General features: G+C 28.1%; 3 protein-coding genes across 15 annotated transcripts; 2 read left to right on the forward strand and 1 right to left on the reverse strand.

Annotated features, from left to right (window-relative positions):
- The first annotated feature begins 26,219 nt into the window (after positions 1-26,219).
- LOC111307350 (VAN3-binding protein-like) lies at positions 26,220-29,828 on the forward strand. Of its 2 annotated transcripts, none has more exons than XM_022905358.2 (7): positions 26,220-26,607; positions 26,968-27,093; positions 27,825-28,263; positions 28,386-28,601; positions 28,903-28,952; positions 29,203-29,260; positions 29,432-29,828. In XM_022905358.2, exons 1-7 carry the CDS (start codon positions 26,281-26,283, stop codon positions 29,644-29,646), a joined length of 1,431 nt encoding a protein of 476 aa, XP_022761093.2. In that variant the 5' UTR covers positions 26,220-26,280; the 3' UTR covers positions 29,647-29,828. The 2 variants fall into 2 exon arrangements, with proteins under 2 accessions (XP_022761093.2, XP_022761091.2); XM_022905356.2 differs by having other exon boundaries at positions 26,221-26,607; positions 26,965-27,093.
- Positions 29,829-30,941: 1,113 nt separating this feature from the next.
- LOC111306659 (uncharacterized) lies at positions 30,942-36,487 on the forward strand. Of its 12 annotated transcripts, none has more exons than XR_016332091.1 (5): positions 30,942-31,485; positions 33,093-33,344; positions 33,948-34,021; positions 35,881-35,975; positions 36,089-36,487. XR_016332091.1 is itself a non-coding variant. In XM_089751867.1 (4 exons), the coding sequence occupies exons 2-4, from the start codon at positions 33,133-33,135 to the stop codon at positions 36,301-36,303; spliced, it is 312 nt and encodes a 103-aa protein (XP_089607993.1). In that variant the 5' UTR covers positions 30,942-31,485; positions 33,093-33,132; the 3' UTR covers positions 36,304-36,487. The 12 variants fall into 12 exon arrangements, 1 of the variants encoding a protein (XP_089607993.1); XR_016332085.1 differs by having other exon boundaries at positions 36,135-36,487; XR_016332088.1 differs by having other exon boundaries at positions 33,093-33,201; positions 36,135-36,487.
- A 7,926-nt stretch (positions 36,488-44,413) lies between these two features.
- Positions 44,414-45,487, reverse strand: LOC149512632 (EPIDERMAL PATTERNING FACTOR-like protein 5). Its single transcript, XM_089751774.1, has 2 exons — positions 45,277-45,487; positions 44,414-45,164 (listed from the first exon to the last, which is right to left on the reverse strand). The coding sequence occupies exons 1-2, from the start codon at positions 45,362-45,364 to the stop codon at positions 44,920-44,922; spliced, it is 333 nt and encodes a 110-aa protein (XP_089607900.1). The 5' UTR covers positions 45,365-45,487; the 3' UTR covers positions 44,414-44,919.
- Between the last annotated feature and the right edge of the window lie 26,602 nt (positions 45,488-72,089).

Here is a 72,089-nt window from a genome sequence, read left to right on the forward strand (position 1 = left end):
ATTATAATAAACAATATGCTAAGTTGCAATAAAAAAAAAATTCACATGTGAAATACTCTTATCAATATATGTACGTATGAGTACGAATTTCTATTACCTAATGTTTTCAATATGGCTTTTGAAACAAATGTCATATAATTATAATGATGGCCGATGAGTGTCTTGTTAAAGCTGAATCAGAAATTTAGAATGACGGGTAATAATTGATAAACAATGGATTAAATAGTTTTGGCACTAGGACCACAAGACAAATTGTTTCCCCTTGCCTGGTCAAACTACAACAAAACTTGCAACACCAAACAGCTTGAGTTCAGACTTCTTGCATTGCCTCTGAGTTTTGCAAATTCAATAATTGGTTCACATGAACTATTGGGTGCAAGCCTAGCTTGATTTTTACATATGTTTGTGTGTTTTTATCTAAATGACTCCAACATGCATTCAATGGTAGCTTTTTTGTTTTAAGTATTTCAAAGTAAGGTTATGCATTCGGTTGGTTTGGTCGGTTCAATTATAAAATTTTGAAAAGTGATTAAATAAATTTAATCTCTTAAAAAACTGAACCAATCGATTATTGGGATGAAAACTTAAATTAACCGAACTGACTTAACTCGATCGATTTTTTTGATTTTTTTAGTTTTTCAAATGAAATTACAAAAAAAATTGAAACAAGAAGTTCACACACATAAAAATGCATGCATTTTAGAGCTGTCTATAACGAAATATAGAAAACTAAGACAATCGATAGAGATCCATCCACATTCAAAAATACGGTAGTAAAACAAAATTCAGAAAAGAGAAGAATGAGAAAAATATGTAAATTTGTACATTTTTTGTTTACATTTTGTTTTTAGTAGCATTGGATAAATCAAGAAATTACACTCAATCATAACTTAGAATCAAACAATCACACTAAGAATTACAAATTCAAAAAGAATAACACTAAAACTAGATATTATTGTCAAAATAGACATATTAAGCTGAGAGTGGAGCAAAGGATAAGAGGTGTAAGGGCTATCAGTTGGAAGGAAGTTGAAAGGTGTGAGGGTAGAGGGGACTGTAAGGCGTGAAGACTGAAAGGCCAGAGACATAAGAGTCAAGAAAGGCTAAAAGGATTGAGAGGCATGAAAGAATGGTTGAGAGCCAGAGAGGCACAAAAAGCTAAGAGGTATGCGTGAGGAAGGGAAAGCCAAAAAGAAAGAAAAAAAAAGGTTAGGGCTTCATAACATAAATACGTAAGTGTAAATGGGCACTTTTATATTGGGTGGTTAATTTTCAGTTTTCTCCATCGATTTGATTTTTGGTGTGCAAAACCGCAAACCGATCGAATAAACTGCTCAAACTGACCCCTTAACTGATAAATCGTCAAACTAAAAAAAAAATTGATTTAATTAAATTTGTTTTTTCATCAATTTATTCAATTAAAACCAACTTAATACTCACCCCTATTCCAAACCTTCCAATGGTTTCTTGTGAAAAAAAAAAAAGAAAAAAAAAAAGGAAAACTAAATGCCAACAAAGAAGATTGGTCCTCTAACTGGTATGACACTTTGACTCAATAGCCCTCACTACTCAGCACGCTAAGGTCCAATTTTTAATGGTTGACATTTTTTTCACGAGCCAAAATCCATCGACAAGGGGACAAGTGAATGGCATTTCTATTAAAAAATATAGTACTAGTGCTTATTTCAACAAACAATTATTTCCAATTGAATTATAAATTGCATAGATTTGATGGAATATATAATTATTGAGATGTGAGCATTTTTTCCCCATGTCGGTGGGGATATTTTAATGGTTCAAGTGAAATAACCTTATAATCTATCACTTCTTTGTGGTAAAAAGAATTGGATAGAAGAAATTAAGGTAAACATTTTTCATGTTAATAGAAGTTTACTGTCTTTAATTAATTTACTTGAAAAATATGAAGTATTTATTCTTTTGCAAAATATATAAAATAAAACAATGTGGAAAGTACTCTTAACCTTTATATAGGACTGTAAGTTCATTACTACTTAATTAATATATCAATAATCCCCTGTTCCCTATAAAAAAAATATTAATAATTAGATACAGTGGCAATCATCGTTCCATTCTTGTAAAAGATATTTTGTTAAAGAATTCTCAATGCATCAAATTATTACGATGGAATATGTTTTTCAAATAATTTGAAAAAAATAAATTTAAACAAAATGTAAAGTTACCCTTAATTGTATCATATATAAAAAACAGTAGATTTGCAATTGCGAGGATTATCCCAAACCAATCCTTCCTCAACCCCCAAATTAATGGTGGCATAATATTTAAGGTAGGACATAAACACAGTGCATTGCTTTGATTCCTTTATGTTATTAACTGATCATGTTCGCCTCATGGAACATTTTGCCAGACGTAATGTAACTAAAGACTATTGTTGCTTCTCCATTTTCAGATTCAGACCCTAAATTTTAATAGTATCAACTAACTATAGAAACCTGAAAATTAAAATACTGACAGCTAACCTGAGGGAAAGTTAGGAAAATTAAATGCTGTAACTAGATTCTTAACGAAATATGAAAAAAAAAGGGGGAAGCATTCGTGAAAATAAAAGAAATCTCCAACTTCTTTTGTTGGGATGAAATTCAAAAAATGTATCTCCATAAACAAATTTTAAAACTTGAACCTCAAACTTAAATATTTCAAAATTTGAGGAAACAGTTTTTACTGAACATGTTAAAGACGAACACCCACAAAAAAAAAAAAAAAAAAAAAACCATAGTCTGAAAAAGCAGATAAATGCTTGAATGAAAATGAATGCTGTTTTTCTTGCCGAATTATTGATGTTAACCATTCATTGGAAGCAGATGGGGGTATTACCTCATTCGCAGGTTATATTCATATTCATAAATAATTATGAAAGGCCCATTTCATTAATTCTTCCGGATAAATAAAGATAACATAGCGTGATTCAGCTCCCATGCCCCAGGGTCCCTCCTGCCAGCATTTTCTGTATTAAATGTTTTCCTTTTTCCTTCTGAATTCATGGTTGTTTTATTATATTTTCCTGTTTTTGTTTTGATACTTCGTAATAAAAGAAATTATTTGGGTTGGGATGGAAATAAATAATTGGATGAAATCATTTTGGTAGAATTAACCTTTCTTTGTAAGTAACATGGGAATTCCTTTGCACTTCAGTCAGTGACAAATTTAAAATTTCTTTTAAGTGTTCATTTATAATATATATATATATATATATATAAATTATTGATGAAATTATTAATTTTATCGAGAGAAAGGATATCAAAAATTTTTTTAAAAGTGTTCAGAAAATTTTCCTTCAATTTTTTTTTATTTTCTAATTTTCAGAAATGTCCATAAACCTGCTTGTGGATGGGCATCTGCCCAAACTTCAGCAAGATGAAAACCCATTTCTACCGTGCTTTCATACAACCTTTTTTTCAGCTGTTGGAACTTGAAACTCCCAAAAAAATTGTGATTGAGGAAGGTCATGCTTTGAGCTTTGGATCATTTTTTTTCCCTTAACTACTAAAGCCGGGAGGGAATAATTGCAATGAAAGAATTTATGAGAAATTTCTTGCTCGTTTTAATTTGATTATTTTAATGAACAAGAAATGCTATAATCATCTAATACTTATGATTTACTTTATAAATAGGTCAAATAGGTTAAATAATTGACCTTGTTGATATAGCAATTTATATGCATGAAATCAGTTATTGAATTAGGTCAATAGTCCCTATATTTAAACGAAATTTAAACTTTAGTTCCTTTAATATAATCAATAAAAATCTTATCTTTACACAAGTTGAATTTGATGATATTGGTCCAATTACTAATAAAAATCATTTTCTTACTTTTAAAAAATAATATTTTAATTTTTTTAAAAATAAATATTTTGAAAATTTTAGAATATTTTCATATTTTAAAATATTAAATTTAATTTTTTTAAAATATTTTAATTTTTTATAAATCATACTTTAAATTTTTTTAAAATCATATTTTATTTTTTAAATTCAATACTTCATATAATATAGATAAGACACAAGTCTTTAGAATTTTTTTTTTGTTTTGGTATATTTGTATCGAGTTTATTGTGTGATCATAATTTGCCTTCAAAGTTAAAGGAAAAGTTGTATAAAATAACTATAAGGCTTGTATTGCTATTTGGAATTGAGTGTTGGGCTATTAAGAAACAACATGAGAAGAAAAAAAGAGTCACTGAAATGAGGATACTTAGATGGATGAGTGGTAAAACTAAAAAAGTCAAAATTAAAAATAAAGATATTCGAAAAAAATTAGAAATAGAGAGAATTAAGAAAGAGATAGAGAGAATTGTTTGAAATGGTTTGGATATGTGAACGTAAGCCTACCTATATGTACCAATTAAGAGAAATAAGTTTTTAAATTTATGAAAAATAAAAAATACTTAAAGGTAAACCATGAAAGAGGTAGATGTAAGTAATAAAAAATATGACAATTAAAAAAATAGATAAAAAGGTTGTTATTAATAGAAATGAGTAGCATAAGAAAATTTAAAACTACAATCTAATATGATTATTTTTTTTGACGTTTTATATAGTCAGCCCCATAATTATAGAATATAAGGCTTAGTTTTTTATTTTGTTATTGTTGTTGTATATTTGCCGTGAAAGAGCATAAAAATCTGGGATAAAACAAAGCAAGGGCTAAGCATGAAGAGTTTTTTATTTCAATTTATTCTTCATTTAAATAATATGTAGAAAATTTTTAAAATTTATAAACTCTTTTTAAAAATTAAAATATAAAAAATTTCTTAAAAACATTAAAATATAGAAAATTTTATAAAAATTCAAAAAAATTAAAAACAATAAAATTAAATATTTTGATCAAATAAAAATATTAAATTTTGAAAAAATACAAAACTTCCAAAAAATGAATTTTTAAAAAATTAAAAATTAAATTTATTATTTAAAAAATATGGAAAATTGCTAACCAACAAAATATTGATTTTATTAAAAAAAATCTGATTTTAAAATAAATAAAAATATTATTTTTTAAAATTAAAATATTTAGAAAATGCCAAATTCAATATTTAAAAAATATGAAAAAATTTCTAATAAATTCCAAATATTATTTTTTAGAAATTTAAAATCAAAATTTTTAAAAAATTAAAAAAATATTATTTTTATTAGTAATTGAATTAAGATTATCAATTTTGACTTGTACAAGAATTAAAATTTTATTAATTATACTAAAAGGACTAAAAGTTCAAAATTTTGTAGTTGTATAGGGACCATTTTCATAATTTAATAATTGATTTTATCCATCCAAGTTGCTACATCAGTAAAATTAACGTTTATACAATCAAGTCAACTCCCATATTAGCACTTTTAATGATAAAAATTTGACGAAGTTAATGATTGAAACAAAATTATCAAATCAAAATAAAATGAAGACTAAATTGTATGAATTATAGTATATGAACTAAATTTCAAATTTTAACAATGTACATAAACCTCTTGTATAATTTGACCTTATAAATACTTTTCTTTTCTTTTCTTTTTCTTTTTTTGCTTTGGAAGCATCATTCTATAATTTGCTCATGGTTTTTCCATTTGATCAATTCTATATGTTTGGAAATATAATTTGAGAGGTTATATTTAGATTTAGTTTATTATATAAAATTTAAATCTAAAGCAAATATATATCATGTTTATTTTTTATATATAAAAGTGTGAATGTTAAAAGTATTAAAAATTGATTGAATTAATATCTATATCAATTTATTAATTAATTTGCTAAATTAAAAAATTATCGCTTATATTCATTGTCAATTAAACTATTTATTTACTTTTATTTATATTACCTTTACTTATTCAATTATTCCCTTTAAACTCCTATTGAAATATAATTACTATCATCACAATCAAAATTAGTGTTAAATAAAGGAGTATATCAGCTACAATAATTGAAGTATAATTAATCAATTATTCTATTCATTTTCTTATTCATCATAAACTTTTTATTAAAGTAATTAAATTTAGTGGCAAATGAATCTTCTAAGTCATATTTGCTTTTATTAAGATCCATAATGAATTTCAATCCTATGATTCTGAATGATATCGGATAAGCAAATTCAATAATTATGTGGTTACTCAAACAAACTTTACCCTTCAATGCAAATCAAGACAATCCTAGAAAGCTGTTTAATGGTTAATGCTTAATTAGGGAGATTTTATTGATACATTGTGAAAAATGTCTAAATAAATAAATAAATAAATAAATTTTACGTCCAACTAAAGATACATGGTAGTCGTAACCAATTGTATGGTCTATTGGTAGAGTGCTAAATTCTTAGTTTCAATAATAAAGGTTCAAATCTTAAATACTTTAAGTATAAATAAAATGCAGGATAGTTACAAATATGAAACAAAATTAATTAATAGATGATCTTTTCATGAATTGATCATTTGCACAAATATTTAGCCTATGAAATTAGGATGTGAATTGATTTTGTGTACTTAAATTATTTTATTTTATTTTTTCTATTAAATTTATATTTTATTTGGATACTTATGATTTATGTTATGGATGGTGTAAATAATTTTTAATTTTCATAGAACCAACCAAAATAGATAATTTTGCTCTATCAATGATTTGTGAGAAAACTTAGGTGAATTTCATGAAATTTTTAGTAAAAAAATTCAATAAAAATTAAATAAAAAATAAAATGATAGATTAAAAGGTCTTGTTACATAGATTAATAAATTTGATAAAAAAATTTTAGAATTATAAATTAATAAATTTTAATATATTTTTTAGATAAGTATTTTTAGTAAAAACTTTGATAGAATTTTTATCGTTGAATAAGAACTCATCAAAGTTGAATTATAAACGATATTTTTAATTAATTTTTTACATATTATAGATCCTCCTATTGAACTCTATTAATTCATCAGTTTTGATTTTTTATTTTAGTTTTTATTGAATTTTTTTTAATAAAGAACTTTATAAATTTCACCTAAAAAACTTTATATAAATCTTTCCCATAATTTGTTATTTTGATGAATAGCTAAGCAATCTAGAATTCATCCCAACATTTAAGAAGTTCTTATGAGTAGAAGTAATTTATGTATGTATGTATGTACGTATGTACGTATGTATGTCTCGTATAATTAAGAACATTAAAAGCAAATTAAAGCATAATTTTACTTATATCAGTGTAAAATTTACATTCTTTTTTAACCTTTAAATTAAAATTAAATCCAAAGATAAAAAAGTGTAAAACTTATACTAATATAAATAGTTAACTCCTGTACAAATCACAATTCATTCTTAAATAATACAATTTGTTTTATTTTAACCTTCTCGATTGTTGTATTTCTTAAAATGAAGATAAAAAATTGCTTTTATCAATTCAAAACAATCTCATGAAATTTAGGTTTTTAAATTTTTTCCATTAAATTAAAAGTTTCTATAAATTTAATGGAGAATTAATACATGTTGCATACTTAATAGAAAGCTTGAATCAAGATTTTATGTTCAAAAGAAAAATGAATATAGATTATTGAACCATTCAAAAATTAATTTTTATAGTTAAAATTCTTAATAAGAGTCGAATGTGATGTCATTCCTGAATTTAGTCCTTGTATTATAAAAAAATTTGAAATTAAGTCCTTGTACTATAATTTGAAATTTAATTCCTTTATTCATTTAATTTGACAATATTAGTCCATTTAATAACACTATTTTATGATTTATGTTAGTTTTGATGATGTGGCCATTAATTATGTTGATGTGGTGTTGATCGTGATAACGTGTCAAATTGGATGTTGAGATTAAAAATACTATCATGACGTGGATTTTTAGATGTCACGTGGATTTATAATGTACAATTAGACTTAAAGAAAATAAAATAAAAAATAAAACAATTTTATTTTGGTAATTGAAAATAAAAATTTTTTGCATGCAATATTTTAGGGTAATTGAAATTAAAGAAACCCAAAACCACTTGTTGACCCTAAATCCATCCATTCCCATATATTTCCCAAACACTAAACAAGTTCCTAAACCTTAAACAAATTCATTTTCAATGCCAACTTGCAATTTTGGACATCGAGGAAAAAGGCTTAGATGATTATTAACCCTATCTCAAATGTGGATTTTTCGACAATGACAAAAAAAGGATAAACTTTTGATTAACTTGTTTCTCCTTCTAGCTAGTTTTATTTGAAACTCATTTTCGATCGTCGCCAACAAACAAATCAAATTTCTTATTTTAATGGTTTTAGGGTTTAGGGACGTTGGATAAATTTTTAGGGATTTTTGTTACCTTTTTTACTTTTTAATTGTCACCATTAAGTAATCAAAGTAACTTATTTCCTAACATTTGTTACATTTTTTGTTTGTTTGTGATTTAAAATTTTAGATGATCATAAAGATGCTTAGTAATAGAGTATGGCCTTTTGTGTGCCCTTTTGTGTTTATTATCCCTTTTATTGTTTGTCCCTTTGGGTCTTTTGTACTTTTATGCTTAATGTCCCTTTGTGTTGTTTACAATGTCAGTAATGTGTTTACTATTTTGTAATTGTTGTAAAATAATTATTGCTATGAAAACATTAGGCTATGTAATTTATGCAAATAAGTGTTGTCTGTCATATGCTATGTTTATTGAATATTTTATATAAATTAATTGTTTATTTATACAATGCATATATATTTATGTAATTATTTATTGTTGTCTTTTATCATTTATTAACATAAGTTAGGCACTATGCAAAATAAGGTACCATCATGAGACAGATTCAAAAGAACTTGTATAATAGTTAGATATGTGAATGGCTTTGTAAATGAGTTTGATAAGGAAGCAAATCAAATTTGTTATTGGATAATAGTAGGAATTATAAAGTTTTTAGGTTATGATTTGTCAAATAAGGTTAAAGTTTAATATGTTGAGATAGGTAAAACATTAAGTACAAGGTTAAAGTTGTTAATAGAATCAGATTAAAGTATGTGAGAATCTTGTTATTAGTTGAGGAAGAGTAAACCCATAGATATATATGTAGAAAATTTGGATGATTAAATTGAAAATGACATTCTTGATGCCCTATTTTGAAGGTGCAAATGACTTAAATGATGAGGTTGTTGTGATTGAGAGTATTGAAGCTACTAGATAATATATACCTATCTTAAGTGAGTTTTATAATGATTCTAAGGTAAAAAATGAACATGATCAAAGTGAAATGGATGTGACTGAAGACCATGTCAAGGGTAAAAAGGATTGGCATGTGGATGATAGGAATGCCAAAAAAATTAAAAATGATTTGGATGTAAATGAAGTTACTGTCACTGTTGGCTATGTTAGTGATAAGGAAATTGATTTGAGTGATATTGTTATGATTGTTTAATGGATGCAAAATGGGTGAGTAATGATGATTCAGATGATGATGATGAATTAAAGGCTGTTAGGCAGAATTTAAAGGCTTATGTTGAGAAGATAAAATAATTTTGTGTAGGTGACTCAGATCAAGATAATGATGGTAATGATGGTGGTGAGGTTAATTTGGTGGAGAAAGTAACGATGGTGGTGAAGCTGATGAATATGGTCCGGATGTAGAAGCTAATATTGACAAAATTGATGGTTACATTAATGAGTATTTTGAATCTTCAATCCTTAGCAATTATAAGGACATTGGTAATGGGTTAGATGAAGATAATGCCCATAAAAGTCAATCTAGCAAAACTTATTATAACATTAGAGTTTCATTAACAGAATTTGAGCTTGGATTTAAGTTTTTGAATTTAAAGTTGTTTAAAGATGCCTTTTGTGAATTTTTAATAAATAAAATATTTGAGTTTAAGTTTAAAAAGAATGATAAATTAAGAGTTAAGATAATATGTAATGCCAAATGCTACATGTGGGCTATGCTTTACTCATGGTGCAGTAGTAATAAGACATATACAATTAAAACATGTGTCTAAGCATTCATGCTTTGCTTACATCAAAAAAATAAAAAGGTTATAACTCATGTGATTGCAAGAAAGTATGATAAACAGATAATAGCTATGCCATTCATTAAGCCAAAGCATTTAAAGCATTTGTGAGGAAAAAGTTAGGTATTATTATGTCATATGATATGTGTAGGGTAGAAAAGAGGATTGTAATAAAAAAATGAAAGAGAAATATAAAGATGAATTCAAAGTTTTAAATGATATATGGAAGAGCTGAATGCAACAAATCTTGGTAGCACAATTTTTGTCACATTTAAAAAGACAACGCCTAATTCAGTGCCTACATTTGAAAAGATTTATATGTGTTTTGGAGCTTTAAAGCAAGGATTTGAGGGGTGTAAACATATTATTGGACTTGATGGGTGTTTTCTTAAAGGGTTAGTCAAGCGGCAATTGCTTATGATTATAGGCAAAGATAAAGAACAATCAAATGTTTCCAATTAAATGGGCTATTATGGATAAAGAGACCATTACAACCTAGACATGGTTTTTTGATTAATTGTGTGTTAATTTGAAAATTGAAGGTGGACTTGTGTGGTCAATCATAAATGATATGCAAAATGTATTCACATTTAAATTTTATTTTTAATTAAATTTTGATGTAAATGGTTATTTAACATAGTAATACTAACAACTTGAATTATTTTTCTTAACAAGGTTTAATAAGATTTGTTAGGGACATTTTGCCTTTTGTTGAGTAAATGATGTGTTCTTGGCATATATATGCTAGGTGAAGGAAGAAGCATAGGGAAAAAGTCTTGTAATTTTGAAAATGTACTAGGTTTTCTATTCAACCACAGTTGCAGAAACAATTACAAGTTATGAAAGGCTTTCAAAGAGGTTTGACTATAAAGGAGGATTTAATAGAGAAATGGCTAGTCCAAGATTGGTGCTAAGCTTTTATTTTGGTGACATCATTAAATGTAATATAATAAAAAACATGTGTGAAACTTTTAATGGCCTAATTTTAAAAGCTAGGTGTAAACCAATCATTAGCATGCTAGAGGAGGTTAGACTATATGTGATGAAGAGATTGGTTCGAAAAAAAAAGTATGTGGGCAAATAGAAGATTACTTATAGCCTAATGAGTATAAAAAAGTTTGAAAAGTCAAGAAAGCTTTCAACTAAATAGAGGTTGAATGGAATGGGGTCTCAGCCATGAAGTTTATTGAGAAAATATACTTAATACAAATAGAGAAAGTTACACTATCTTGTTATGTAAGCATTCATGATCATGTAGTAAGTGGGACATAATTGGGATTCCTTATAAGCATGCTATGAGTGTTATACTATATGAAGGGACTAATCTTGTTAATTATTTAAGTTTATGGTTTAATAAGGAAACATATATATGTGTGTATAAGCACATGTTAAACCTTGTTAAAAGGAAAATGTTTTGGTTGAAAAGTACAATGACCAATAGACCAATTATGCCTCCTTTCATCAACAGAATGCCAGGTAGACTTGCTAAAAAAAGCAAAAGGGAACCATTTAAACAAAGAAGTGGGACCAACAAGCCAAAGGTAGAAAGGATGATGACATGTGGTTACTATCATGAAGAGAGCCACAACAAGTTAGACTATCTTAAAATAGCAAAATTCATAAGTCCAGTGTTTTATATATTTTATGGCAAGTGGTTTATTATATATTTTATATTAGTTCTGTTATTTTATTAATTGTTTTTACTTGTTATTGACCATTGCTGAGAGTTCAAAGCATTAAAAAAAAGAGAACAATACCCATTAATGCTGAAAATACTAATACAGGAAACTCTAGTAAGGTAAAATTATTTGGGATATTTCACTATTATTATTTAGAGTTTTAATGATTAGTTATTGTTATTATATTAATTGATTTAAATGAGCTATAAGTTGTTGTTGATAGTTTAGGGTCCGAGAAGCAAAGAACAATGTACTCAACTTTTGAAAGTGCTAATAACGACAATCATAGGTAAAATTGTTTTGGATATTTCATTATTGTTTATTAGTGTTATATATTGTATTGTTATTATGTATTGTCTATTTGACTATAGCCATGATTATTATTGTGTATAAGTTGTGAATTTTATTCCTTCAATTGTCTAGATTAAAGCTAACAGTTCAAAAAGAGGTAACAAGAAAGGCTAATCAAGGCCATATCAAGAAGAGATTGGGTTATACCAAGATTCTGACAATGTAATTTTAGTGTTCAATGTAAGTAGTTTATTTATCACTTTTTTTTTATTAATTGTTACAATCGTAACAGTTTTAAGGTCGTTAGATAAATTTTAAAAAATAAAAAAGATTTACCACTAATCTTTTTTGGCTATGATTAGCCATCTATTAAAACTTAGCCTTTTAATAAAATTTTAAAATTAATTAAAATTTATTAAAAAGATAATTTTTAGGTCTGTGAAAATAGTTTAGGTTCAAGAGTATGGTTATACATGATAAATGATTAGTACCCCATAGCGCCTGTTTTAAAAATTGTACCAATTAACCATATGTTATCATTTAATCTTGACAAAAATGTCTTAATTTTGATATTTAGAATTAATTTTCTTAATTTACTCTATTGTAATAAAACAAAACATATTTTTATTTTGTAATTGTTTGTTTGAAAAATAAATAAGAACTTTACATATTAAAAAATCCATAAAAATATTCTAATACTTTGGTAATATTAAAAGAAATTTTCTCACCTAAAAGTTTATTAAGAATCATAACTCAAATTTATCAAGAATCCTATTCTTGGTGGTTCATATTTACCTTCAAAATCAATATTTATAATAAATGTAATTAAATATGATATATATGCTTTACTTAAAAAAAAAACATTTCTTATTATATTTATTAAAAAAATTGAGAAATCTTCATTGAAAATTATACTAAATACTCTAATACATTAGTGGTATTTTGGATAAATTTTTTCATCTAGAGATTTTTAAAAAATCATTACTCAAACTTCATTAGGATCTTATCCTTGAAGATTTTATTTATTTTTAGAATTGGTGTGTCTGAATGAAATATGATGCTCATGGAATTATTTATAACATTATTGTATTGTATAAAAAAAATTTTTCATGAGCAAAAGTAATCGAGAAATTTTTTTTTGAAAATTGTCCTAACCCAATACTTTTGCAATAATTTAGAAAAATTTTCTCACCTAGGGATTTCTTTAAAATAATTACTCGAACTTCTTAAGAATCCCATCATCGAAAATTCACGTTACTTTTGAAATTATTGTATGGAATACAAATGACAATGTATGGTATGTGTGCAAAAATTTTTTGTCATCTTATTTATTTTTTCTTATGTTATATTCTATTTATTACTTATTTTGTTTTACTCGTCTAATTGATTCATTATCATTATTAATTTTTTTCTTCTATATTTATTATTATTATTTTTTTAAGGGATCGAAGTAAGGAAAATCTTTTTATTAAAATTTTTTTTAAGTACCAATACTTTGATAGTATTTTAGAAAAATTTTCTCACTTAGGAATTTCTTATGAATCTTTACTTAGACTTCCTTAGAAGTTCATTTTTGTAGATTTTCATTTTGTTTCTTCCCTTATTATTATTATTATTATTATTATTTTATTCTAACTTTAATTTTATTTTTAAATTTATTATTATTCTTATTAATTTTTTTTAAAATAGATATGATCAATCATCAAAAATAAAATTAATGTGTCATTATATTATTCTTGATACTAAAAAAAGGTTATTTTCACTTTTTATCATTTTTTTTTGTTATTTATTCATTTATTTATTTATTTTATCATTATTAAGTCATATATATTTTAGGAGAATTAAATAAATGAAAAATCTTTTGTATTAAATACTTTTCTAAATACTCAATTACTTTACTAGTATTTTAGGAAAACATTCTCACCTAGAAAATTTAAGGAATCACTACTCAGACTTCCTTAACATCTCATCCTTGTAGATTTTTTTTTTATTTTTTATTTTTTATATCTATTTATCATTTTTCATCATTTTTTTAGTATTGTTTACATTTTTCATTTTTTTCTACAAAATTTACTTAATTTATTAATTTTTTTAAACATGAATTTTCCTATTTCCTAAAATATATACATTTATTCTAGGCATTTAAACTATAAATATGCATTAATAAATAACTTGAATAATTTAAAAATAAAAAATAAAAAAAATTATTAAAAATTGATTAGTTAACGTCGATCAACAGTCCACAGATGGTCTGGCCATTCAGGAACGGTCTAACAAGATTTTTTGTTGTTATGGCCGATTCAAGTTGGTTTGGACTGGTTCAATTCTAGTTTGGGTCTGGTTTAGTTGGATTGCTTAAAGGATGGGGTTGAATCAAGTCTCTGAGTCGGGTGGCATGGACTTTAGGTTTGGTCGTGGGTCGCACATGAATCCCTTGCCTTGGTGAAATGACATTATTTTAAGGTGTTTTCCTCCCTTATAAAAGCCAAACTTTTTTTTAGCTCATTTTAACCTTTCTTTCCCAAAAAAATTCAAAGAATCTAAAAAAAAAGACTAAAGCTCTATACCAAGTCTAATACTATGTTGTCGTGCCCACCACCACTTCTCTCTCTACCGACAGCCATAGTTGATGCCGAAAAACTTCCTTAAAACACCAAAAAAACCTCATTGGCTCTTTAATTCCAAAGCTAAGTTTTTTTTTTCTCTAAAACTTACTCGAACTTCCTAGATCAGCCTTTAAAACATTCAGCCAAAAGTTTTTTTTATTTTTTTTGTTGTCTTTTTGGTGTTGGGTCCCTCTTTAAGGGTTGTGATTTTCTCTTTTTTTTTTCTTATGTATGTGTGATTTTTGTGGTTTTTTTTGGATAGACTGAATGGTTTTTTTTTTTAGACAGCTTAGGTTTTTTTTTGTGTTGTTTTTTTTTTATGGTAGATAGCTAATGGTTTTGTCTTTTTTTTTGGTTTTTTTTCTTTGTGTTGGGGTTTATACTTAGGTAGACTTTTGGGTAGATAAAATTACATGTGGCTTTTTCATGAGGTTTGTGATTGCTGAAGGTTGGTTGATTTGGTTTGGTGATAGGCAAAGTGGCAAGGTTGTTTGGTTTTAGTAGAGTAAGGGTGGTTTCTGGGGAAGTATGTGGTTGTAGATGGCTAGGAAGACCCATGACTGATGGTTTGAAGGCAGTAAGGGTGTTTAGTTGGTGGCACTTTAGGCTAGTAAGGGTTAGTCTTGATCAATGTATGGGATTTTGCTAGAGGCTATGGGTGCGTTTGTGTGTGTGCAAAGGTTAGAGTTAGGGCTGATACTGGTGTTAGTGTAAGCAAGGGTGGTTAGAGCTGGGGTTAGGCGAAGGCGACTGTGGTGCTAGTGTGGGTGTATGCAAGGACTGTGAAGGCTGGTATTGGGGCTAAGGTCGAGTAAGGGTGCTAGGATTGAGGTGGTGGGATTTTTTGTTCTAGTCGATTCTTGGTAGCCGTTTTTTAGTTTTTTTTCAATTGTTGTTGGTTCCTCTTCTTGAACATGAGTTCTATTGGGATTTTATTGAAAATCTCAATCTTTCTCTTTCCCACGCCTCTATTTAGGAATTTAATTCCTTGGAAAAGTATGATTAACAAATTTGTATTCTTTTTACAGCACTGGTTTATCGCATTTTAAGGCATTGTTCTTTTACTAATTAATATTATAGATAAATTGGGTAGAACCGATAGGTAAATGTTGAGAGCTGAAATTGATGAGGTAAATTGGGGATAGTGAGATTGTGGCTTGGGGGGAAAGAAAAAGTGAGGGAAGGCTATTGTCGTGGCAGCTGACCCTCAGCTTCCTTATTTTTGTTAATTGTTTAATTGTATTATTTTTTAATTATTGTACTTATTTTAATTTGGTCCTTAATTAATCAAAATTAAATTTGGGATTTAATGAAGAATTTGGATTTTAATATAAAATTGGGCCTTAATACAAAACTAGGGCTTTAATAATTAGCCCACTAATGAAATTGGATCAAGTTCAATCCCACAAAAAATATTTTAAAATTGATAATGAATCTAGTCTTGATATTTTAATTGACCCAATTCATGCCTAAATCGACCCCAAATTAATCATGATTGGGTCATCTCAAACAAAAAAGGTGTTTACAATTATTGATTTTGGTACTTGGATATTATTGCATTTCATTATAATAGCTTGGTAGACCTAATGAACTGATTATTGAAAGGAATGCATGATTTATGGTCACACATCACCAAGAATCAATTGCTGGTAATCTTTAAACTATACTTTGTCTATTATAAAGTATAACTTTTAATTTGACAGTTCTTGTTTTTATTTGTTCATAGGAACAAAGGAACAAAAAGATTAAAAAAAAAAAATTAAGGCAAGAAATGCAATGGCCTCCGTACCATTCGTAGAACAACATAAAACAATTGAACCAACATCCACCAAAGTATAAGAGCATGCTTAACAACATGATTATTGATTGAAGACCAAATTTTTTGCTTTTAGTTTATTAGGATAAATTATACCAAGTTTAGGGTTCAACTAGATTTAGGTTTATTTTGAACTAGATTGAATTTTGTTTTGATTTAGGTTCAACCATATTGAACTAGATGGTTTAAGTTCCTTTTTGTTTTAATCTATTTTGAGGTGATTGAATTTTGTTTTAATTTAGGTTTAACCATATTTAACGAGATACTTTAGGTTGTTTTTGGTTTAATTTGGTTAAACAAAATTGAATTCGTTTTATGATTTAGTTTAAAAAACTTGTTGCTTTTTGATGTTATATGGATTAAAATCTAAATAGAATTTATGAAACATTATTTTCAAAATGCAATCAATATGTCATTGTTGATTTAATTTGAAATAAAATCTAAGTTAGTTTGTGTTGTTATATTCATTTCAATACAATAAAGCATTTATAAAAAAGCAACAAAAACCAGAACCCTTTTCATAAATAAATACTTATCGATAATAAAATTCTTACATAACATTACTATTTTACCACTAATATAAGTCGTACATTATTATTCATGGCAAAGCCAACAAATTATCCTTCATTGTACCATCATCACCCACTTTAAATACAAAAAACAACAAAATTAACATAGTAAACATGAAATCAATTTGTATAACCTCTTTGCCTTTGTTTCCATTCTTGCATCTATCTTTACATTCCTTAATCTTTCTTGCATCACCTCATTCTTAGCTTTTAATATAGCTATTTCATTAAATAAGTTCATTTTATAAGCATTTATTCTTTAACAATTATTTTCACTCTTTAACTTAGCATTCATTTTTTTTCAATGCATTGTTCTCCTCTTTCAATATTGAATTCTTTATTGTCAAGCTTCAATTGGCATCCCTAAACTTACATATCACTTTTTTAACATATTTATCCTCAGTTGGCTTATCATGTCAAATAAAAAATTGACATTGATTAACTTGCAAATATCAAACAATAGCACCAAGAACCAACCAATTTCATACTTAAGTTCAAATAACGAAAATTTCAATAATTGAGATCATAATCAAGTTTAACATAATAAATTTAAAACCACATTTGATAATCACGTTCAATACAAAAAATCACTAATACCTAATAGTCATTATATTCAAAGAATCTTCTTCCAGGATTATCATCGCTTATTGAGATAACAAAGGGAGCTGTTTTTCTGCAATAACAATACATTGGGTCACCTCCATAGTCACAACTATACATTACTTATCTTTAACATAAAAACCACTTTAAATTACTTGATAGTAGGTAAAAAGAGTTAAAATTAGTTTCACATTATAGGATACAACAAATAGTATGAAATTATAGGATACTATAAATTTATAAGATACAAAAATAATGTGGATTACTTTCACAATGGTTTGAATTTCTTTTATATTACCCTAAACCCTTAATTTGTAATGACAATTATAGCATTCTCCATTTTCATAATATGGTTCAAACCTTAATCAAATTCAAATTACCTTAAATATCAAATATAATAACTAAAATTACTCAATTGTTTGTTAACAAAATTGAAAAATCGCATTCCAATATCAATAAATATAAACTTACCAAAATAATTCACTTCTTTCGAATATCTCTACACCACACCTTTCTTTCTTTTTCTAGTTTTTGATCCTCAAATTGGAAAGTTAATCCTAACTCTTTAAACCCTAAAACCCAAGAACAACTCTATCTCCCAAAGTTAACCCTAACTCTCAACCCGAATTATTTTTTCGTCACTGTCAAGAAATCCACATCTAGGATAGGGTTAATCATCAACTGAGCCTTCTTCCTTTATGTCAAGAAATGCACATCGGGATTGAAAGTGAATTTGTTTAGGGTTTGGGAAAAAAAAAGGAGTGGAAAAGTTTAGGGGAAATGATCGATTTAGGGTTTTTTTAATTTCACTTACCCTAAAACATTGCGTTTTAAAAATTTTTATTTTGGAATAATAAAATAATTTTTTAAAAATTTTCTTTAAGTTCAGTTGTACATTATAAATCGACATGCCATCTAAAAATTCATGTTATGATAGTATTTTTAATCTCAATCGTCAATTGACACATCATCATGATTAACTCCATATCAAGACAGTCAATGGCTATATAATCAAAATTAACGGAGATCATATAATAGTATTATCAATTGGATTAATATTGTTAAATTAAACTTGTAAAGGGGTTAATTTCATATAAAGACTAAATTTCAAATTTCGTAATAGTACATCAATTAAATTCATAATTTGACCTTTTTTTCTTTTTATAATTTGAAATGGTTTTTAATGACTTACGATAATTATTATAAAACTTATCAAAAATCTCATAAAAATTATAATCAAAATTGTGATTTAAACAAATATGACAAACATCAAATGATATGAAAATATCACATGACAAATACCAGTTAATGTGACATGTCACGTTACTCAAGGAAAATATCTATATTATTATAGATAATAACTATCCCTAAGGGATTTACATGCCAACTTGTTTCAAATGCTTGAAATTAACTATTTTACCCCTTAATATATAGTAAATGAAGAAATAACATTTGGGTATAATGGTAAAGCCACTAAAATTTTGTAAAAAAAAAAAAAACCAAACAAATAGATAAACAAAACAGAAAATTCCCAAAAATCTATATGACAATTATCATCTATTGAATTCAAATTTGAGAACTCTGTAAAAATTATCATTTACATAGATGTAGAACTTAAGAACTCTTAAACTAACCATATTCGCATCATCAAAAGAATCAAAACACAGATAAAACAAAAATCAATTGAAAAAAAATCTCAAATAAAAATCAACTAAAAATCCACATAAACAATAAAAATTGTTTTAAAAAATCAACAAATCTGAAATTTTAACTTTTTTGAAAAAATTTTCTCCTAAAAAAGAAAAATAAAATAATGAAAATTTAGATCTTAGTTTTTTTAATTAAAAAAAAAACGCAGCCACAAATCACCATAAAAAAAACTTTACATTGAAGATTTTTATAAAAAAAAACAATTTAAGATTTTCAATATCTTTTCTTTCTCTTTGAATCTAAAAAATCAAGAACACTAAAAAATGGAATAAGATTAGCGAGATTTTTTAGACTTTTAAGGAAGTTTTTAGGTTTTTTTTTTCACTCAATTAAAAAAAAGAGAGATGAAAATGGATTTAGGTCTAGTTTGGCATTGTTGTTAAAAGTAGATTTTGCATTCAAAACTACTTTTGACCCAATCTCAATAAATAATAATAATAATAATAATAATAATAATAATAATATAATAGTTTTTCAATTTAAAAGTTTGATTTTGTAACCAAAACCAAAAAGCTATTCAAGAGGTGTTTTGTGGTGAAAAAAAAGTTTTTGGATAGAAAATTACTATATTACCTTATATTTCTAATTTTTTATTATTTTATACATATCTTTTTAAATATTTCAGTTATGTAAAACACTTTTTCATAGCAATACTAAATACTAAAAATTTTTAATCACAGTTTTCTTACTACATTTTTTAAACACACTTTTTTCGACCCAAACTTTCTCCAACCGCTACAGCAATGCTAAATTAGCCCTTATTGATTAAAACTCAAAAGAAAAATTTGATGGATGGGGAAGGATTAAGTCAGAGGAAACTTTTAAGAAAGAGAAATGATCATATGATGAGTTCAGGCATTGGTGGTGGAAATAGACCGACAAATCAAAGATAATATAGATTTTTTTTAGAGAGAAGTAAAGTGGCAATAAAGAGAAAGAAGAGAACTTAAAAACGAATTAGGGTTAGGTTTTTTTTAATATAGATCTTGGAATTTAAAATAATAAGTTTTAGAGAATAAATAGGTAAAAATAATGTAAACAAAGAAAATAAGAGGTCAAATGGATTTACAAAACCAAGCCCCAATCCATCTTAGGTCAATTTAAAATTGTTTTTGGATTCATTTTTGGGTTAACCCATTTATAATTAAAGAACATAGCCCATTCTTTATATTTTATTTTCTATATTTAGTTTTTATTTTTTGTGCAAAAATTAAATTTATGAAATTATTTTAAAAATAAAGATAAATAAATTTTTTAGAAAAATAACAATTGTTGGGGAAAAAATGAAAATAACATTATGAATTAAATAATTTTTTAAAATAAAGAATAATAAAAATTATAAAAATTAAATTATCAATTTAATATTAAATATTAAGTCATGTAATATATTTATCTATTACACTTACAAATACATAATTATAACATAGTTTACGAATAATATTTTTAATATATTTAATTTTTGTAATTAATAAATATGATTTTATTAATTAGTATATATTAGGATATACAAAAACAAAACATTTCTAAAAATAAAATTTATTGAAATAAAAAATTTAACTCTCACAATAACACAGATACAAAATGAAAGAAAATGCATTGTAAATTAAATATTTTTAATTCATTATTTCTATTATTATTTATGATAATTTTTGCATTAATTATCATTTTTTATTTTTAAATTCAAACAAAAAATTTATAAATATTTGCAAAACAAATCCCAGCGAAGTAGGATGAACATTCTATTATAAGATATGTGCATACCCCCAAAAGACAACAAAACTTAACTTTCAAGTATCTATATTAGTTTTTAATCATTTTAATATTAAAAAAATAAATTTTAATATAAAAATAATTATATTTTATATATATTAAATCATTCATTTTCAACGCATGTGTAGCAAATACTTATGTATATTTAAAAACTAGTTAACATTGGACACACTTATCAATTATATATATTTCAATGAGTATAAAACCATAAATTTCAGATCGTTATTTTATGTAGGTATTTTAAATATTACACGATTAAATAAAAATTTATCAAATGAATTTTGTTAATGAATTTTTTTAAATCCTTTTAAATTTAATTAAAATTTTAAATTTATAATAATATAATATTTTTATATTAAATATAATAATTGATAATTAATTTAATAAGTTTCAAAGATTATGAACTAACATTACCTAATACAATAACATTAAAAAAAATGCTCCCATGACACTCAATTATAAAATCCTTGATATTTTCTTCCAAATCCAAGATTATTTTGTCCTGTGTTTGAAATAGGAAACTAAAGCAATGTACATTAACTTATTCTTATTTTTTATTAAACGGCAAGAGGTTTTTTATTTTTATTTTTTTGCTTTGATAAGTACATTTCTTTTTTGATTCAAATAAGTTTATCTGTCCCAGTCTTAACAATTTCATAAAATATTGCTTTCTATAACCTCTCGATGAATTCAAACCCAAATAAAAAGATACACACTTTGTTTGTCACTTAAGTTCATTATATGTTGGTTTAATTTATTTTTATTTTAAATGTTGTACCTAACTGATGCAATGCAAAATTTTTTTTTAAGAAAGATGGTTTTGGATTAAAATTTTGTGGCCTCGTTAATGTAACGCTAAGCATTGAAGAACAAGAGAAAAACTAATAATTAACAAAAAAAAACAATTTAATTGCACATAATCAATAATTATTAAACATATATAATTGTGAAAAATTGTACCTAACTTGTGATGTATTTATTATTCATTTTGACTTGAAAGTATTATGAATTTATCCACTAAAGGCGCTATGTTAGTATAGGTTTAATTCTTTACTTATATATTATAATATATTTTTAGAATATTTTTATATGAGATTATAGTGTCATAAATTCCATCCATTAAAATTTTATGTCTCCGTCAAGTTTAACAAAAAGCACATATAGAACCAAAATCATACCAGATGTTGAGATTCTAAATGTGGCTCCTATCGTGTAACACTTAATTTTCTCAAGATTTTAAGGTGACTCCTACAGTATAGCACTTAACTTTTGTTCGATTGGTGATCACTTTGATACTAATTATAAAGATCTGCACTTAACTTATGAGTTATTATCTGTTTTGATTAAAAGTTTCATAATTTTATCTTATAAAAGATACCTCAATAAATTTATGTCTAAATCTTTACTTATTTATTATAACTGATCGTCAGAATATCAAAATATAAGATTGGAGTGTCACAATAATAATGAAAAAGGATGCAACGCAAGGACCCATATAAATGAAATTAACTAACACCTACTCTAATGTTGTGCAATATTAATAGTATTAATAGTATATTGCACAAATACAACAAATTTAGTTGACAAATAATAAATGGATAACATTCATTTCATTGTTTTATTTATTTTTCATGTTAATGTTCTAAATAAAATGGATTAATAGAACTTTCAAAAAAAAAAAAGAAGAAAAGATACATTAATAGAATTTATTTATGCATTTATGTGATTAAAAACTAAAAATTGTTAAGGTTTCATTTGCATTTATCATTCATGTTCATATTTCCATTAAAATATTTCAAAGTTTTTCAACTTTTTCAAAACTTTAGCTTGTTTTGAAAGTGGCTTAAATTACGTTTATATAAGTGGCATTTTTCTTCTATTTTTGACTACCAACATATGATTTCAATTATTACTTAACAATGAGAAAAAAAATTAATTATCAATATGAAAATATACAATCAAAAAATTATTAATAAGAGAAATTAATCTATAAACTTGTTTTTATCATGATTAATACATATTTAATAAATTTTTTAAAAAAGCATGCATAAAAATTATTAAATTGTAATATAAATTAGAATTTGAGTCATTCATTATGTGAGTTTTTTTTTTTTTTAAATTGAAAAGAAAAATATAGATAGACAATTTTTTTGTAAAAATGAGTAATTTTTAAAATTTTTTTAAATAAAAAATATTTTATAATAAAAATTCAAAAAAAAATCTCTAACTTTATTTATAGTTATTCCTAGGTTACTTCTATAACTTTTTCAATTGAAATTCATTGAAAAAAAACTAGTTAATAAAATATAATAGCATCAGTGATCCTTAAAATTTGAGTTGAATTCTATTTTAATCCCTAATTTAAAAAAAAAAATATCTAATTTGATACTCAATTGCTCAAAATTATTCTATTTTGATCATTTTATTTATAAAACCATATAAATTGAATTTGTTCAAAATTCAGTGACCAATGATACTGTTATCTTAAAATTGTATAAATTTCACATATATTTTATAAAATATTGAATTTAAAATAATATATCTATATTTTTACTATAATATAATTTATTTGGTGGATTTTTTTTGTTTTTTAATAGAAAATAAATTTTTAAAAAATTAAAATTAACTTAAATTTTTTTCAAATTTTTTTTTAAAAAATTATATATCATTTATAAGCAAAAAATATTTTCTATTAAAACATTATCTTACTAATAAAACATAATAAAAAAACATATGATTTTGTGTCAAAAAATCTATTATTTAATAAAATATTAAATATCTTTTATTTTTCCTTTTTCATGTATATTTTATAAAATATACTTTCTATTAAAAATATTATTTTAGATAAATCATATCATAAGAAAAAATATAAAATATTTTAAATTATAATATTTTATAAAATATACTTGAAATATAAAAAATAAAAAATTTTCTTTAATTATTTTATTTTTCCTTTTTTATTTATAAAAGATATTTGAAAAAGGAAAATAAAAGGTATTTATTATTTTAAAAAATAGGTTTTTTTGGATAAGAATATTTTTTATTATGATTAATGAGTAAAACAATATTTTAATAGAAAATAAATTTTTAAAAAAATGATATGCAATTTTTTAAAAGAAGGAATTTGAAAATTTTAACTTAATTTTAAAATTTGAAAATCTATTTGCTATTAAAAACGAAAAATCTAACTAATAATTTATATTACAAAAAAATAAAATTATTATTTTAAATTTAATAATTTATAAAATATATATGAAATACTTAAAATTTTGATATAGTTTCATCATTGGTTTCTAAATTTTGAGAAAATTCTATTTTGGCACCTCATTTGATACGTAAGATGTTAGCTAATACAATTAACGTGACACCAATAGGGTATTTAGTGTCAATTTAGACCGGCAAAAATATGATAACTTTGAGCAATTAGGGATTCAATTATAATTTTTCAAATTTTAGGGACCAAAATAAAATTTAGGTTAAAGTTTTGGGATTATAGGTATTATTAACTCATAGAATACTGAAAAGTTGCAAAAATAACCTAAGAATGATTGATTCTCTTTTAAGGGGCATTTGATTTGTATAATCTAAGATTCCCTTAAAGAATTTTATTTTTCATAATGTGATTCTTATATTTGATTTGTGAAATCTAAAATTCCTAAAATCTAATACTTTTAATAGTGTCAAGAATGAAAAAAATAGTTTGGAATCAAAAGCCCTTCCCTTCTTGAGGTTTTTAATATTCTTAGTGAAAAGCAAAATTTATTCATTATTACATTGAATAATTGGTTTTTTTTTATCAATTATACCCTTCAATATCACAAAAATTACATCATAAACTAACACCGAATCTAACATGCACATAACAAAATATTTATTTTTAGTTGATAATTTTTTTTTGATTTAGTAGACTATGTTTCTCATGATAAATGTAGTCATTTAAAAATTTAGTGAATCTTTTTTTTTTGAATTTTAAGAAAATTTTATTTGTATTAAAATTTTTATTTTTAAGTCTTTTTTGTATTTTTATTAAAAATTTGAGTTTTTTTTTTGTTTTTTATGTTTTCATTATTTTTTTTAAATTTTTAAATATTTTAGTTTTTTAATTTTTTTATCATGTAAAAAAATTTTAGATTTTAAAAAAAAATTTTAGAATATTTTTTAATTTTTGTGAATATTTTTTAGAAATTTTTTTTTTTAATGTTGGTATAAGAATTGATGATGTGATACTGACTGAATTTTTTTATATGTATCAACATCTTATTATATGTTAATGTTAATTCAGTAAGTTGATAATAGCTTTACTTTTGGGTACCAAAATAGATGAAAAAATGAAAGTTGAAATACGATATTGAAAATTTTATTTTTTTAAGTATTAAATTGATAAAAAATATATAATAGAGGAGTTGTTTTTATATTTAACTCTTTAAATAATAAAAAAAGTTAAAATTTTCTTATTTTATTCTGTTTTAGGTCTTTTAAATAATAAGACAGTTGTTTTTATAAATGTGGTCTAATACAAATAGGCGATAGTTAGCTAATATCAACTATAATTTACATGCAAATAGATGATGGTTGTTTTTAATAAACATAGTCTATTATTAAATTTTATATTAAGAAATTGAATATTTTTCATATTTAATTTATTAAATTAACTAGATGTATTAAATTATCTATAACATTATGTATATATATTTGACACGCAATGTATAAAGAATATATTAATGAATTATCAAATATATATATATATAAATTTATATAAATATATAAATTAATTTAATTAAATCATTTGTAAAATAAATAAGTTATAAAAATACTAAATAAATAATTTTATAAATATTACCTATATAAAAAATAATATAATAAAAAATTCACTAAATAATGTTATATTTCGTAAGCAAAATACAAAATTTATAGTTTTTAAAATCAACATAACACACAATCACCTATTTTCCTTTACTGTCACTTCCCAAAATCACATATTTTCGAAATTTAAAAGTCTACAAACCAAATGACGCATCACCGATTAATTCCTGCCGTTGGATTTAAGTACCTGATCATCTAGCGCGTGACACCCAAGTCCCCTTCAAGGGTTCCAAAAACAGAAACCAAAAAAAGCCCATCTTTCCAATTTTATCCTTCATAGTTACTCAAAATTACAACTTTAAAGTCCCTCAATAAAAACTACGACCATTCCCCCAACACTTTTACGCTATATAAAACACAGCTCAGTTCCTTATCTCACAAAAAGTTTCCTTCCTACAAAGAAAAAAAAATGGAGAAACCAGTTGTGGAACCGTGGAGGCCTGAACCGGTGCCGTTGCGGTTCCGGCCACCGGAGATACCACGTGAACCCATGGAGTTCTTGTCACGTTCATGGAGTGTTTCGGCTTTGGAAGTTTCAAGGGCTTTAGCTCCTCCGTCTTCGCAAGCTGCTGGTTCTCATCAAATGTTTTTAGAAGGTTCTTCGAGTGGTAACGTTGTTATACAAGAAGACATAGCGGGTGAGCTTGAAGACAGTGGCATAGTTTCGGGCAACCCTTTCTCTTTTGCTTCTTCTGAAACTTCCCAGATGGTCATGGAGAGAATCATGTCACAGTCGGTAAGTGTAGCAGAACAACCCCCCATGTAAAGACGAGTTTTTTTTTTTTAAAGGTTTTGGTTTTTAGTTTTAACTTTTTTCTTTTCAGTTTTGTTTTGTTGTTTCTGAAGGGGTGTTTTTTAAAATGTTTCTCGTTTTGGTTTTCAACATCTGGGTACTTTTCATTTTCTCCGTTTTGGATTGTTCTGCTTCATTCAAACAAAATAAAGTTTTTTGCTTTGTTTTTTATAGGAACATTTATGGACTTGTGCAATAATTAAATCTTTCAATCTCTTAGAAGTTCCGTTTTCTTTGTTTCTTTTTTTTTCCCCTTTTAAATCTCTTGTTGAAGGTTTTCTGTTGTCTCCTTTGTGTTAGCAGCAAGAAGTATCTCCAAGAACATCAGGGAGGCTATCTCATAGCAGTGGACCATTAACTGGAGCTCAAAGCTGTGGTTCCTTGACAGATAGTCCTCCAGTTTCCCCTTCAGAGATTGATGATGTTAAGGTTTGTTTTAAGTTCTTAACTCATATAACTTCCCTTAAAACATGGTTGCATTCAATTAATAATTTGGTAAAATGAAATAAAACCAAAAGGAAAAAGCATTAGAGGAATTATTTTGTAGTTAAGTGTTTGTTTCTTGACACCTTTAGGCAAGAACAGAGCACGGATTGAGTTTCTGAGTCACTGACTCAGAAGCATAAATCTCAGGCTTTCTCTGTAACCAAAGCCCTCTTTTATTAATACATCCCAGACACAGAGACAGAGAGAAAAGAAAGTAAGAGTGTAACATATGGTTTTGCTTCACTTTCTTCGATGTAAAATAAATTGAAAAAAACATAAATGAATTTATGTTTTTTTTACTTTGTTGGAAAGAAAGCTCCTGCTTTCACTGGAGTGTTTCTACTTTGTTTAGTACTATATTTTTTCGGATTTCCAAAGTTGCCCTTGTTTGTTCTTTCAGTTTCTGTTCCAAAATATTCACTGTCCTTTTGGTAGGAAGTACGCGGGACTCGTCGGTCCCAAAGCCCAAAGCTATTTGTTAGCATTCACCAAATTGAAAGGTTTCATTTAATGGTCTAATAGTTTAATGGTAATGGACCCAAAGAAAACAACTCAGCCTTTCAATGGCGGTGGTTAGTTGTTATAATCTTAAGAGGATTTTTTTTTTTTGAATTTTTAATCCCAACTTAAGACAATGCACTCAAGGAATGACTGGCTCACATTTACCTTTGCAGCAATTTTGTCGGGGCAGTAATTCCCTCAACACGCAGTTCCGTACAACCACAACAGTTGCGGCTACCCCTGTTACAACTGCCGTGACAGGTGGTGGAAAGACGGTGGGACGATGGCTGAAGGACAGGAGGGAGAAGAAGAAAGAAGAAACACGGGCTCATAATGCTCAGCTGCATGCTGCTATCTCTGTTGCCGGGGTTGCGGCAGCTGTGGCAGCTATTGCGGCGGCCACTGCTGCCTCCTCGAGTGCTGGAAAGGATGAGCAGATGGCAAAGACCGATATGGCAGTGGCATCAGCTGCAGCCCTTGTTGCTGCGCAATGCGTGGAGGCAGCAGAAGCCTTGGGGGCTGAGCGAGAGCATTTGGCCTCCGTAATCAGCTCTGCAGTCAATGTCCGGTCCGCTGGAGGTATCATGACCTTAACTGCTGGGGCAGCAACAGGTACATAGAAATAATTCATCATCTAAGAAAATGAAATTTAGTTGTTAGAATGCATTTGTTTTTCATTTTCAAATGGAATGGTTGAATTAATTGTGGAAAATTGTTTCTGGGTGTTATGTCAGCATTAAGAGGAGCAGCCACCTTGAAGGCAAGGGCCCTGAAGGAAGTATGGAACATAGCAGCTGTTATTCCTGTGGATAAAGGTGGTGGCAATGGAAGCAATGGTAGCTCTAATGGTAGCTTTAGTGGGGAGCTTGTTCCGGAAGAGAATTTCTTGGGAATATGCAGTAGGGAATTGCTTGCTAGAGGTTGTGATCTTCTCAAGCGCACTCGAAAAGGTAATCTTCATTGATTCATGTCCCTGTTCTTTCCTCAGATTGTTGTTTGATTGTTTTGTACATTTAGTTTCATGCCTAGAAGCTGTTTATGGAAATGCATTCAAAATTAAATTGGCATAGGGAGAACAATTCTGTTTGATTTTTTCTGCTTGAGTTTGGTTCAAATTTGGCAGATGCTTGCCTTTATATGCAGGGTTTGAACGCATGTTATTCGATTTTTCCTACACTTTTTGTTTTAGTTAGCCATTTTTAGTTCCAAATGATGACAGCTTTAGCAAAACTATTGTTTTGTTTGTTTCAGGTGATCTTCATTGGAAGATTGTCTCTGTTTATATAAATAAAATGAACCAGGTATGGTTCTCTTGTTTCATAGTCATGTTTTGGAATTTGATATATTTTAATGGAAGATTAAATTGCTCAATTATTGGGGAATCAATTGTGCTTTAGATCATGTTATGAGTGTGAACCTTTGTAAAAAGCCCTGAACAAAAATAAAAAATCTAAAATTTAAAAAAGCCTTATGAGATAAATAGATCCGGCTGCTGTCCATTCTTCTTTGTTCACATTCTTTTTAACTCTTTTGAAACTTCTTTTTGTTCAGGTTATGTTGAAGATGAAGAGTAGACATGTTGCTGGGACCATTACAAAAAAGAAAAAGAGTTAGTGATTACTTTTGTCTTTCTCTAATAATGTGAAAATACTGAAATGGATGTATGGGTCTTTGTTCCATTTGGGGATTTGAGAAAGCTAGAGTCACTAAAGTAAAAGAAGATCAAAAGGGATTGTCTTTAATCTTTAACCTTCATCACTTTATGAATTCTTTTCTGCAGATGTGGTCTTGGAGGTGATTAAAGATATGCCGGCATGGCCCGGTCGCCACTTGCTTGAGGGTGGAGAGAATCGGAAATACTTCGGATTGAAGACAGTGATGCGCGGGGTTGTGGAGTTTGAGTGCAGGAACCAGAGAGAGTATGATATTTGGACTCAGGGTGTGTCAAGGCTCCTCTCCATTGCTGCAGAGAAGAACAATAGAAATAGAATTTGAAGCTTTGGGTACACGAGGGGAGAAATCTGACAGAAAGCGTAATTACATATTGGGGGGTTATAGGATCAAATGCCTCCATGATTTGATGAGGCTGTGATTTTTGTGTGTTTCCACTGTAAAAAAAAAAAAGTTGAAACTAAAGAAAATATTATCCAAATGGGATTGTGGGCTTTTGTTCTTTATTTTTGAACTGGAAAGAGTAAAGTGCTTCGAATCAAAGTACCCAAATCCATGTGATCCAAGTTCCATGATCTTTCACTGTTCAGCAAAGAAAACTGAGTATCTTGGACCGGGATGGTCAAAAGGAGAAGAAAGGAATCTCATTTTGGTGAAGGAATGATGATATTGGAGATGATAAAGACACCGCTGATTCTCTGTGCTTAGTATTTATATATTTGTTTTAGCTAAGCTCTTTGGTTTCGTCATTTTTTAAGAAGTTACCCTTTGGCTCTTAGATTTAGGTGTGTTACATATGGTGGGACAGATCTTCTTGATTTATAATATTTCATTTTAATATTATATTAACTAAAGTTAATCGAAGACTTTGGTGACTATTTTATTTGTCAGATTAATTGTCAGATGGATGCTGTAAATAATAACAGTCTCTGAGAAACCGTCTCAAATGATGCTTTTTCAGACTTGGATGAATCAAACATTCGGTTGAATTCAGGCTACATACAATATTTTAATTAAATTGTATAGTTGTTTGCTTTGTTAATGACAAATTGTTCTTTTTGGACTGATGAGAGTTTAGGAGCATGGGATGCTCCGATGAGTGACACTTTCTTCTCTATTTTTGGGGGACCACTACAATTCTGCCTTGTGTTTTCTGCCTCTATTTTTTCAGATTGTTTCAGACTTAAGTTGTGAACCATGCGCAATTTTCATCAATTCTCAATATTCCATAAAAAATTTTGCTTTTCAATGAGGGTGAGGGATTACTTTAAAAAAACCTTTATTTGCAGTAATAATTTTACTCATTGCAACAACATTATTAATTACACTCATATTTCAAATTAACTTTATTAAAAATTCTTCATACAATCAAGTTATTATTTTTGCACTCACATTATAATCTTCACAGCCAAAATCACCCCGAGACAAAAGGAAGGACACATGATTGAAACATGGGGAAGTATCTCAAGTTTTTGGTACTACTAACGGGGATAAAAAAAAATTTATAGGTATTAGAATTCAATTTTTAAATTTATTAAATATATTTTTTAAAAATAATTTTATAAATTAATTAAATTAAATTCGAATTTTTTTGGAAGTATAAGAGGGAACAAATTTCTTTTCACTTCACCGAGGCCCGAATTATCTCCCTCAAAGAGCACATACAGGGGACAAAGGATTTTCTTTGGATTAAGTAAAATTAATTAAAATGTATTTTGGGCCTGATTGTACAAGCCCAAATTATTATTAAAGAAAAAAAGAAAACCTAAATTATTTCGTCTTGTACAAGCCCAAATTATTCATTAGCGCCCCCACGTATTTTTTTTCTTCTTCTTCTTCTTTACCACTACCAGCCACTGCCCACTATTGTTTCACCGTTACCCACGTCAATGATTCTCCCTTTTTTTTTTTTTTTTCATTTGTAATTATCCATTTCTCTTACCAGCATATAGTATCCATATGCCGCGCCCATCTCCGTAGCGCGGCGGCCCACAGCCTGCACCTAGTCTCCCTTGCACCCCGATAAATTCAGCCTTAGACCAGCCTTCACGCCTGCACCGACTCCAGCACGCGACGCCCGTGTCAAGCCTGTGCCTTAGCGCCGCACGCTTGCTGCCTGCAGCCCCTCACCGTAGCACGCCCGCACCCTACACCCAACTACCGGTAAATTTCTTAGTTTTTTAATTATTTTTAGGAGATAACGCTAGTTTATATTTTTAGGTTTGGCGTAAATCATTTTGTGGGTTTCCTATGGTCGTTTGGTATTGTTGTGTGTTATATCGTTTTGAAATTTTTATTTTATTTTATTTTCGTTTTATTTTTAATTTATTGAATTTGAAAATATATTTAGATAAAACGTTTTTTTTTTTTAAGAAATGAGAAAAAAAAGCATATAAAAAATGTGATTAAAGTTTTTAGGTTCTTTGGTAATTAATAATATAATAATATTAATATAATAATGTCTTTAATATATTATTTATTAATATAATATTTATATAAAAAATATTATTTTATTAATATAATAATTATAGCGTTATTGTAGTGATTTAATTGTAATTCATGTGAACAGTATCCATGTGGCAATAGCGTCAAATTGTTTCCAAAAAACTGAAAACATTATTTTTTCTGATTTCAATAATTTTTAAAACTTTTAAAAACTTTATTTTCAGTTTTCAAAAATAATAAAAAAAAAAAAACAAAAAGAACGTATCAAACATATTTTTGTTTTCAAATTTCAAAAGACCCGAAAACGAAACCAGAAAACAGAAAAGGGAAACAAAACCAAACGACCCTTCAATTATATTATTTATTTTTATTTAATGGTTTCGTTGTCTCATTTTATTATTTTTGATGGCTGTCGTTTTATATTTCTATCTAATTGTATTATTGATCTGAATTCCATTGTGATTGTGTAAAGGAAATAATAATCGAATTTTATTAAATAATTGGTTTGATGATTTTTGTTCTATGCTGTTGTTGGGGTCATTTCCTTTGAAAATGTGTATTGAGAAGCCAATGGAATGGGATTTGGGAAGTTACTGGTGTATACCTTGATTAGATTCGGGTTCGGTTATGAGTTTAAATTCGGGTCAAGTAATCGAGGTCCTTTAAATTAGTCTGAGAGCCAAACTTTGATTTATTAATTGGTTATTTAAACGGTTTGGATGATTAACAAGTATTGTCAAAATTATTAGGGTAGGATTTAGTATGAACGTTTCAAAAAGTATCTGGGGTATTTGTAGGGTTTGGATAGTATGAAATATAATCGGGTTTGGGAATGGATACCTTAAAAATAGTTGGTACCCTATCCATTGCTATCTCTTCTATCTAGCCATTTTCAGTGAGCTTTCCTTCTTTTTTTTTTCCTTCCCAAAATCAGAAAACCCTTACTCATCTCTCTTGAAATCCCTCTCCCATCTCTCTTGGTTTTCCTTTCCTTCCCCAAGCCATCTCTTCTTCCCAAAATGGTTGCTGAGCTTATGAAGCACGGACATGGACACGGACACTGATACATAATACGAGTACGACACAATATGAACAAGACAACACGATAATTTCTAGAAAATGAGAACATGGATACGGCAGGACACGGCAATAAAAAATATTTTTTATATTGTAATCACCACTTAAAAATATATGGAAGATATTGGGCTGATTTTTAAAAGATATTTACCGTTGTGAAAAAAAACTGATGATAGACACAATAATAAAATAACATATGGTGTTATTCACACGAGAATTGTCTTTTTCTTCTTATTTGTTGTATCCAGCCAAGTTCGACACATATTTCGGCGTGTCTCAAGTGTTAAAATGTCAGACATGGATAAGACACGAGTATGTGGGGGGCTTCAGAAGTGTCCGTGCTTCATAGTTGCTGAGGTATGCTCACTGATTTTCAATGTTTTGGAAATACAGCTGATTTGCCTGAAAACCCAGCATCCTCTGCATCAATCCCTCTCTTCCTGGTGCCACTGCTGGTGGATCTTTTTGTCCCCTTCTCACCGTAGCTTTGCATCTTCAAAGTAATTACAATTCTTTGCTTTTTCCCTTAAATTTATTGCAGTCTCCACTCTTCCTCTTCAATGACAGGAATTGTGGCTGAACCGAGGACTGGTTCGCTGAATGTGCTTATTTTTATTACTTTTCTTGAGTTCAGTTGCTTTGTTTGTTAGATTCTTTTCTTTAGCTTGTTCTTGGATGTTTATAACCTGGTATATCAACCTGTTGGTAACTTTTATTTTACTTGTAGCAGCTATCATACTTTCTTTGGATGAATAAAAATCATTTATCCCTAAATATGTTTAATTTTTGTTTTAGCTGAGTAATTTAGGTTTTTATTTATGAGAAAGGGAAGTATAAAATTCTGGAACTGAACTTGGTGTCTCTCGATGATGATGCATTTCAAGTTATTTGAATTTTACAAAATTTAATAGTATCAGTTTCGATGCTTAAGGCCAAAATGACTGTTCAGGAATTTGTAGTTCAAATCAAAAGCAGTAATCAAAGAAAAAGTAAAGCATAAAAGCAGAAATCTTAAATTTGCTTCTGTTGCATTCTAAATTCTTTATGAGATCGGCAGAGATTGACGAATAACGGCAGAACCATTCTAAAACTATTGCCTGCAGTATAATGAGTGTCTTTCGTCATCCTTGGAAGCCCCGCCAATAGAACCTGTCTCCGCTTTGTTCCATTTCCACAGGTAAAGTTGTGGCTGCCCCTCAATTTTTTTTTTCAATGAGAACTTGTAAACATGTTTACCAAATTGCCTTTTTTTTTTCCTCAAAATCCAGTCACCTGGTACAATCTGCCATAAACAAACATATGGCTGAAGTCATTCCCTTGACCAGCAGCCATGTTAAATCTACAAATCACCTTCGGACAGGCATTTTATCATCCATGCTATTCTTTAAATCTTAAAAAGGGCTTTCATTACTATTACAAAAATTAGTCTCCTTGAATCAACAAAATTCGTAAAGTATTTTACTTTCTCAGATTTGCCGGTACTTAGATCTCAGAGATTGCTTTTCTTGCATGAGCTTTTTAAGATCCACGTTATTGATTGCCCTTTTTTTTTCTGTTTGAGCTTGTTAAGATTCATGTTAGTAATCATTATCATATGTACCATGAACAATTGAAATAATTTCTATTTTACTATTTATAGAGAAGTCGTAGATTAATCTTTGAATGAAATACTAATAGTTTTCCTTGTTTTCACCTCCCCATTATTTCTAGTTTAATATTAAATGTATTCTTAAGAATATCTGCTGGTAGAATTGTGATCTTTTCACCTCCCCATTGTTTGTTCACTTCTTATTCTGATTGTTTTTAGAACTTAAATATCTATTGTTAATTTATTGGTTTATAATGTGGTAAGTACAATTTTTTACTTGTTTAATTAGCAAATGTTTTCTTGATCACTTAGTCTTAACTTGTTAGTAGACTTAAGTTTGTAACTATTATTAGTGTAATACTTAGTTTTATTGAGTTTATTAGAGTCTTATTTGTTATTATTGAGTTAATTTGCTTTTCTGGCAGGTCTTGAGTTGGTTGCATGAGTTGGATTGTATTTGTTTAGAGTTAGCACAAAGACACTAGTAAATGTTAGGTTTGCATAAGTAATTAGGTTTTCCAAGAAAAATGCTTTCAAAGTAAAACACCTATATTCCCGGTCCACATATCATGGCAGTTTTTAAATGCTGGTAATTCAGGGAAAAATGCAATCAAGTGTAGCAGCATTTTTGTTGCAAATGCCGTTGAATTTCTCGACAGAGAAAGCCGGTACTTTCGCACTAAACTAAATAAAAAACACCATGGAAGACCCTATTGATATACATCTGTCTGTATGTATTTATATCGAAATACTTAATTAACTATATAATGAAAACAAGGGGAAGAAGTTAGCAATTGGAAAAAAAGGGTTTTTGAGACTGACGAATCAAATAACTTGCTTATTTTCATGAAAAAGTAAGTTTTAATATATTGAGAAAGTGGTTGAAATTTTTTTTTCTGATTTATTCTTTCATAGAGTTATTTGGCTATGTATTGTTTCTGATGTTTGCTACTTTGTTGATGTAGATCTCACTTGGAGAAGGACTTGGATTAACGATTTTATTGTAGGCCATTGTTAAATTCTTACTTCTAATAGGGATTTCAGTAGTGCTTTTGAGTTGAGAAGGATCTCTAAGTCTAATCAAGCGGCTCTTGTAATTTGCGAGCCTAGCTTGAGTTGAGCTTCAAACCTCAAGGTTAAAGTCAGAGTTGAGCTTGAGCATGGCAAAAGATCAACTCGATCTGGCATGATTACACCGTTATTATCACTTTCACAATATCAAATTTAACATCTTGATTCCTATGAGTTATAAGTATAAGCAATAGAATATTCAAAAGCTTAGCAAGGTTTTTTATTATTCATACTGTTTGATTTATTGCAGCCGTCTGTGTACTTGGTACTGATTAGGCTAGGAATATAAGTGGCAAAATTCTAGAAATAAAGGTGCTTTTTGTTTTATTTATATATATATATATATATATATATATGATTTGTTTTTATATTTGCAGGATCTAGCCATCCAGCAGACACTGCTTGTGCGCTGTGTTACCGATATAAATTATAGTCAATTATTCACATCTCTGTTACCCTTGAGGATGAAGATGTATGTGCTTCCCTTCTTACTTTTTAGTTTTTTGTTGCTTTAAGTTTAATGCTTAGCTACTTCAGTCAATTTGTTGCCCACTTTCTTTTCATTGTTCCCCATTTCTTTTGCAGCGATGTTTTTATTTTAAGAAGTGTAAGAAGGTTGAGTCTTTTGCAGAAAAGAAGCTAATGCTGGTGCACTTACCAATTTCGAAGTGTTGGACTTTCTACGATCTAGAGGGGCTTCAAAGGATCTGACAAGAGTTATTGTTCCAATAGCTCCATCTGAATTCAAGGTTGAATTTTTGTACTGGTTTTCTTTTGTATTCATGTTCCTATGGTATTAGAAGTGTGAAACGGAATCTATTGCTCAGTTTTCTTCTTATATTCCCGGTTTATGATTATTTGTTGGAGAGTGCTGCTTGCAATCAAACAAAAGAACATGTCAATGAGTTATTCGAAAGTTGTAAAAATTAGAAACTTGCAAGAGCCAAGGTGCTTAATACCATCAATCTGAGACCATTTGCTTTAGTTGAAATCGACCCGGTAAAATTTTTCTTTTCAGTGTTTCTGTTGTAGTGAGATATTGCTTGAGCACCATAATGTTATACGTGTCATCCATGGCCATTCCTGTTTTTATTGCTAAGGTGGCATTGACCAGGATACACTGTTTTTCAACTCTTATGCTAACAGTATGACATCTCATGGCATTTCCTTGATCGGTTCATTTTTTCATGCCAAATAGTGATGGACATTGGAGCATAATATAATTGCTTTGCAGAAGAGAAAGAGTTTATTTTACATAGCTATATTTATTTGTCAAAGAACTGTCTTTTTTGGCACCTTTTTTTTTTTAAACTTAAATTTGGTCTTTTTGTCTTCCTAGATAATAGAGCAGTCTGATTCCTTGATTTTACAAAAAATTGTCAATATTTTTGCTATATCCATTTTAATATTACAAGTCTATTGGAATTTTTCAAAGAGAGATTTATCTAAACCTATCAAATATGAAAAATTCAAAAATTGATGGGTAGATATTTTGAAAAAATTAATGAGAATTTGGAACAGCTTAACCAAGCATTAAGGAAGTTCTTATCAACTAATCAATGACAGTTCTAAACAAAAATATCTATGATGGACAAAGTAAAAACATTGGATTGTGAAATAATAAAATCTCAATATCTTTAAGTTTCTACCTTTAACCTATGGGCAAAGAATTTTCATTCAAAAATCCTACGATGGAGCAAGTTTGCTACCCACTGAATAATAAACATTGGATCTTTTGGAACATTTATTAAAAAACAAAAGATAGACTATCTTTAACATTTATTATTTCAATACCAAGAAGGATGGATCATTTGGAACAAAATTATGATCAGTTCTCTACAATCATTCCACTCGAATAATGAAAAACTAATATATCTTAATAATATTCAAGAAGGTTAAGTCAGCCTGCAAGGTTAGCATCAACATTTATTATATCAATACCAAGAATGATGGACTATTTGAAACAAAATCAAGACCAATTCTCAATAATCATTCCACTTGGATGATGAAGAACTAATAAATCTTGATAATATTAAAAAAGGTTAAGCCAGCCTACAAGGTCAACATCAACCTACAAAGCAATAAAGAATCTATAAAGCAATGGCTTTTTTTTATTAAAGAAAATAACTTTGACAAATTCAATCAGAGTAACTATCATCAATTAAAAACTCAACTAAGGTTAAATTAAAAATTTTTGTTACAAAAATGATAGATATCCTTGGTAAGGGACATGCCTCCACTACCCATTCTTTTTTAGCCTTCATTTATAATCTTTTCTTGGTAACCGTTACTACTCTATTCTTTTTTTTCTCTTTTATTGGATCAGAGTTTTGTAACAATATAGTTTTTGAAGTTCTTATTGTAACCTATTATTGTGAGTATTTCTTTGCTTTTACATAAATTCTGCTTATTGGTTTATGTTTTAAAACTCATATATCTATTTATTATCTTTTTGTTGGTTCTTATTGTAAGCATTTTGTCTTGGATTTCTGAGATTTTAATGGTAAACAAACAGTTTTAGGTGACAGGAATATGAACCAAGAAGTAAAAAATTGTATTTGCCCATAAACTCTTTATAATCATAGTTTGCATATAAAATCTCAATTAGAACATCATATACCTACACTAAGTAGTAGTATTAATGGTTTAGTAATTTATTAGCTTATTTCTTTAAGCGTTTTTTTGCTAAAGTTGAAATATTAGAATAAAAAATAAACAATATGAACCAAAAAATAGAAATTATAGACACTAGTAAAAGTGATACCAATGACTTTAAACCCTTATATTATGGTAATACTAGACGTACACTCACTTATGATAATCCATCATTATCTCAATCACAATTCTCTAAATAAGATAAATTAGATTTTAAATCTTATAAAACTGTTATAGAACATCTTAAGTTATGGAAAAGGCAACTATTCCTAAAGAAAGGATTGAATATTTGCATATGATTAAAAAACTTTACGAAACTCATAAATAACTCTTCAAAAAATTCAATTATCACTATATGCTTTATGATACTGCTGATGAAAGTAATACTGATAGTGATAATCAAACAGATAAAATTCTAGCTACTAATCCGATAGTCAAGGAAGAAACTACTGTTATAGAATTCTTTTCATTTGAAGAAATAGAAAAAGAAGAACATACACCTACACCTATAGGGATAGAATAACAAAAAGTTGATAAAAAAAAAAAAAGAAAGGTAGGTGAAGTTTTTAATCTAGACATTGATAATCATCTTATATTTTCAAAAATGAGTAACTAGGATTTGTTTGAACAATAATCAAATAAAAAAGAAACAAAACAAATAGGTCATGAACCAGTCTTTCAGAGTATGTATATAGAATCTTTTAACAAAAGAAAGGTTGTATCCGGAGGAACATATTTAGATTTATCCAAAGTACCTATATCTGATTATGAAAAAATTATAAAAGATTAGGCACAGCTTATGTCAATTCTAGTAACAGGCTATAAGGATACATGGATAAAAGAAAATTTTTTAAATTATTTTTATGAAACATGGCAAGGTGATGTTCTATAATTTTTACAAAAATAGAAAAATTTTGAAGAAAGAAAAGTCCAAAAAGTGATACTCCTTAATAAGATTACAATAATCTCAGATATTTTAAAAAATCTAACTACAATGCTTAAAAACGAGTATTGTGGAAGGATAGATGAAGTCGATCTTAACGGTGAAGCTCAATTCATCTTGTCTAAAATAAAACTTTGCAATATTAGAAATATAAAAAAATTTTCAAAAAAAAAATATATATTAGTAAATACCAAAAGTTGGATGAACAACATTTAAAGTTTCGGAAAGAACAATATTTTCATAAACCTTTCTTAACATGGGATGAATTATGTTTACAAAATTATCCCACATATTTAAAATTGCATAAGCCAGTTAATAATGATTTAGTTTATGTTGATACTTTAGGTAATAGAATATATTTTGCTCAAAAGCAAATAGTTGAATATTGTCTTAAACAAAAAGCTTCTAAACAAGTCAAAAGCAAACTTAATGATAAACAATGCATTAAAATTTTAGATCAAGAATTTGAATTTGATTGAAATAATAAAACCAAAGTTTATTACAAACATCTTAGAAAACAAAAACATTATAAAATGGAAACTCAAAACTAAGATTGCTAAAAACAAAAAATTTGTTAAAAAAAAATTCTAACAAAAAGTTTAAATGCAAATGTTTTATTTGCGAAGAAGAATGTCATATAGCACCACAATGTCTTATTAAAGGTAAGAGTGCTAAAAAAGTTATAAAAACTCTAGAAGATCATGAGTTAGAGATTTGTTTTGGTGAATAATTATCCGAAGATGAAATCATTTATCAATTGGTTTCTAAAATAGATTCAGGTCCTAAAGAAAAATTTATTTTTATAATGAATTTTGCTTCCCTTTTAGAAGTTAATACAACCTAAAAAATTTCTACAATAGAACAATAACAAATTACTGGTCTTAGAGATGTATTAGGACAAGATCATAATTTTTTTGATGAGCAAATTACTCACATGCAGTCTATCAAAAAAGATGAAATATATAAAATTTTATTTTTTTACAAAATTTCAACTTTGGGTGCAATGTCACATTGAAAAAGTCAATGGAGACACAATAACAAATGATTCTAAACAAAAATAATAAAAATATCCCTTTTTACAAAAAAAGAAATCAAAAAATTTAAATAAAAATATCTTGAAGTTAGATATATACATATATGGATCATCATGATTACTATAAAATCTCTTTTAATATATGGTAAAGATATATCAATTTAGCTCTTTTACTTGATAAAAAGTTTAATAATCCTGTTAAAAACAATAATTAGTGGTATCCAATCAAATTTAATATCAAAAGCTATTTGGTTTAAAATAAAATAAAATAATTTTATTTTTATTAATTATCCATTAATAAAAGATTGTTTTAGATTACGAATTATGACTAAACATTTGTATTTTAGAGAAGTAGCTCATGATCTATTTATAAATTAAATTATCATCTATAAATTGACTAATCAAGCCACTACCTCCATTAAAGAAATTGATTCAAAGATTATAAAAATCTTTGAACCAAGATTCTTCAATTAAAAAATTAAACCAAAATTAATGAACTTAAGAGTTTTATCCATTTCAATAAATTGGCTTTTAGAAAGAATAACAAAAAAAGATCTACAAATATTTGAGTCAAAATTTTAAAATTTTTTAAATAAAAAAAACTTTTATTTAAAAAATTTCAGTAAAATATATTAATAAAAATATAATTTTACCTTCATCTTCTTTAATACCGTCAAGTATGGATGATAATTGAATTAAAAGTATAAATAAAAAAATCAAGGTGAAAATAACCCAACAGAAGAAAAATCGACATTTAATTAAAATTCTATTTTCTTTTGTCAGCCAGCTCATATTATTATTCTGATTAAACCCCCCTTTACCATTTCTAATGAGCTATGTCCGTTGAATATCAGGAAACGAGGAGAGTGAACAAAGAAGTTGGTTACGAAGAAAGAGCACTCCAAAAATAATTCTACCCGGCACCTAGAGTCAAGTCCACCAGCATCGCCACCAACTGCTGTCAAATCAAACATCACTTCCAAATGTCAATCTTTTCTTTCTGGTTCTGAAAATAGCCATAGTTGGTGAAGCTGGTGACTTATCACTGGTGAAGGAGATGGGCACACTCTCCTTTGGGATTTGAATATATTTTGCATTGGACCCACCAAATGCCCTGCCCCCTTCATCCCCCAACCTCTCACGTTTTTTTGTCAAGCTGTCTAGCGAAATCCATAAAAATAATTGACTTCTTTTCTTTTTCTTATATATAAAAATGAATTACAGCACCGGTTACATTTTTACCGGTTACATTTTTACTAGTAGCTAAGGAATTCTTTGGCATAGTTTTTTGTTTTCAGTTTTTTAATCTTCTTTTTGTTTTCAAAATTTGAAAATCATAAAATATATTCGATAAATAATGTGTTACATATTGAAAATAAATATTTAAGTTGTTGCAAATATAATTTTTGTAATACAAATAATATTACATTTATTAAATAAAATTATATAATTTAAGTGATATTATTTGTATAGTATTAAATAATATTATTTAATATTAAATTATTTAATAACACTTGGGACATATTTTAAAGTTATATTAAATAATTAAGTAATCTTTAAAAATATTATTTCATAAAATAATATTTAATTCTATTAAATAATTGTACTTAATAATATTATTAATTAATAACATATGAAAATTATATTATTCAAATTATGTACAAATTATAGTGCTATATAATTAATATTATGTAATTTTAAAATTAAATAATATTAGTGTTAATATTATATTTTCATGCTATTTGTTTTCAACATTTTATATTTTTCATATTTTTAATATTCAACAAAATCATTTGTTAATTTTGAAGTTTTTAAATTTTCATTAAAAATTTTAATTAAATTATAAATTAATTTTATTTATAATTATTATTATAAAAATATATAATATCATTTTAATAAATGGACATTATTCACTTACTTATGAATAATGTCTAAAATTAGAAATATATTTTCGAAAAGAATGAAAAAAAATTTTTTTCTAATAATTTTAAAAATTTTATTTCATGTTTTTACTTTTCAAAAACAAAAACATGTTTTTATTTTATTGAAATTGATAAAAAAAAAAAGAAAACGAATTTAAAGATGCAACGACCCCTTAATAAGTTATAATTTTAGAGGAAGATATGGTGGAACCTAAAGTTTAACCGAAATAATTACTTATTTATCTTAAAAGATGAATTTAAATAAAATTTGAATTCGAATATTTACACATTTTTTAAAAAAATTTTATTTTAAATCTTGGACTCTCCTATTAAAAAAAAAAACTCTATTATCTTGCAATATAAAATAATTCAAATAACGAGAGACTTGTTCAATAGATTAATTCGTATTTTTTTACACTAAATGGTTTTAATTAAAGCAACACAACTTCAAATCATTTTTAAGTGGTTATTGTATTAGTGTCTAAAATGAGAGTTGAATTTCATTTGACAAAAAGTATGTTGTCCATAATACTTAAGATCGTAGATTATTGTTTCATTTGGTTGCTTATTGAAAACAAATTTTTACTGCATTATTACATTATTTTGGGAGTAATCCACAGTCTAAATCAAGTACATATAAAATAGACAAGAAACATATCTTGTCTCGCAAACCCAAATTAAAAAAAAAAATTTATGGTAGTGAAACAAATTATAGGTAATAGGAATTTGAGGAATTCGGTAGTAGGGGGGTAGCTGTGGGGAAATGGTAGAGTACAAATACAATGAATGCTGTCAAACAGCGAAAGAGATTATGGATATGAGCAGGATAAAGACAAGGAGAAAACGAAATCTCAGTTTTGTTGGATTACTTTATGTAATTATTTTTAAAAAATAATATTTAATAAATTTAAATTTTAATATATAACATTTTTTTTTCTTTTTTATGCTACGACTTATTATATAGAAAAAAGTATGTATAATAATAGAAGAAAAAAAGAAAGAAAGAAAGAAACTAACAATAGAAGAAAAAAAGAAAGAAAGAAAGAAACTAACAAACAAACAGGGAAACAGGTTTGAAATGAGGTAGGGAAACAAACAAGATGTCCCCATCATTGTTCTCCTTTGATGCTCTATCTCTGTAATTTCCAATTCTACTCTGAATATATAGAAAATAACGGAACTCCCCTCATCTTCAACATTCACGTGCACTTTACTTCCTTTCTGGTCAACCTTTGAAATTAAACATGGCTGGTCGTTACTTTCACACACAAACTTCAAAAGCATTTTGTCATGTTTTGGACAGAACATGAGATATTTCGGATAATATTTTCAGCATGATGGAACTATGCATAGCAATTAAATATATAATGAACAAGAACTCTATATAAATCCCCTTCTGACAAATATTCTTCATTCTGAAACCTAAATATAGATGTCAATTGTATATGTAAATTTTTAAGTGAAGTTAAATTTTCATGTAAAAACAATTGAAAATTTCAATAAAATCATGGTATATATAAGAAATATCAACTTAATGTTTAAAAGGAACAAATTGAGAAGTCAAATGATTTGAACAATAAATGTCAACACGTTGTTCTATCGAGGACTTTGCTCAACTCTTAACTCTTTATCTAAATGCTACTTTCGATGATATTTATATAGAAGATATATCAGAGTACTGCAATTTAGAAATTTGACCCCAAAGGTTTTTTTTTTTTCCTTTTTATGTTGGATAATAAGGAATTTTAAATATGACATGAAAATTATATAAAAAATAAAAATGATTAAATTTAAAATTTTAATAAAAATATTATAAATTTAATAAAAGTAAAAATATTTCTTGTTATATAAATTAAACATGATAACTTTTATATTATATACATATTTAATATAAAGCAAATGCGATACAAATTCAAAATTATATAATTCTAAGTTATACACCAATTACTAATCCATATATTTTTTGGAAAGAATTTTTGTAAATAGTAAATTAAATACCATAAAAATATCAAAGATGCATGGGGCTAACTAAAAACAACTGAACTTACCATCAAGTGATTGGTTGATTAAAATTTGTCTTTTTTAATAAAAAATTTTAGATTTAAATATTATCAGTGATTATTTATTATAATTATTTATCTTAAATTATTAAATATAATACATTTTATCTTACTTTAAGAGATTAAACAATCTATCTACTCAATTTATCTTGAAAAAAAAACGAAAAAAAAAAAAAAGAAAACAGCTGAACCTGTGTTACATTAAGTGCAATAATCATGAATCATGGAGTATTAAAAAGTAAAAACATATTTAACTGAACCATGAAGTTTGAAACAGATCTCAGTTTCAGTGTGTCAGTATTTACAATTTAAAACTACTAATAAGTGCTTAAAAAACGAGTAATTAAATAAGGAGAATACTATGCATGCTACTACAAGTTAACATTACAATTGCGGCAGCTTTTGTTTTTCTTAAAAACATAATCTTAATTACAGTCTTTACTTCCAATTTGTCTCATACAAACTTGCTTCAATGCAAGTTAAAAAGGAAAAAAAAATAAAATAAAATAAAAGATCATGAGATGAAGAACTGAAAAGAAAAAAAGAAAAGAGAAATAGAGAGATGAGAGATCCCTCTTGGTTAACTCACCTACAAAACAACTTACGTTCCCGAAGCTTTCCTGTCTCTCACAGGAAATGCAAAACAATTATTTGAACATAGAAAGAACCAACAATGTGAGTTACCAAAATAGCAATAATAATATTGCTAAGTACTAAAAAAAATTTCTTTCTTTTTTTTTTTTTTTGAAAAGGGTCTTAGATTTTAGTGTATAATTTGCTTTGTTTTTCATTTTTTTTTCCTCTTAGGGCATGAAAAGCTTGTTGCCACACTTGCAACGCCAAGCTTCAGGATAGTATTCAAGTGGCATACTGAACCCTGGTTGAATCGGGACGTGAACTGGCTTACAAGGAGAGCAACTTCCACACTTGGATCTACAAGAAGGTAGTGAAGAACCAGGACCAGCAAGTCGTTTCTGAGCCAAGAACCGGTCCAACACCCCTGACCCACTTCTCTTCTTACTCCCCTCTCTCTCCTGGAATCCGCTGCCTGCACAAAGAAACAGAAAACCGCACTGAGTTAAGACAGAGTCAATGGTAATATATACATGTGTTCAAGTTCAAAAGTTAAAACAAAAAGGAAAGAGGTTTAAAGTACTTACCGAGTTGAGAAAGAGTGATAAGTGAAGCAGAAGCAAATAAGAGAAAGGTGAAGGCAACGACGGCGTGGTGGTGGTGGGAAACGCCCATGCCGAGAAGGATCTGGCGGATGAGGTTATTAAACTCAGCTCAGAGAATAAGGCCTGAGGAGTAAGAGACTGTTCTGTTTTGATAGCTATTATTGAAGTTTTCTTTTTTGTTTTGCAATAGAGAGAGTCCAAGTCAAAGAAAGAAATACACGAAAAAGATTTATAGGAGAAAAGAGATACATATATATATAATTTTGTTTTATTGCTGGGCCAAATGGGTGGGGGCTGGGGTCTACCATTGCCCTGAATGATTGTGATGGTCTCTGTGGTAATTAATGATAGGATGTATTTTACTTCGTGTTTTAAAAAAATAGTGATTAGTGTGATTGGATTATATAATTATTTTTAAAAATAATTTTAATATATATTTTTTATTTTTAAATTTTAAATTATGATTTTTGCATTAAAAAATATTAAAAGTTATTTTTTATTGGTATATCATTATCTCATTTTGGAGAAAATTGTTTATAAATTCTTTCTATTTTGATTGATAAAAACAGATAACATATATCAATGTTAAGATGACGATTCTGGGTAATGTGATACTTTTTTATTTTGTTTGATTTAGAATCGATAGCGTGGATTTAAGAGAAAGTGGGATTGAAAGCTTTCAAAATTTTTCACTGATTCGATGATAGTAATAATATATAGGTAAGTTTCACAGTAGATCTTGTTCTGTAGTTTTTCATATATAACTATGCACCAAAAAGTAAAACGTCACTGTTCACGTGCAATTTGATGCGACAGATATTCATCATATTTTGGGATGTGATTAGCACCTTACCCTTTCTATCAAACTTTCTAAACTGTATTATTAATCTTATTGTTCACTACCTCTAACATTAAAAGAGACAATTTCACAATTTACTAGTAGTAATAATAATTTAATTATAATAATAAAATGCCAAAAGTTATGCAAATTGTACTCTTATTTCAATAAAAAAAATGCCGTCCTTGCTACATGAAACCATTATATGTTGGACCGACCTTTTCCTAGGTTGGATTGAATGCCTACACTTACAAAAAAAGAAACGACCCTCTACGGCGCAACCACAGTTAAGGGAATATATTGGTACGGCACGTGTAGGGTGGAAGAAATAGAACAGAGGCTAAAATGTAAATTTTACCAAAATAGTGGGTGTTGCGTTAGATGGAAGCAGAGGGCACACGTGTAAGAGAAAAGGCACTCTGCTGGTTATGTCTCGTACGGGACGAACATCTAAGCCAACTAAAGCACCATAGCCACAGTCCACAGGCCATAGCCCTAACCCCCCCAACATTATTGTTGAACCCTTTGCTTTTTCATGGTGAGTCACACCAGTACCCTACGGCCCTATTAAATTAGAGATGGGACCCCAATGGAAAAAAAAAATTGGTGACAGATTGAGAAAGAGAGCAAGCATCAAATTCAAAATGATCAAGCCACTTAACAAACAAAATGTTTTGCTGTTCTTGTTGTCATTGTTTGTGACAAATTTTTGTAGTACTATTTCTGCTCCATTAATAAATTTGTCGATCCCCGTAATAAGTGATTTATCAGTTCAATGCATATTCGATCCAGAATATGTCTAAATTAGAATGACGTTAAATTGAAAAGAATCCATCAATTCTCAGAGTTAAAACACTTTTTGTGTCTTATTTAATGCTTTGGAAATTTTAATAAATGCTAAAATTTGAACAATTAACCTATTACATCTTTAATAATGCCTTGTAGCTGAATCAAGTGTTATTTTTATTATATAATTGCATCTTTAATACTTAATTATTAATAAAATATGTTTCAATCATGTCTTCAATTATTTAATTTAATGGCCAAACAAATCTTAAAAAAACATAAGATTATGGTTCGACTTTAATCTCTCCCTCTCTCTTTTTTATAAAATCCTGTTCTCTTGAAATCATAAAAAAAAAAAAAAAACATGTTTCAATCATAATTCATTATTTTAATCGAATCAACTAGTAAATCGAAAACTGGTCCCTTATCAATCCAACTATTAAAAGATGTTTTCAATCATAATTCATAATTTTATTTGAATCGAAAAATGAATGCGAGGTTTTTTTAGTTTTCGAACAAGATTCAATCTCGTCTTCTCAAAAATATGTAAAGTGGTAAAATGACGAGGGGAGGGGGAGGCTTCTTAAATGAAGATGATCTTTGTAAGCTCTGGCAGAGGAGTTAGGTTTGGGTGGGGCTGAGACTTCAGGAGCATTTAAGGCAATGGACTAGGGTGGTTCAGAGCTATTGATCAGTTGGCTAGTGTCAGGGTTTTTCCGGTTTCGGTCTGATTGGGTAACCCATCAATTTTTCATCATACCCTCACCTCGGTCTAACTGTGTACACAGTAATTCTGTGTGGAGTTTGTTACCTTCATTTTTGGTCTTTGTGGTGGGTTCATTCCATGCGACAGAAAAAAAAAAAAAAATCAGAAGTATCAAAACTTTTGTTCTACTACTAAATGATGCAGAAGATTTAACAAAACTAAAACCCTTTTTTTTTTTTTTAATGAAAATGGTATGCAATTGCTAATAAACATAAGCAACCAATATGAAATAAATAGTGATAATATACAATGCAAAAAATTACAATACTTTGACAGTTTCGCAACTCACTAAGTGAGTTTATAGGCTTGCTGTCCATTAAATTATGATTAAATAAATCAATATAATTATTAAATGATTATGTTTTAATTATTTTTTGTTAAAATTAAAAAATTTCATTGTCAATTTATAATTATGCAGAATAAATTTTACCTAGTAAACAACTCTTTTAATATTAATCTTCCAACTTTTGTACTTTCCTCGTAAAAAAAATATTATTATTAGACATTTGGAATATTAACTTAAATTTTAAAAAATTTGATAAAAGATTCTTTCATATTTATTTTAAAATTGACAAAATATTATTTTATCGATAAAAAACTTGTAAGGCAAGGATTCTAAGAAAAAAATTTGGTGGACAAGTCTTACAAATAATGTGAGTTTAAATAAAGTTAGATATAAGAGAAAAACATAAAGAAAGTTATAGGGTTTTACAATATAAACACCTCATGGGATTAAGGGAAAGTGCTCACGAGTATGTTTATGTGAATGTTTGGTTGGAGTTTAGAGTAGGTCACTTTAGATTATGCCAAGTCATTGAGATTGATTTGTGTTTGATAGTGAGTTGGAATTGATTTGTATGATTAGGACTAGATTGTGAGAGATTGTTTGAGTGTTGATTTGATGTATTTGTAATTTTTTTTACAATTAATGAATCTTTTTTCTCATCTATGGATGTAAGCAAATAGAATGTCAAGCCACATTAAAGCGTTGTCTTTTGTACGGATAATTTATGGTTTGGTTATACTTTTACTTACTTGAATGTTAAATTGAGGGGGGGCTTTGGGTCTAATAACTAATATTAGAGCTAAGTTTTATGACCTATGAAGAGTCAAACCTAAGGAACTCGATTCAATAAAAGAGTTGAAGTTTGTACTTTAATGGACTAATTTGTGTGAAATGTGAAGATACACAAGAAAAAATTGTTATGAGACTTTCATTGCACATGGAGCCAAGTATGTCTATCATGAAGAATAACGATTTGAAGAAATTTGAGTTAAAGTGGATAATGTTGAAAATATTGACTTAAATCCTAAAAGATTTGAGAAGAGATTCTTTTAAAATTTTTTCGGAATTGACTAAATATTTCTTGATGATAAAGAAACTTGTAAGGTAGGAATTTTAAGAAAAAAAATGGTTTTTGGTGGGCAAGACTTATAAATAGTAAGAGTTTCAATAAGGTTAGATATAAGAGAAAAATTTAATAAGAGTTGTAGAGTTTTACTTGGTAGACACCTCATGAGACAAAGAGAAAGTACTTATGTGTGTGTTTGTGTGAATGTTTGGTTTGGGTTTGGAATAGTTTACTTTAGGTTAGGCCAAATCATTAAGGTGGTATTTGGTATTATTTTTAAGACCACCATGTTAATATAATCATCAATTTGATCTTAATACCAATGTGATCTTATTACTCATAATTTAAAATCAATTTATTTAGTTAACAATCATTAATTCATAGGAATTAAATATCACCGTATTTAGTATTACTAAAAATCAAGTATTATTTTATTTAAAAGTACAAAAATAATCATATATATTGTAATAGTCACACAAGTTAATAATTTTAATATTGATAAAAATAATAATTTGTAAAATATAATAATATTTTGTTTATTTTATAATAGTGTATGATTAAATTATTAAATTAATAAATTTATTTATTTATTAGGTAAGCCAATTTTTATAATATAAATTATGTAAAAAAAATTTAAATTAGAAAATAAAAATAATCTATTAAAACCATAATAAAAAAAACAAAAAGATTATATATATATATATATAAAACGTTAAAAAATAATACAAAAATATACAAGTTATTTTTGAACTAGTTTAGAACATTAATTTGAAAATATTAAATAATCATAATTTTAAGAAGAAAGCTTTTAATTCACATATTAAATGAGTAATATTAACTATTATTAAATTTACATATCACTTCACATCAGTTATAAAAGTTTCCCATCCAAAATTTCTCATCCTTTTGGATGGGAATTAGATCACCTTTCAAAGTAATGATTTAATCATTTCCAATGATCCAAGATAACTATCACATAGGATCACCAAGTGTTTATTAAACAAGGTGATCTAATCACAATGTGTAAATTACCATGATTTTTAAAGTGATTACCCCATATTAGACATTATCTAAGATTGATTTGTGTTTGACTAGTGAGTTGAAATTCATTTATATGATTGGGATTGGATTTTGAAAGATTGTTTAAGTATTGATTTATTGTTTAATTATACTTTTACTTGCTTGAATATCAAATTAATTGGAAGCTTTTGACCTAACAACTAGTATTAGAGCTGAGTTTAAAATGTGGGAACAGGCAAACCTAGAAAAGCATGATTTAAGGGAGGAATTTGATTTTGTGTTTAAAGGGATCGATATGTGTAAAGCATAAAAACACAAGAAACTATTGTTACAAGACTTCAATTATATGCGTGTAGATACTTAATTTTGTCTGAGTCGATTTGAATGTGTTTGATTTTATGCTTGATGCGAATGCTTCGATTTGGGTCAGTTAAAATGTTTTAATTAAATCGCACTCGATTAAGCTTTATTTCGGATTAATAATTTTTTTTATGTAAGCCTACTTCTAATTCAATTTTATTTGATCAATTTTGATTGAGGATATGAAAGCCTAATGAAAGCTCATAATCTAATATTTGATTTTTGAGCCCAAGTTCATTGTTTTAAGCCTTAATTTGATTACTTTAATTAATTAAAAACCATAAAAAAAATCAAAGATAAAAAAAAACCTTAAATAATAGGGTCAACCAGTAAAAAAAAAAGTCTTTTCTAGCTTTTGTTTTTTCCCTTTGCATTTTGCTTCAATTTACCTTGAACCCAATTTTATCAAATTCTCATCACTTTCCCAACCTCCCAATATTAGCATGAACGGTTTTCCAAAATCAGTATTACATAGTCCAAAATGCAGCAATATCATTGTTGTAATGAACAATAATCCAAAGTTAGCATTAGAGTTCAATAGGGGAGCAAAAAAGGACCTGGGCACTTGGCCTTCATTAACCAAGACAACAAGCAAAAAACACAGCATGAGGCCACTTTGGAGAACCTACGGCCTCGAACCCATTCCCCTTCCATAGTTAGCTGTTAAGGTTGAACACTACAGCTTCCACCGTGATCGCCTACTAGCCCTTACTCACTATAATTATCTTAACCAAACCACCATTCAACTGATTCAGCCATTCCATTCTCCAAAACCACCAATACCAAGACCCATCCCTAAACATTTCCCAACTCTAAAACTATTTTAAACCTTGTAAAAAAAAATTCATACTTAAACTGCCAATGGCAAACCTCTACCCAATAGCAAAACAAGGCTAATAAAAAATCTATTTTACTCGTTATTCTAAAAATCTCAAAGCAAAAAGACCAAAACAAAAAAAAAAACCCACATTCCTCATCCAATGAGGAACCCAGCAATAATAAATAAAAAAAAACCATTCGATTACAAGAAAAATAGAGGAAGAATCGAGCTGTAGGTGGCGTCAAACCGATGGGAGTAAAAGAAAAGGGAATGGCCCTGAACCAAAAAAAAAAAAGTCAGTTTCACTAAAAAAAAAGAGAAAAAAAGTTGAACAACAATGACTTCTTTTTGGCTGATCAACAATGGTGAAAATGGAAAGATGAAAGAGAAGAATAACATACTAAAAATATAAAAAGATCTAACGGTGGAGGATAAGTATTCGACTGTTTGAAATCTTGGGTTTATATTTCAAATTTAGGGATCTCGGTTGGTTTTCAAGAAAAATAGAGGCTAGATTTAAAAAGAAAGCATTGAGGAGAAGCCGAAATGAAGTTTTTGGAAACCAAGCGTGTTGGTCAACAACGATGGCAATGGCAAGTTTTTGTCAGAAACTGAAGGCTGGAGAGTTCTTAGGTTTTTCAAATAATCTAGTTTTTTTTTCTTTTGTAAAAAGGGAGGGTTAAAATGAACAAAAAGAAACTTTTGATATTTATAAAGTGACAAAAAAAATGGGTCAGGTCAACTTGAACTGGCAAACCGACCTGACCAGCCGACCCACCTGACCCGATCCAGTCTAATACGAGCCCATAACCTAGAAGCCCATTAAAATTGGTTCATTCCTAGAAGCCAATCAAAGTTGGTCCATTCCTGGCTTAGATTAGGTCCCAGTCTAAAAGCAACTGACTTAGTTATATTGGGTTCTGGTCCAAAAACATCATTTGCGATATATTTTTTTTTCTTTTGTCATTTATTTTATGAGTCTTTTATCATTTTTTTTTATGTTTGCTATTGTTATTTTTGGACTTATGAAATATGATAATAATTATAATAAAATAAACGGCATATACATATATTCTTCAAAATTAATTTATTTATGGATGATTAATAAAATAAAAATACAATTTAAAAATGGAAGATGATAACTTTATGATTTTAAAAATGAATTTCTTCAAAGAGGAGATTTTTATTTATATTTATTTATTTATCTTTATTTTGCAAAGTAAAAAAATTTAAATGATGTTTTTAAGTAAAAAATGATTTTGGAAACCCTGTCTAGATGTTGGAAAGAATTTAAATCGTGTTTTAAAGAGTTTAATTTCGCCTAGATGTTGAAAAATTAAAATTTTAAAAATATTTTCTAAACAATTGAATTAAAAAAAATTTTTAAAAAAATTTCCTTTACAAACCAAAAAAAAAAAAAAAAAACAAAATTACTTCCATTCATTTTTATTTTGAAAAAAAAAACTAAAAAAAAAGTAAATAGGAATAAAATATGCATAAATTGATCAAATTGGTTGTTTAAATTTTTTAGCTTTTATTCGCATACTTTATTTGCTTCATGTTGCATTAATATAAAACTATTAAAAAAAAAAAGAATTATAAAAATCGAACTTGTTCCTAAAGTCCACCTTGATATTGAAAAAAAATTGAGAAAGTTCAAGTTATCAATAATTCTCATTTTTCTCATGAAGAAAAATTCCAAAACCTTAAAACTCCAAAAACCCTAAAATCTCGAAACCTTAAAACTCGAAATTTTAAAATCTCAAAACCTAAAAATTCAAAACCCTTAAAACCTTAAAATCCAAAACCCTAAAACTTTCAAACCTTAAAATCCAAAACCTTAAAACTTCCAAACCCTAAAATATAAAACCCTAAAACCCTCAAAACATTATAATCTTAAAACCTCGAGACCCTAAAACACCAAACCCTAAAGCTAAAATCTTAAAATTATAAAACCCCAAAACCTTGAAACCTTAAAATTCAAAACCCTAGAACTCCAAAACCTTAAAATCTTAGAATCTTAAAACCCCGAAAATTCCAAATCCAAAAACCTTCAAAATCTTGAAACCTCAAAAGCTTAAAACCTTAGAATGCTAAAACATTAAAACACCAAACCCTAAAATTGAAACCTTAAAATTGCGAAACCTAAAACCTTAAAACTCTAAAACAAGACCCTAAATTTAACCTAAAACCTAAATTCAACTTATAGCCCTAAATGATTGACCAAAAACCATTCAAATCCTAAAAACCTCGACCTAAGTTCACTCTCAAAACCATCCCAAAATTCTAAAGATACATATGAAAATCTCATATGAAGTAACTTGTTATCGAATGCCGCCTAAAAGATAGGGTATTTAAAAAATTTTATTTCATTAAGTTTTTTTTTACGAGTCCTGAATCCACAATAAAATGAGATTAAATAAAAGGAAAAATCAAAAATTGAATCTTAAATATAAATAGTCGTACCTAAATTTTACCTAGAGGTTGGGGAGTTCGGGTAGTCTTAATATATTTAAGAACACAATTTCAAAATGACATTTCATCATCATGCATGTCATCCATTCGCATATATGTATTTAGTTATTATTACTTGTATTCATTCCACATGTTTAAGCCTTTTACTATTGTTTTTTAGTTAATTATAGCATCATCAATTTTTTTTTGCATAAAATGTTTTTATGAAAAGTATTATTCAAAAAATAAAATTTTAAATAAAACTAAATTAATATTCTAAGGAAAATAATTCTTGGTACTTTGCTTAGATATTCGAGAGTCACCAACAATTATCATCTACAAAGAATGTTATTTTCATTTTGAGAAATGTTGTAGCAAATCTTAAGTGAAAAGAATTATCCGTAATTTTGCCTAGATGTAGGAGAATTTTAAGATAATTTTTTAACTTAAAGATTTTCTTGATATACCTAGATACAAAATTTTAATAAATTTATTTTTTAAAGAAAAAAAACTATTATTAAATTTCAAATCGAAACCATTTTATTCAACCCCAAAAATAAAGCATGATTAATTAGTACCAATTTTCATGGGTGCTATAGAGGTGCTAATCCTTCCTCATACATAACCAACTTTTGAACTTAATTTTATTTTTGTAGACCAAAATTATCTTTTGATAAACATTAAACTTATTTTATTATTTTATTAAAAAAAAAAAACTTTCGGTGGCTAATCATACCTAACAAAAAAATTTGGCGACGACGTCTTTGTTTTTTTTTCTCGATTTTAAAACTTTTTGTCTAGTGGTCCTGAAACCGTTATGTCAACTTGGTGACTCCATTGGAGAGATTTTTTTGAGAGTTAGGCAAAAAATTAATCATGTGTTATCCCTGTAGACACCCTATTTGGTCCAGGTCTAAGGCCATTGGGCCTAATCCAATAGGGTTTGGGCTTAAGCCTATTAGGTCTGATTTAGGATCCAATTAGTAGGCCCAATTGGCTTTTATTTTTATTTTTATTATTTGTCTATTTATTAATTTTTTTTATCTATTAATATTTTTATTATTTATCTGCTTTTATTATTTATTATTATTATTTATCTATTTTTTATTTATCTAATTATTTTTTGTTATCTATTAATATATTTATCTTTTTTATTTTGATTAATTTTCGGTTAAGATTAGGATTGGGATAAAAAAATTAGAATGAATTTGGCCGTGATTTGAGAATTGACAGAGTTGAGATTGGATTCAAAGATTGAATCCAAATCCCAACAGGAGTTGAGATTGATCAGAAACTTTTCTGATCAATCCCTATAAATAGGTCTATAAATCACACATAAGGGACATAGGAAAAAAGAAAACAGAGAAGTGAAACAGAAGTAGAAAGTGTTTAGAGGTAGTATAGGATTTTTGGAAGTTTTTTTTTGAATTTTTGGAGTTCTTTTTCTGAAAAATTTTTGAAAAATTTTCAGAATCCGACGAAATTTTTCAACGAATTTTGAATTTTTTGACTAGTTTTTTGGTCAGATTTGAAGATTTCGATGGCTTTGTCTAGATTCCGGTAGGAATTCAACCGAAATCTAAAATTGTTTAGAGAGAAAGAGGAAAAAAAAAGGGAAGAGAGAGAAGGGGAGAAGGAAATTCTTAAAAAAAATTGATCCTCAGCCTTATATACCCTCCCCAAAACGATGCCGTTTTTGCGTTAGTAAACCCACAGGATCCGCGCTTTTTAGCAAGATTCGACCCGACCCGTAGCGCACCCAAACCAATGACTTGTTTTTCCACCTAGGTTCCAGTCGAGCCGAGATCCCGAGCCGTGCATCTGAGTCGTGATTTTTGTCTTGAGCTGAGCCGTTTTCAAATTTTTGGTAATTTCTTATTTATTTTATTTACTTTATTTGTTTTACTTGTTTTTTTTTATTTTAACAAAATAAAATAAAATAATAAAAATAAAAATTTTGAGAATAAATATTAATTATCTAATGATGAAATTTATAAAAAGTTTAAATGAAAATTTTTATAAAATTCATAGGTGACAAATTTTGTCTAGATTTGTCATAAATAGTGAAATAATATAGATAAAATTTTAATAACAATAATTAATATTTATTTTCAAACAAAAAAAATTAAAAACATAAAAATATAAAATTTTTTGGAAAAAAATACAAATTACCCAAAAATGAGATTTTTAGAAATTTCAAATGGTAAATTCCTAGGAAAAATCTCTAGGTTAGAAATTTCCTCTAAATTTGGCTCAAATAGTGAAATGATTTAGATGAAATTTTAATACAAGTAATTGTATTCTTTTCCACATAAAAATTTGGATTGAAAATATTTGATAATTATCTAAGGATGAGATTCTTAGAAATTTCAAATGGTAAATTTTTAAGAAATCTCTAAGTGAGAAATTTTCTTTAAATTTGACCCAAATGGTGGAATAATTTAGATAAAATTTCAATAAAAATAATTGTCATATAATTTTCTTTCCAAGAAAAAAAGAGAAAAAGGAAATTTCTAAATAGAGCCAAATGGTGAAAATATTAGAAATTCAAAAGAAAAAATATTTCTAATTTGGCCAAAATTGTGGAATAATTAGATTTATTTCCAATAAAAAAATTAAAAAAATTTTTTTTTTCCGACGACGGAGCCTCTTCAAGAAATCAAATGGGATTCTTGAATACTCTTGAGGTAAGGAAGTATTTTTTAAGAGTTCTATCAGATTGATGGAGAATCTTAAAAATTATTTTCAATATTTAACATAAAATTTGAAACCATTAGACTTCAAACCTTAGGATAAATTTGAAATAATATGGTAACATCCTTGAGATGGGCATGTGGGGGTGCTATAACCTTCTTCATGTGTAATCAAATTTTTGAACCTTGTTCTAGTTAGTAGATCCGAACTTATTTTTTTAGAGACCCTTAGGAGTTCCTTAAAAGGATAAATTCCCTAGGTGACCAATCACACCTAATAAAAAATTGGTGGCGACTCCATTTATTTGTTAAATCTAGCTATAGATTTTTAAATCTATATGTTATGATAGTTTGACGACTCCGCTGGAGACATTAGAGAGTCAAGCCATAATTTCTGAATTTATCCTATCCTTTGAACTAATGGCTTTAAGTTATTTGTTTACTAACATTTTTCCTTTTTTGGTTTCTTATTTGATTTATGGGATTGATAATTTTGTGTTCCTTCACACACATTATCACATGCATTTGCATTATATGAGCTCTATACCCAGGCTCAATCCCTCTTAGGAGGAAGTAAAGTACATACGCTTTCGTGAGATGATAATCTCCACAATGGTTAGCGAAATACTCTCACTCAAATTGAATCCTTTTCGTTGGTAGCCTGTGATGGGTGAGGATTGGACTGTCTTACTAATCTGTGATGGACAATGATGTAAGAAACAATTTGGGAACCTTTTAGTGGTCAAAATTTTTTAACCCTGTATATAGTTCACCCCTAAGAAACCAACTTAAGCCTTTCCTATCCATCAATAGATACAACCTAAAATTAGGACATAAGAAGGAACAATTTATTAGTTAACCATTTTGTTTGCTTGATTTTGTGGATCTATATGTCATTTCATTCTCATATTCTAACATTTCATTCTATACATCATCTCTATTCTCATGTTCTAGCATTATCATATCATGATCATATTTAACACTATCGTTTACATCATTTTCATATAGGAAATATTTATCGCATATCAATTATTGATAAATCAGATCTTACACTTACATCCATGAAAAGTCAAATGCAACCAAAGTCTACATCAATCCACTATGAGTCTGCTCATCAATTAAAAATTAAGTCAAAAGAGGGTTAAAAAAATAAAGAGATTGCTTGCCTAAGGATTTTATTTCATCATTACCCGAAAAAGTTCATCTAAAGCTACAACAAAATGATGTATATGACTTAAACAGTATATGAGGATGCATGAATAGAATAAGACATGAAAAATTTGAGAATAGATATGGAGACAAAGCTTCACTGCTACAAGTGCAAGTGGATAATAATTTGATTAGGGCTATCATTCAGTTTTAGGATCTTTCATATAAATGTATTATTTTCAATGAAATAGACATGGTGCCAACAATTGAAGAGTATATGGTCATACTTCGCTTCGATCTAGCAAACCCAGACAAGATTTACTAGGCCAACAAGGTGGGCTATCGTAAAAAACTAGTGCAAATGCTTGGACTTAGTTTACTTCAAGTCGATTCATGTGTCAAGATAAAGGGTGAAAGTAAGGCTATTCCATGGAGTTTTTTACGAGATTTCATCCAGAGGCACATAGATGATGATCAGGGATTAGTAGCTATGGCTATAGCTTTATATGGATTGGTGATCTTTCTGAAAGTCATCGGATATGTTGATGTTACAGTGGTGGATTTTGTTGATCAGTTAGCATATCAAGTCAATGCAGCACCAACCATTTTGGCAAAAACCATTCGATTTCTAAACTTTTGTGGCAAAAATGTTAAAGGTTAATTTAATGGATGTTTACAGTTGTTTTATGTATGGATCAAAAGTCACATGGAATATAAAAAAAGTCAATTTTGTAAGCCATACCTTCATTCTAGTATCCCCATCAAAGAATTTTATTACAGTACATGGCCTCAAGTAAAGTCAAAAGAGGAATGAGTTTTTTATTTTCGAGCCCTTGATAGTCAAGGGATAGTTTGGAGAGTACCTTGGATGTGTCATGATACGGTGTTATACAGTTGTGAAAATCAACCATGGGTGTTTTAATTAGGCCTATGAGGTGCTGTTACTTATGCTCTAGCTTTAGTGAGAAGACAATCCGGATGTGAGCAATTCATTTCAGAAACCTATGGACTTAACCAATCGAAGTTCTTATTCACTGATAAAGGGGCATATGGAATGGTTGAAAAGATCAAGAAAGCATGGAAGCAAATCACCAGGGCTAGCCAAGGGAGGTTTACTTATGACATCACTCCAGAATATAGTGTATGGCATGCAATGAGGGGAAAAGACATTGTGATTCCCAGTGAACAGTTAGGGCATTCCCCAAAACCCATTCTTTAAGATCCTTTGCTTAAAATAGAAACATCTAAGAGAAAACTCCAGTATAAGAAAGATGAGTTAGAACAAAAAAATAAACGAGTGAAGATAGAAATTAAAGAGTGTTTACGACTTCAAGAATTGAAAATCCAAAGCCTTACAGAGCTAAAAGATCAATGGAAAGCCCTATTTAATGATTTAGATATGACACATTTGTCAGTCACACCCCAGCTTGCCCAACTTTTAAAAGAAAATGAATTGTTAAAAGCGAGGGTGAAGAAAGAACAAAAAGCTACTGCTAGGGCACATAGACATAACCAAATGCTACAAGAGATAATGGATTGACATACAGCACAAGTAGAAGCTTTGTCTGATGAATGCAGGAAACAAGCTCAACAGAGTGAGTTATGGAAAGACATGTGTATAGAAAAACAAAGGCATCAAGGCATTTGTTTGATCAAATATGCATTGCTGCAGACAAAACATCAGAAATGGAAGAAAAAGTAAAAAGTTTGAAGGCTATGGTGCAACCAGTGAGAGTGCATGGGTGACATTTACTTGATTTCCTAGATGAGGTACAAAATCATTACCAACAAGCTAAAAAGTTTATAAAGAGGCATTAGAAATAAAGAATGATGTTTAGGACTTTAGAATATTACTTTGACTTTATTAGGATGTAATTTTGAAATTTTATTTAATAAAGTTTTAAATGGAGATTTCTTTTATCAATATCGATGATGTGGCAAACATTAGTACATTTCATACATACATTTGCATATCATACATAGTTTCTAATTGTAATTGTGATGCTAAAGGTTTAAGGATAGCTTCATCCAGCAGAAACTTCATCCACCGATATAATATAAGAGCCAGGGTCAGACAAATGGAGCAAAAAAATTCTCATCAATTTGAAAACCTAGAAAAAGTTTAAGAAAAGATTGAGAATGAGTTAAGTAAAATTTTAGATGCTCTCAACAAATTAAATAAAGGGAAATGAGTAGAAGAGAACACAAGCCAACAAGGTCCTACATCGTAAGAAGTGATTGACCCTTTATATCCATTTGGTTTTAGTCCACCTCAAGCCCAGTCTACACAAGAGGTTTCACCACAACACTTCACATGTCCTACATATCCTGGGATGCCATCAGCCTCTAATCCAGGGCATTACCATAGCTATGTGAATCATGTCTTTACTGAAAAGATAGTTGAACTAATTCAAATCCCTGATCTGGATGAATTGAAAGGAAAAGACAAGAAAAAGATAAAAGTGAAAGCTCAGGAAAACTCTAAAATTAGTATGCTAGAATAAAGGCTACGAGCTGTGGAAGGAATTGGTTTCTATGGTTCAGTTGATGCTACTGGGCTTTGCTTAGTCCTTGATGTGATCATTCTTCCTAAGTTCAAAGTACCAAAATTTAAAAAATATGATGGCACAAACTGCCCAAAAACTCATATTACCATGTATTGTCGAAAGATGGCAGCCCATGCTCATGACGAAAAGCTACTAATGCATGTTTTCTAATATAGCCTTACTAGTTCTGCTGTTAGATGATATATCCCGTTAGACAAAACTTGCATCCATTCCTGAAGTGATATGGCCCATGATTTTATCAGTCAATATCGACATATCATGGATTTGGCCCCTGATCATTTATCTTTACAAAATCTAAAGAAAAAGGCCAATGAGACTTTTAAAGAGTATGCCTAGAGGTAGAAGAATATTACTTCTCAAGTACAACCTCCTCTGACTGAGAAAAAAACTACAGTGCTATTTATCAGCACTTTAAAATCTCTCTATTATGAAAAGATGATAGAAAATGCAACAAAGAATTTCACCGACATGATGATCTCTGAAGAAATTATTGAGAGTGTCATCAAGAATAGCAAGTTGAAAGGAGGAGAAACCAAGAAGGCATTAGAAAAGAAAGAAATTGAAGCTCAAGCTGTGAGCTTTGATAGGCAACAATTCAGGGGTTATCAACCCTATCCACCCTAAGGTTACTCTCTATACTATCCTGCTGTGAATAATACCTCATCCTACCCATACCAGCTAGCTTCACAACCACCTTATTCATCCACATAGCGATTTATTTTTAACCCTCAAGATCTTACATATAGCCTTAACATTCAAACTCTTGTAAGACCCAAAATTCATCCTACTAACCCAGCAAGTGGTTCACGAGAGCAACGAATTACTCAAAAAAAATCTGTATTTGATCTAATCCCTATGACTTATACAGAGTTATATCGAGAACTCTATAATAGCCACTTGATTGCCCCCAACCGTATGGAGCCGCTCAAGTCACCCTATCCTAAGTGGTATGATCTTATAGCCCACTGCAACTATCACTATGGAATTGCTGGCCATTCTACTAAAAATTACACTGCTTTAAAGCATAAGGTGCAATGGTTAATCAATGATGGAATGGTAAGTTTTGATCAAAGAGCGACAGCACCTAATGTTAGCGGCAACCCATTACCAAATCGTAATGCTCCGAGTGAAAATCAAGAACACATTGGTCAGAAAGGGTCCGGAGAGTCACAATAAATTGAAGGGCAAGATGTTAATAAAGATTCTTCACCTGATCGCATAGGAAGACAATTTTGGAGAATGAAAATAAGGCTGATTGAAAGTTTCTTGTCATTTTAAGATTTTTTTTATAGTAATGTTAAGTTTCTTTTAGGTAGTAGGATTTCATTTGTTATCATTTTAATAAAAGATAATTTAATGTATTTTACTACATTTTTTTCTTCATTCAACTACTGTTTCATGCTTTGTGACCTTTCATAACTTTTGTTCCCATTCTTGAATTTCAAACAATGAATGTTTAGACAATGGCAGCAATAATTTTGAAATTTAATTTTGAAAACTCATTCACATTGATTGGAGGGGATTATTTGAGTAAAAAAAATAAAAAAATAGGTTGCTGACAGATATGAGATGGATATATCTTGAAGATGCAGTCTTTTATAATGATTCATGAGCATATTTTTGTTCAATAGATGATGTTCAAAGAAAACATTCATATTTGAGATGAAAAATGATCATTTTTCTTTTACCATTTGAAAAACCATTCATTGCAACTCCTTTGAGCCTATTATGATTTTTTTTTCTAAAAGAACCCTGATCAAAGATCACCCTCCACATTGGAGGGTAATTTTTAAGAAAAAAAAGAGCCCAAAGATAAAAAAAAAAAAGGTAAGAAGAAAAAGAAAAAAATAAAAAAATACCACAAATGATTTTGGGTAAAAAAATAAGAATCTTTTTACGAAGAATGGATAAAAAGAGAAAAAAGTAGTGAAATGATATAGAGTGGGGCAAAATGTCAAGCTGCATCAAGTGGTGATCCTTTGGTTTTAAATCCTTTAAACATATATATTGAGCTTATTTTATCCATTTCTTTCATTACCCCATACCATTGCCTACATTACAACCTTGAAAAGTTCATTTGGATCAAATGTATGCTCGAATTGAATAATCATATGTTAGACAAAGATGTGTTTATGATGGAATCATGTTATTGCCCTAAAGATTAATGTGTGAGAGATATCAACAATGGATGAAAGATGAGAAAGAAAAAAGAAAAAAAAATGGTGAAAGGTGAGAAAAAAAAAAGAAAAAAAAAAGGAAAATGAAAGAAAAAAGAGAAAAAAAAGATGAAAAGAGGAAAAAGGAAAACTCAAATTAAAAACCTAAAAGGGCAATTTGGGTAGACCAAATCTCTGAGTTGAAAGTTAGATGAACAGTTCAAATATATAGAAGATCAATGCATCTAAAGATCCTCTAAAACTGGGGTAAAGTTTAATGAGCTCAAAATGATTTTGACAATCAATGGAATTAGTTTTTTTGAAAAAAAATCTTGAATTAATATTCAAAATTGTTTGAATATTCATTTGTCTCAATGTCATACATCCAACTTATTTCTTTCCCCATTTGCTTTGGTACCAAGACTCACTTCTCATTCTCTCAATGCACCTTCTGCTTTTTTGTTCTCACATCTCTAAAATGAATTGAGAAAATGCTTGATTGCATTATATTTGTCAAGAATTGAAATGATAATGAATGAATGAATATGTGCTTAAAAGATTCTTGCATTCATTTGAAAAGAAATTCAAGATGATAAAAAAAAATAAAGAGATCGTAGAAGCCTAAGAATGATGATTTGAGATAACATGTGGTGTGGTCAAATGATGAAAATAGTGATGGGTTGGCCGACAAATGAAGAGAATACAAAAACTTGAATAGGTGATATGACCAAATAATGAATTAGTCAACATGACTTGCAAGTTATGATTGAATGATGAAAATAATATGGATCAGTGGATAAAACGATTAGGGTTGAAAAACCTATGAGTGTAACCTAGTGATGGATGATGAAGTTTGTTCAGAATGGTTAATGTTGAGACACCTATGAGTAGTGACCTAGTGATGGTGGATAAAACTTGTTTTAAAATTTATTAGTGCTGAAACGCCCATGAATGATGGTCAGGTGATGATCGATTGATGAAACTTGTCCCAAAGTATTGAGAAACTGAACAAGGAAAAAATGTGAAATGGTAGAGTTTTGAGAGCCATATTACCACAATTATTTAGGATTTCATGACATTATTAATATTCGCATTATATGTATTATGTTGGCATCATTGCTTGAATAGGACATGCATATGATTTGATGAATTAAACTTTGTTTGGACATGCATGGCACTATGAGAATCTAGGTTGTTGCATTTGCATCATTAAGAAGACATTTGCATTTTTTGTCATAACATTCATTCATGCAAATTTTTGAGTCACTTGAAAAATAAATTGTGAATATTTTGATGAGAATTTTTGAGAACTCAAATGAGAATCTTTGAGTTTTAAAATTAAAATCTTTGAGGAGTGAAACCCTAAAGTTCATTGAATGTGAATCTTCGAACAAATGAAAAGTTTTGAACTTTTGGCTGTAAATCTCCAAAATACAAAGCTTTAACTTTTTGGATATGAATTTCTAATGTTTTAAATGAGAACCTTTGAACTTAGATGTGAAACTCTAAGTTTTATTGCATGTGAGCCTTTGAACTCAAATGAGAAGCTTTGAATTTTTGGATGTGAATCTCCAAAATTCAAATGAAAAGCTTTAGATTTTTAGATATGAATTCCAAGTTTGCCAAATGAGAACCTTTGAAAAGCCTTGAACTTTTGGATGTGAATTTCTAAAATTCAAATAAAGATCTTTAAATGTTGGATGCGAGTCTTGCAAGTTGCAAATGCAAATCTCAAGCTATTACAAATTTGAATGAAACTGAAATTTTGAGAATCAAATTTCAATAAATTCTTATGAAGTTGAAAGATTCTTGTGAATCTGAACCTCTGAATGTTGAACTCAAATTGTGAATCCTTGAGTTCCCATTACAAAATTCCTTCAGTCACGATCTATAACTCTTTCAGATATGATTGTTAAGGAGCAATTTTTTTTTCAAAGTTCTGTTACCTCTGGTTAGAGGAGTAATTTACTTTTCAAAGTCGTGGTGTCTCTGTTTAGAGAAGCAATTTATTTTTCAAAGTCGTGGTTGCCTCTATTTAGAGGAGCATTTATTTTTGAAGTCATAGTGCTTCTGCTTAGAGAATTTATTTATTTTCCAAAGTCATTGAGCCTCTGATTAGAGGAGCTATTTATTTTTCAAAGTCGCTGAGCCTCTGATTAGGGGAGCCATTTATTTTTAAGGTCGTGGAGCCTCTGTTTAGAGGAGCTTTGTTTCTTTTTTCAAAGTCGTAGAGCCTCTACTTAGAGGAGCTTTGAAAAAAAAAAAAGGGCAAAAAATGTCAAGTTGAGTCTTGAATGGTGTTTACGTCTTTGCATAATTCTTATTTCACAGAAAATGTGTAAGGAGGGGCAGCTGTAGATACCCTATTTGGTCCAGGCCTAAGGCCATTGGGCCTGGTCCAATAGGGTTTGGGCTTAAGCCTATTGGGTCCGATTCAAGATCCAATTAGCAGGCCCAATTGGCTTTTATTTTTATTTTTATTTTTTTATTATTTGTCTATTTATTAATATATTTTTTTATTTTTTTATCTATTAATATTTTTATTATTTATTATTATTATTTATCTATTTCTTTTATTTATCTAATTATTTTTTGTTATCTATTAATATATTTATCTTTTTTATTTTGATTAATTTTCGGTTAAGATTAGGATTAGGATTAAAAAATTAGAATAAATTTGATCGTGATTTGAGAATTGGCAGAGTTGGGATTAGATTCAAAGATTAAATCCAAATCCCAAAAGGAGTTGAGATTGATTAGAAACTCTTCTGATCAATCTCTATAAATAGATCCATAAATCACACATAAGGGACACAGGAAAAAAGAAAACAAAGAGGTGAAACAGAAGCAAAAAGTGTTTAGAGGCAATATAGGATTTTTATAAGTTTTTTTTTGAATTTTTGGAGTTCTTTTTTTGAAAAATTTTTGGAAACTTTTCAGAATCCGACAAAATTTTTTGGCAAATTTTAAATTTTTCGACGAGTTTTTTGGTCAGATTTGAAGATTTCGACGATTTTTTCCAGATTTCGGTAAGAATTCAACCAAATCTGGAATTGTTTAGAGAAAAAGAAAAGAAAAGAAGGGAAGAAGGGAATTCTGAAAAAAAATCGATCTTCAGCCTTATATACCCTTCTCAAAATGACGTTTTTTACGTTAGTAAACCCACAGGATCCGCGCGTTTTGCCAAGATCCGACCCGACCCATAGCACACCCGAACTAGCGACCCATTTCTCCACCTGGGTTCCAACCGAGTCGAGCCGAGATCTCAAGCCGCACATCTGAACCGTGATTTTTGTCTTGAGCCGACCCGTATCCCAAGCCTGAGCCGAGCCGAGCCGTTTTCAAATTTTTGGTATTTTCTTATTTATTTTTATTTACTTTATTTGTTTTACTTATTTTTTTTATTTTATCAAAATAAAATAAAATAATAAAAATAAATATTTTGGGAATAAATATTAATTATCTAATGATGGAATTTATAAAAATTTTAAATGAAAATTTTTATAAAATTATTAGGTGAGAAATTTTGTCTAGATTTGTCATAAATTGTGGAATAATATAGATAAAATTTCAATAATAATAATTAATATTTATTTTCAAATAAAAAAATTAAAAACATAAAAAGCATAAAAATATAAAAAGTTTTTGGAATTCAATACAAATTACCCAAATATGAGATTTTTAGAAATTTCAAATGGTAAATTCCTAAGAAATCTCTAGGTTAGAAATTTTTTTTAAATTTAGCTCAAATGGTGGAATAATTTAGATGAAATTTCAATACAAGTAATTGTATTCTTTTTCACATAAAAATTTGGATTGAAAATATTTGATAATTATCTAAGGATGAGATTCTTAGAAATTTCAAATGGTAAATTTTTAAGAAATCTCTATGTGAGAAATTTTCTCTAAATTTGACCAAATTGTGGAATAATTTGGATGAAATTTTAATAAAAATAATTTTCATATTATTTTTTTTCCAAGGAAAAAAGAGAAAAAGGAAATTTCTAAATAGAGCCAAATGGTGAAAATTTTAGAAATTCAAAAGAAAACATATTTCTAATTTGGCCCAAATTGTGGAATAATTAGATTTATTTCTAATAAAAAAATTTTAAAAAAAATATTTTTCCAATGACAGAGCCTCTTCAAGAAATCAAATGGGATTCTTGAATACTCTTGAGGTGATGAAGTATTTTTTAAGAGTTTTACCAGATTGATAGAGAATCTTAAAAATTATTTTCAATATTTAACATAAAATTTGAAACCATTAGACTCCAAACCTTAGGATAAATTTGAAATAATATGGTACCATCCTTGGGATGGGCATGTGGGGGTGCTATAACCTTTCCTACATGTAACCGAACTCCCGAACCCTGTTCTGGTTAGTAGGCCCGAACCTATTCTTTTAGGTATCCTTAGGAGTTCCTTAAAAGGATAAATTCCCTAGGTGACCAATCACACCTAATAAAATATTGGTGGCAACTCCATTCATTTGTTAAATCTAGCTATAGATTTTTGAATCTATATGTTATGATAATCCCATGTTTTGGATTTAATGGTTTAAGTGATACCTAATTTTAATTCCTTTCATTTTAATTTTTTTGAAAAATAGTGCATGTTAGTTACATCCATACTTTGATTTTGTTATTTTATTGTCCTTTACTTAAATTGTTTTACTTGTTATATTTCTCACACATTTTGCATAGGTACTTACATGCAAAAGTTGTAGACTTGAGCTCTGTTCATATTACGAGGAAGTTAAATAGCTAGGCGCTCGTGAGGTGATAACTTTCACATTTGCTAATAAAAGTTTTTTACTCATATTAAAGTTTTTTCTTTTGTAGCCTATCATGGATAAGGATCGAGATACCTTGCTAGTCTATAATGGACGATGATGTGAGGAACAATCTAAGAACCTTTGGATATATAAATTTTTAACTTCGTATAAAATGAACCTTAAAGGACCAATCTTTGGTAGAACTATGTCAACTTTTTTTGTAAAATTACCCGAATTAGGACATGTGAAGAATACTTCGATACAACCTATACTTTGGGGGTCATAATAATGCAAAGGAAACTAAATTTCGAAAAAAAAAAAGGAAAAAATGCTTCTAATAAAATTTTCTTTTAACATACTGTTTGATTTGTCTAATGTTTGTCTGAGAATTACAGCCTACAAGAAGTTTTTGTTAAAATTTTTTAATAAAGAGAAAAAAAAATAGAAAAATAGATGAAGAAACTTTTCTTAATTTTTTTGTTAGTCAAATAAGAGGTAAAAAATTTTTTTTACTTTTTTTGTTTCAACCCAAATTTTCTTTTAAACGAATTTAGAATTGAGTTTATTTGTATTTTTAGTGTACCCACATTTTAAATGATCTAGTAAAAGGTTCAAAAATAATTTAAAAAGCACAAATTTTTTCAAAAAAAAAAGGAAAATAGAAAGTTTTTCTTAAATCTTTTTGTTGGCCAATAAAAAGAGAAATAAAGAAATAAAAATTTTAAAAATAAAAACATTGTAAATCCTGGTCATTTATGTGAAATAAAAAAGATATGTGTGTGTTTTTAGATTTTATCCTTTTTAAAAAATAAAAAGGAAAGTAAATGTTGTTTCATTTCTTGTATTTCATTTGATCTTATTTGCATACATTTTCATGTTTTCAGAGTTAAAAAAATAAGATAATACATGCATTTCATTTCATGCACATATTAATAGATAGTAATATATACATTCCATCTCATGCACATCTTAATTGGATAATGCATATGTGTTATCTCATACACAATTCAATAGATATTACATGCACTCTATCTTATACACGTCTTAATAGTAGTGTCAATTTCATTAAGTTTGCATAACACATACATTGCATCTCGTGTAAACATATCTTGTCATGCGCATGGTATACTAGTGCATTACATATAAGTATGCTTCAACAGTCATATACATATATCTCAGTACTCATGTAGTGTGTTATTGTGTTTCATGCTCATATATTCATAAGTGATATGATTTTAAACTTGCATTATAGACATATTGCATTTCATGCAAACACATAATGAAATAGGATATCACATTTCATGCATACATTCACATGTTTTGTGTTGTATATATACTGTATTTCATATAAATATCTCATCATTCATTTCATGTGCATATATTCAAAAATTGTACAATTACCATTATACTATATAATAGATACACTTCATTTCATGTAAATATGTCTAGTTGTTCGATGTACATACGCGGATAAATAATATGATTCTTATCAAACTCAAATGCTATATGCATTGCATTTTAGGGAAATATGCATAATTTTTATTACTCACACATTCACAAATTCAACATGGAAATTTCATGTCATCCACGCATCTATTTAGTTGCTTTCTATGATATCCCATCATTTGTTGAATAAAAAGTGCTCCCATGCATAAAAAAAACAATTCCTAAAGTTCTTATAAGGAAAGATCATGATCATAGAAATTTAATAGAGCCCAAGTTGTCTTCTAGATAGTTTACTTCTTTTTGTTTAGGTTTGGCAAGAACTTTGAAAAGTTGAATATTGGAAAGGATTGAACACAATGAACTAAATGGCTTTAAGATGAAAAACAACATTGTGGAATTGAAAGCGTAATTGTTGATCACATATGATCTTTGGTTTCTCTAGTATTATGCATAATTTTATATTCAAAATTCTTGAAAGTGGATTGTTGTTTCTTCAAAAAGGGATGATTTTTAATTTTCAGACTTTGTAAATAATGACACATTGATTAGTTAGATTGAATTTGTAAATATTATTTTTTATATATTTTCTAACTTTTATTTGAGAAAAATTCTAAAAAATTGATTTGTAAAACTTCATATAAGCAATTTTCAAGATCATGAAAGAAAACTAAGAAAAAAAAAAGCAAAATTTTGGAAAAGTGGACCTTTTCAAAAGCAAAAAGGAAAAGAAAAAAAAAGATCCATAAAAAGTGACAAGAGTTTTGAAATAATTGGTGATCACTATTAAGAATAAACACATCCAATACCTTTACACCCCTTTTTGAAATGCTCATGTTTCAAACCACTTGCGTAATTTCCCTCATCAACCATAATCCTTTAAGAGACATGAACTTGAATTCGTGAACCTTATCTTTACTTGATCATGTTTCTAAGCAATGAACAATGAGACAATTGATTTGAAAAAGAAAAGAAAAACCTTTTAGATTTCTAGAAAACTAAGCAAATATGACATTTTTTAACAATCTGAATGTGGGTGATTTGATGTGTCAAGATTATGCCCTGGTTTCAAATGTGCCAAAACCAAAATATGCAATTTCATCAAATGACCTCGAACACATAAAGACCCTAATTCCCCTAATTCTCACTTTACCTTATTCTATGTTTTGGGGTGAATCAACCAGAAAAGCAAAATCACCCATTGCCCCTAAGATAACTTGATTTGTGCCATAACCTTCTCTTTTATTGAATGAAAAAAACCATTTGAGTTCATTAATGTCATTATCATTTGAAGTGTCGTATTGAAATGAGACGTTTTCCATGAATCATTTTCAGCAAAGTGGATTGATGTGTAAGTTATGAGGGGTATGTAAAAAAAATAAAAAATGATTGTGGCATATGCACTTAAGAAGTTTAACAAATCCAAACAAAGACTTGAAAAATCCAAAAGACAAACCCAAAAATTTGTAAAGGAAACCAAGAGAAGCCAAAATAAAAACAAAAACAAAAGAGAAAGTTGAAAAAAAAATCTCAAGAAAATTTTTTTTTTCAGATTTATTTTTCTAAAAAGAATCACTCTTTAAGTTAAGTGATCATACTTGAGATAACAAACGACCATATTTAATTATCCTTTCACAAACAAAAAAATTTTTTTCTTGCTACCCCTTTGAGCTTGATAAATTCTTTCGTAATAAACCTTGACCAAGGATTGCCTTCTACATTGGGGGTAAAAAAAGGACATATACAAGAATTACACTCAGTAAGGTCCTATTCCAGGTATAAGAAAACAACCCCACATGCCGAAAGGCAAATATCTAATAAAATGAGCTTTCAAAACTATTTAAACTCATAAAATTATAAGTGGATACATGCAAAGAAAAGTAAAAAAGAAATAGAAAAAAAAGTAAAAAATAAAAAAAAATTGAATGAAAAATGTGGAAAATGAAAAAAATCCAAATAGAAATCCTGTATATGAAGTGAAATGATCATTGGTTTAATCATCCTTAAATATATTTTGGGCCTATTTATCCTTTCTTTTGAAACCCTGAACTTGGCTTGCATTATATCCTTAAAAAAGTCTATATTGGATCAAGCATGAATACTTAAATTGATAGTTTTTTTTTTAAGGAATCATTATAAAACTTGTGAATCTTTCACTCTTTTTCATTGCCAAGATACTCATTTGATCTATCAACTCATTTTAGATGAAATTGGAATTCTAAAGTGCATGGTGGAATGATCAACGAAAAAAAGAGAAAAAAATGGGACTCTAGGTAGAAACCCTAAAAAGGGTAGTCTAGAGCAAATTTGAAAACTTTGAAGCTAATCTGGATGCTAAGCAAAGTAAAAAAGTAAGTATAAAGTCACCCAAAATTTTGAAAGGATCCAAGAATGTTGATGTTTTAAAAGTTTGAAATTCATCGAGGCATTAATTATGAAAATTTAAGCCTTTTTCTCTTATTTCTAAATGGCTTTTCAAAACTTTAAGCCTATCATAACTGACCTTGAAATTAATCAAAATGTCACATTTAAAAACTAAAGAAACTATCAAAATGTTTGGTTTTCAAAAGATTCTTGCTTTTTAGAAAAAATTATGTCTTATTTGTGAGCCCAGTTGAAAAGTATACATCTTTTTCGCTCCCTTCAAGTGGTAAACCTTTCTTGAATGAATTGAACCTTCACATGCTAAACCGTTCAATCCATTGTCACCTATTTTATTTTTAATAGGGAACACCAATTTTTAAAAGATTCTAAAGTCACATTTATTTGGACATTCCATTGTTTGTGACTATAGAAATTTAATTATATGGAAAATTTTTATTGATCATTTTGAAAATTTTTAAATGATTAATCATGCCTTTTAGGGAAAAATAAGAAAACCATGTTTAGGTGAAAAAGAAAATTCTTAAACTATGAGAACCTTCAGACTAGTTTAGATTCAAGAAAGAAAAATATTTTCATGGAAGAATTATAAAAATAAATATATATTTTTAGTAGGAACGTGGTGGTTCGTCTTCTTAGTTTTGCGATCAATTAAGAATAGAAGAAGGATCAATTAAGAATTTTTTTTTTTTTAGAAAAGAAGTTGAAGACTTAATTTGATAGGTAATGGGGAATAAGCAGAACTACAAAAAATAAAAAAGGAAGGAAAAATGGTAGTTTTAGCATCTACATCTTTTGACACACAAATGCATCATCATTTTAAATATTGGTGTTTGCATCCATACTGGGGCATATTCATCATGACATTTTTTGCATGGGCATTGGCATTTTTTAAACTAAATTTTTTTATTGCAAAAAGCATTTGCATCATTGAAAAGCAATTGAATTTGTGAATTTGCATTTTATACTTTTGGGGCATCTATACCATATACAAAAATTGATGTTTGCATTTGTATGGGTCATTTGCATCATGTAAAGGAAATTTGTTGGTAAAAATTTTGTAATTACATCTTTGTTAGATACATTCACGTCATGGAAAATAAATTTTGCATTTGCTTCATCGTAGAGGCATCAACATGGAAAAAATATTGACATCTGCATCATAGGGATAAGTTTTGCATCCACATATTTATCAGGTACATTTGCATCATGAAAAGACATTTGCATTGCCATCA

The sequence above is a fragment of the Durio zibethinus genome, chromosome 22 (genome assembly GCF_047325235.1).
Source record: "Durio zibethinus cultivar Kanyao isolate XHJ-2024 chromosome 22, ASM4732523v1, whole genome shotgun sequence".
NCBI classification, from domain to species: domain Eukaryota; kingdom Viridiplantae; phylum Streptophyta; class Magnoliopsida; order Malvales; family Malvaceae; genus Durio; species Durio zibethinus.

Excerpts from the sequence above, each read along its gene's own strand:
- LOC111306659 (XM_089751867.1), top strand. The coding sequence starts at position 33,133 with ATGTCAGACATGGATAAGACACGAGTATGTGGGGGGCTTCAGAAGTGT. Across the intron at positions 33,202-33,947 it reads CGTGCTTCATAGTTGCTGAG|TATAATGAGTGTCTTTCGTC; the intron begins GTATGCTCACTG and ends TATTGCCTGCAG. Across the intron at positions 34,022-36,134 it reads GCTTTGTTCCATTTCCACAG|AAAAGAAGCTAATGCTGGTG; the intron begins GTAAAGTTGTGG and ends AGTCTTTTGCAG.
- LOC149512632 (XM_089751774.1), bottom strand. The coding sequence starts at position 45,364 with ATGGGCGTTTCCCACCACCACCACGCCGTCGTTGCCTTCACCTTTCTC. Across the intron at positions 45,165-45,276 it reads TATCACTCTTTCTCAACTCG|GCAGCGGATTCCAGGAGAGA; the intron begins GTAAGTACTTTA and ends TTCTTTGTGCAG.
- LOC111307350 (XM_022905356.2), top strand. The coding sequence starts at position 26,281 with ATGGAGAAACCAGTTGTGGAACCGTGGAGGCCTGAACCGGTGCCGTTG. Across the intron at positions 28,602-28,902 it reads TCTCAAGCGCACTCGAAAAG|GTGATCTTCATTGGAAGATT; the intron begins GTAATCTTCATT and ends TGTTTGTTTCAG. Across the intron at positions 28,953-29,202 it reads ATATAAATAAAATGAACCAG|GTTATGTTGAAGATGAAGAG; the intron begins GTATGGTTCTCT and ends CTTTTTGTTCAG.